At 37.2% G+C, this 72,089-nt stretch overlaps 3 protein-coding genes and 2 pseudogenes across 3 annotated transcripts; 4 read left to right on the forward strand and 1 right to left on the reverse strand.

Moving 5' to 3' along the window:
* Positions 1-2,006: 2,006 nt before the first annotated feature.
* LOC148696425 (uncharacterized) lies at positions 2,007-2,480 on the forward strand. Its single transcript, XM_088695211.1, has one exon. It carries the CDS (start codon positions 2,007-2,009, stop codon positions 2,478-2,480), a length of 474 nt encoding a protein of 157 aa, XP_088551337.1.
* Positions 2,481-6,615: 4,135 nt separating this feature from the next.
* On the forward strand, positions 6,616-8,675 carry LOC137711007 (light-harvesting complex-like protein 3 isotype 2, chloroplastic). Its single transcript, XM_068450196.2, has 3 exons — positions 6,616-7,390; positions 8,028-8,165; positions 8,263-8,675. Exons 1-3 carry the CDS (start codon positions 6,985-6,987, stop codon positions 8,514-8,516), a joined length of 798 nt encoding a protein of 265 aa, XP_068306297.2. The 5' UTR covers positions 6,616-6,984; the 3' UTR covers positions 8,517-8,675.
* Positions 8,676-12,164: 3,489 nt separating this feature from the next.
* On the reverse strand, positions 12,165-13,521 carry LOC148696426 (uncharacterized; annotated as a pseudogene).
* A 9,373-nt stretch (positions 13,522-22,894) lies between these two features.
* Positions 22,895-24,698, forward strand: LOC148696427 (uncharacterized). The gene is made up of 4 exons (XM_088696215.1): positions 22,895-23,092; positions 23,186-23,461; positions 23,957-24,139; positions 24,350-24,698. Exons 1-4 carry the CDS (start codon positions 23,009-23,011, stop codon positions 24,404-24,406), a joined length of 600 nt encoding a protein of 199 aa, XP_088552341.1. The 5' UTR covers positions 22,895-23,008; the 3' UTR covers positions 24,407-24,698.
* Positions 24,699-42,497: 17,799 nt separating this feature from the next.
* LOC137709943 ((S)-ureidoglycine aminohydrolase-like) lies at positions 42,498-58,454 on the forward strand (annotated as a pseudogene).
* Positions 58,455-72,089: the final 13,635 nt, after the last annotated feature.

Genomic DNA, 72,089 nt, shown 5'->3' on the forward strand with positions numbered 1-72,089 from the left:
TTTAGCTAATGTGACGACGTCCAAGACAACTATTTATGATGAGTTAGATACTCTTATGTTGTATGTCCAGTCTTGTTGATGTTCATCAAATGTTTAGCAAAATACAATCCACTAAATTAATATGGGAATTGTTATTGGCACTCCAAAATTCTCATTCTACACTCCAAACTTTCTATATTTAGAAAGAAAAATACACTTGTGAGGAGTGTAGAATGAGATTTAGAAAGAAAAATACACTTGTGAGGAGTGTAGAATGAGATTTTTGGAGTGTCAATAACACTTCCCATTAATATTCATAAACATGTATGCAATATGCACAATGGATTCTTTCATATTGAAGCCTACAATTGATTACCTTTCTCCATAACCAACTAAACAATGAAGTGCAAATATTGATTAAACATTAAGCAAGTATTCACTGGATCTCTCTGCTTTAATTTTTTTTTGTTTGTTTGTTTGAACAAACGATGTTATCTACACTAAGGGGGGTGGGCTTAGTATCACAATGGGCTATTAATAATGTGGTTAAAATTCGCTTTTGGCAAGAATCGAACCTAAAACCTCTCACTTACAAGTGAAGAAGAATACTACTAGACTGTAGTACTAAGTGACAATCTCTCTGCTTTAATTAAGTGAACAATAAAATTGGAAAAATTGTTATAAGAAAAGGGAGGAGAAAAGATGGTTTCGACCACTAGTTTTATACATGAATTCAAAGAGCTGGAAAAACTCATTCAATCTACATGGCAATGCATAAAACTCAGTCATTTCTAATACCATACAAACTACAAGTCGCTGTCTTTTTGAGATGCATCGTTTTCATTAAGCTTCCAAAATCATAGCAACCATTGCAGCTACAGTCCTGTGAGACATGAAGATCATATTAACTACATCGTTGAATTGAAAATATTGAACAAGAATTAGTAAGGGCAACAATTTTGATGGAAAAACACATGAATTGGTTGAAAAATCTCACCCATCCAGAATTGCTTCCAGTGCGTTTATGATAATATTCTCTAGAGTATTGTGGTATAGAGTTGACGATGATTGAACCAGGGGCATTTTCACCCCATTTCTCCTAAGATTTAACGTTTCCCAATTCAAATCTCGCGCTCGGAGTCCATTACACTCTAACTACATAAGGAGACGCATACTGTCCAAGCTCTTCCAACCCAAATGGCGAACTACACTTATCTCGACAAGTCATAAAGTTGACGAGCGCCCTCGTACAATAGACGACCTTGGTGAATCAACTCTTGCAGCTCACTGAGATGCAATGTGCCCTAAACGAGGTATCCTACTGTAGGACAAGGGTAGATGATGAACCTCTCTAGCGGAAGCAGCTACTCGACCAGTCATGAACCGAACATTCTGGCAATGTACACTCCCGATTGGGCCTCCGAGATAGCGTATACTCTCGTCTTAGCACACAGAGGAGTGTGCACTCTCGGCTAGGCCCATGGACGATCATACACTTATGGTTGTGGCCACACTCCGATAATCAACATGAGCAACCTTCTAGGCGAAGTGTTCATTCACAGCAAGGCTCACAAGGAGCATCTTCCTCACATTGGAGTAGGCAGCACAATGAACGAAGATAAGTAGTTTTTCAATCAGGCTCAAATTCAACTGGCAGCCTGCAAGGAATTCGCTCGCTTGCTAAGAACGTACCATAAGCACCGCAGCCACGACATAGATAAACCGAACACATAGAAGAGTAGTCTAGACCAGTATGTCAAGATTGGAGGCAGTCGAGAACTCTGCTACCCCAACAAAGACAAATTTAAGAAGAAGTAGAGAGGCTCTTGACCAAGCGATTACATGATTTCCAACGCAATAAGGTCACCGATGAGGTGTTACGACGGGACATAACCAACATGAGCAGGTCACCCTTCACGGACAAGATCGAGTAGGCAGAGCCTCGACACAAGTTCATCATGCCACATTTCACATCCTTCAAAGGAGATGGAGATCCGGAGAGACACTTAAAGCACTACCAAAGCACAATGGTCATTTATCGGAACAACGATGCTCTTATGTGCAAGATATTTGCCATCACTTTGCAAGGCGAGATGCAAGATTGGTTCCACACCTTGCCGCCACAATCTATCCGGAGCTTTGTTGATCTTTCTTTGGTTTTCACCAAAGAATATTCGTCATACTGCTCAATCAAGAAGAAGTCCGACCATTTGTTCAATATGAAGAATAACCCAAAGGAGTATCATTGCGACTATGTGAAGAGGTTCAAAGCAGAGAATGCAAAGATACTCGGATGCGACGACTCGATAGCTAGTGCAGCCTTCCAAAAAGGACTTTCAGCAAACCACCCGTTGTTTAGAGAATTGATCATGAAAGAAAATCTAACTCTGGCAGACTCTTTTGCTCTAGCAGAAAAACATGCACTCTGGGACGAGGCTCAGCTAGCAGACAAGGCACCCAAGCAACCTCGAAAAGAATTGGCAGTAGCTCAAAACAAATAGGACAAAAAGCAGTACAACAATAAAAACAGGCAGGAGGCCTAACGTGGGGATCGATCCTCGACTAAAGGTGGCCCAACGCCTAAGAACTACTATAAGTTCTTGATCTAGATCCACCAAATCCTCTATGATATCAAGAGCGAACCATGGTTCAAGTTACCGAAACAATCAAAATGAGATACTTCCAAGTTGGACCACACCAAGTACTAGGGGTGGTTCGGTATGGGATACCATACCGAAACTAGTATCCCGAATCCCAAACCAAAATTTTTTGGGACGGGAATTTGAAGACCAATCCCAAACCAAATTTTCGGGAATCCCAAATTTCGGGAATCCCGAAATATTTTCGGGATTTTGGGACAAATCGGGAATCCCAAATTGAAATATGAAATTATGAATTGTTCTTCAAATATATAATTCAAGAACACATTCATGAACTAGGAATTTCATTTCATTCACACTACCATTTAATTGAACACTGGCATGCCTGACTGTTTTTATCATAGTCAAAATTCAAATTAATTAAACCCTTTTTGCAATCTGTTGAGAGACAAAAGAATCAAGTCTTCTGAAATCATCAGCCATGGCAGCAGCAACAATAAAATCCACATGAATATCAAACAGAACATGAAAAATATGCAAGGTGTAGGGCATTCCAAGTTGCAGAGCATAAATTAGAAACTACTAGCATCAATTATAAAAGAATAATATATATATGTATAAATATATATATAATAATTAACATTATATATTTTCGGTTCGGTATGGGATTCCCGAAATATTGAGAAGCCAATCCCGAATCCCATACCGAAATTTTGGGATTGGTTCGGGATATCATCTCGAAAATTTCGGGAATTTCGGTTTGGGAAATTTTTGGTTTGGGATCGGGATTTTTTCGGTTCGGTTCAGGATTTTTGGGAATTTTTTCCACCCCTACCAAGTACTGCGCATTCCATCGAGGACCCGATCACACAACTGATGACTACTACATTTGAAAGAACTACTTAGAGAAGCTCGTGAAAGAAGGCAAGGTCGACAGATACTTGGATAAGCCAGCTATGCAGCCTACAAGGAGGGGCCACCAATAATTCTAAGAAGAGGAAGATCCAGCAAGCTCTACTAGTCTCACAGGTCCAGGCAATCAACACCCAACCTGGACCCATTGTTGGCTTCACTGAGCATGATGCTGAATGCATCGACTTCCCACATGACGATGAACTAGTGGTATCTGTCCAACTAGCCCACACTATAGTCGATAAAATGATGGTTGATAACGGAAGTGCAGTCAACTTACTTGAGCTCTCAGTAATTTAGAAGATGGGTTTGGAAAACATAATTATACGCTGAGCGGATGTACTCACCGGATTTAACGGACACACCTCGGGCCACATCACATTTGACGTGAGAACATCGCCAGTTTTTCAAAGTAGACGTTCATGATAGTAAGTGACATGTCTATCTACAATGGGATTCTAAGGCGACTTTGGCTGATAAAGCTGGATGCCGTAACTTCTTTCAAGTATCAAAAAATCCGATTTTGCATCCTGAGAGGAGGAATTGGAGAAATCAAGTAGACTAAGCCACATCTCAATGATGCATTATGCAAGTACTGAAGGAGTAAAAAAAGAAGACCTTTACCCTCGTAGAGGCTACCGAGCTCCAAAAGGACGACGATCCTACCAAATAGAAATCACAGCAAACAGATCAAGAAGATGGTGTCCAAATTAACACGCTAGCAGACGAGACGGGATGGAAACCCAAAGAGGACGCCGAGCACATCATTCTTGATCCCCAACAGCTGGAGAAGACTACTAGAATCGATTCACATCTGAGCCCGAAGAAAAAAGAGGAACTCATGGCTTTCCTTAGGGAAATCGTGACGTCTTCGCGTGGTCACCTTCCGACATTAACCCCAAGATAGCTTGCCACAACCTACACGTAGACCGCATTGCCAAACCGGTAATAAAAAAAAAGGCATTTCGCACCCGAACCAGCGGCGATCATCGATCTATTAGTAGATTTTACTTCTGGGAACTAGCTGTTTAGTTTCTTGGATGCATACTCCGTCTACAACCAAATAGCCATTCACAAGCTTGACAAGGAGCAAAACCACGTTCGTAATCGAGCGAGGCACCTATAACTACAAGGTTTTGCCTTTTGGCATTAAGAATGCGGGAGCCATTTACCAACATGATGTTCAAGAAGTAAATTGGAGTAACCGTGGAGGTCAACTCTGACAACATCATGGTGAAGGGCAAACAACGATCATACCACATCGGTAACTTGGTGGAAACTTTTGACATCCTTAGAAAGTACAAGATAAAGCTCAATCCCACTAAGTACACATAACAAAACATCTCCTTCCTTGCTGTGGGAAAAGAAAAGAGGAAACAAAAAAAATTCCTCCTTGCCGTGGGGAAGAAAGAAGGAAAGAAAAATTCACATCCTACTTACCCAAGGACAAGCATTAAGTCTTTCCAAAACCTTGAAGGAAATCACCAAAGCTTTTCAACGCTTTGAAGGAAGTCACCCTCGTTACCAAAATTAAAAAGGATTCCTAACAAAGGAAGAAAAACATTTCTTTTTGTGTTTTCCTACAACCACAAGGAAAAATTCAAAATGCGCCTAATGCATTTTGTCAAAGATTATGGGAAATCAAATACACACAATAAGTATGTGCGATTTATCCATTTTCAAAATTTCTTTCAAGACCAAGCCTCTACGGCCCTTGAAGAAACAAATTTAATTTCTTTCAAGATTAAGCCTCTATGGCCCTTGAAGAAAAGTGTCATTTCATTCAAGACCAAGCCACAACAGCCCTTAACAAAATTCATCATCACCTTTATTCAAGACCAAGCCTCAATGGCCCTTGAAGAAATGTTTCGTTCGAGAAATACGCCTCAACGGCCCTTGGCGAAATTCATCATTCCAATTCAAGAAATACGCCTCTATGGCCCTTGAAGAAGCGATCTAATTCAAGATCAAGTCTCAACAACCCTTGAATTAGAACATTCACATGGCAGGACTTCAAAACACGTTTCCTACATGTGACAAGCACATGCCTACAATGCGCCTTGAAGTGGGGGCATTTTTAGACATGTAAATTTCGTTGCATACAAAAGGTGCATCACAAAGCTCCACTTGGCATATGGCTCATCACAAATGGACAAGTCATCGATGACATGTGGCACAAGTCAAACAAAGGAAGTATAAAACTTCCCCAAAATTTGGCAATAAGAGAGAATTCCCCTTAAATTCTGCTAGGGAATCCAAAATGATCCTAAAACTGGAAAGAAAGCTAAAGCATCTTCATAGAACAAGCAAGAATTGAAGATTGCTCACAAAATAGGCAACAAGATCCTTAAATTCGGCCAAGGGAGTAAAGTGGCTCAAATTAAGACACAAAACATGCCTAAAATCATCCCAAAGGCAAGCTTTGAGAAGCCTATAAATACAATTTCCTCCCGCAAGCATTGGGGTTGAAAAAATCTCTACACAGAAGAACCTCTGCCAAACCTTTGAAGACTAATACGCTCAAAGCTCTCTTAGAAGAACATTCAACCAAAGCCAAAGCTTTCTCTCGACCAAAGCCGAAGCACTCCCTTGAAGAATGAACAAGCACTCGTATCGATTCCTTCAAGACTTTGTTGCAAGCTTATAAACTTGTAGCAACGTTCGTTTCAAGATCAAGTCGCCAAGACCCTTGAAGCAACGAAATCCCGCATCAAACACTACCTTTGCCGCACCCCTGAGGTGAAGATCATCCACGCGTTGTTTTCAAGCTCAAAACTTGAAGCAATTGTTCAACCGTTCGTCCGAGATCAAGTCATCGCGACCCTTAGATCAACAGTCACGCATCTACATCAAATTTGAAGACTGAATCAGAGGAAAGTTGTAAACATTGATTGTAACCGACAAATTCAAATCAATACAAATCAATACAAATCTACTTTGTACACATGTTCTCGTTTCATTCATTATAGAATTTTCTTGTTTACAACCTTATTTGTCAACTAAAAGAGAGTGAAAATACTATTTACTTTTCTTCCACAACAAAAAAGTTAAGACAGTAACGTAATTTGACACCATAAAATTTTGCTGTTTTTTGTTTCAAACTCACATGCAAGTGATTTAACATATCTAATTTAAAAAAAATAAAGAATAAATCTCTCTCCCTATCTCCCCACTCTTACGTTTTCTCTCACCCTCTTCCTCTTTCCTTCAATTTTAATTTTAAAAACAAAAATAAAAAATTAAACACACACTTTGTGTAATATGTGTGGGCATAAACTAGTTTTTATAAATTAAACACTTTTCCACTTGTATTTTCAGAACAAAAATACTGCAGAAAATACAAAATTTGCCCATTTGGAATTTGGGCAATTCTAAGGCTGAGGAGTGAGTGAGAAATGAGGATAGCCCAAGAAAAAGAAGAGCTACCATGTTGTGATTAGCAGCAGCAACCAACACGCCCTCCCTCCCCTTTTGCTGCAAATCAATCCAAACAATGTCCATTTCCATGGCCTTGCTTTCTCCCACAACGCATCTCCCAACCCTCTCACCTTCCTCATCACACTTCAAACCCCTCCTGACCCACAAGCCTTTTCTCTCTCTCAGACCCAAGAACCACCCTCTCTTCACCACCAGAGCCTCGGCTGAGAATGGAGCTGGAGCTCTCGGCTCAGTTGCCACAGCCGTGGAGCCCAAAGCAGAGCCCGAGGTCCCCGTGCCCGCCGCTGAGGCTGTTCCGGTGAAGAGTGAGAGCTCTGCCGGGGCTAATGGATCACCTGGAACAGCTGAGGAGGTAATCGTGGTGAATTTATTTGAAGATGGGAGATGGGTCAATGGGACTTGGGATTTGAAGCAGTTTGAGAAAAATGGAAAAACCGATTGGGATGCTGTTATTGATGCTGGTAAGTTCTGGGTTTCTTTCCTTCTGATCTGTAATTGTCTATTTCTTCACTTGTTCTTGTTTAGCTCTGATTGCAACTGTTTGAGTTGGCATGGGATTTTGATTTTTCATATTGATTGTTTTTTCCGTGTTAAACTTTGAGATCAGAATTTTCATTTGTTTGCCCTGCTCCATAAGGAACATTGAATAGTAGTTGAAGTATTGAGTTGAGGGTGTTTTTGTAGAATGTGGGGGATATTTGCTGAATTTGCAAGTCCCAAGTGGTTAATCTGACTTCTGAACTTGCATGTTGATTTTAGAGCTAATAAACTCATGGGTTTTCTTCCCCAAATGTTTTGAAACATAAATGAAGAAATTTCTATGAAGTTGCCAAGTCTTTTGTTGATTCTTTTTTGCAGAAGAGCATCAATTTCCAAATAGAATAGGATTGAAGGAACATCTGTTAGATGTTTTTACACCCTTGTATTTACCTGAACAATTTTGTGAAGTTCCAAAGGCTTCATTTTACAAAGAATCTGTGATTCATTTGATTTAAAGCATATCTTTGACAAATAACTTGTTATCTGAATTTGTTATCTTTCCTTATAATTCAAAAAATACTTGTTTTCTAATGCATCACCTTGCATTGCCATTTTCAGAGGCCAGGAGGAGAAAATGGCTCCAGGACAACCCGGAATCATCCAGTAATGAGAACCCTGTGTCTTTTGACACGTCCATTGTACCATGGTGGGCATGGATAAAGAGATACCATTTACCTGAAGCTGAAATACTTAACGGTTTGTTCGGATCCACTTATTTTAACTTAAGCGTAATGAGGGAAGAGGAAATACTCAAAACTAACTTATTTTCTGCTATTTTATGAGTTTCCTGCAGGTCGTGCAGCTATGATAGGTTTTTTCATGGCGTATTTTGTTGATAGCTTGACTGGAGTAGGCCTAGTCGACCAAATGGGCAATTTCTTCTGCAAAACGTTATTGTTCATAGCTGTAGGGGGAGTGCTTCTGATCCGCAAGAACGAGGATGTTGAAAACCTAAAGAAACTACTCGAAGAGACGACGTTTTATGATAAGCAATGGCAAGCAACCTGGCAAGAAGAGACACCGGCTAGCAGTAGCAAGAAGAAATAGTTGAATTGTTGATGTTGAGTTTGGACTTTTGAATTTAGGTTGTTTCTTCTTTATTCCTTTGGGTTACTATGTAATTTCTGTGTGCTGGTGGAGAATGAAGTTCTATTTTCAGCCATTGTGCGTTTACATTGATAAGTTAACTTTGAAATTTTGGGTAAATCTGATTTCCTTGTTAAATAGAGTGGCGTTCCCCAAGAGGAAAATGAGATTGTATTGTTGGGAATGAACCCTTATCACAGAAGAAAGAATGCTTTTCAATAATATTATTTCATCTCAAAACAAAGGTATATATACAGCCCTATACAACCATATACAATCCTATCAGAATAAAGGAAAGGATAATTACATCCTAAACTAGGAAACCAAATATGGTAGGAATCCCACAATTATAGGAATTTTAATATAAGTCAACACTCTCCCTCAAGTTGGTGCATAGACGTTGCACATGCACAACTTGTCTAGAAATTTGGAGAACTTGTCACTAGAAAACACCTTAGTGAGAATATTTGCTACTTGGTCATTCGTTCCTATGGGAGGAACCTCAATGACTTTGCTATCTAGCTTCTCTTTAATAAAGAACTTGTCAATCTCTACATGCTTGGTTCTATCATGTTGCACTGGATTATGAGCAATATCACGAGCAACTTTATTGTCACAAAATAACTTCATCGGCTAACCATGTTTGATCCCCACATCTTGTAACAGAAACTTAAGCCACAAGAGTTCACAAATACCGAGTGCCATACCTCTAAATTCGGCTTCTGCACTTGATCTTGATACAACAAATGGCTTCTTGCTTCTCCACATTACTAGATTTCCCCCAACAAAGGTACAGTACCCGGATGTCGAGTGCCTATCATCCGTTGATCCTGCCCAGTCAGCATCCGTATAGCACTCAATTCTAAAATGTCCATTTTTTGGGAATAAAATTCCTTTGCCAGGGCTTCCTTTCAAGTAACTCAATATTCTCATAACTGCACTCATATGTTGTTCTCCTAGATTATGCATGTATTGACTAATTACGCTTAGGGCATGAGCAAGATCCGGCCTAGTGTGAGCCAAATACATCAATCTTCCTACTAATCTTTGATACCTCCCCTTATCAATTGGTACTTGGTTTTGATCGATACCCAACTTTCCGGCCAACGGAGTAGACACCGGCTTGCATGCCGTCATATCGGTTTCTTTTAACAGGTCAAGAACATACTTCCTTTGTGATAGACATATCCCGAACTTGCATCGCGACACTTTAATCCCAAGGAAATATTTCAAAGAACCAAGATCTTTCATTTCAAATTCTGTGGACAAATATTTTTTTCAAGGCTGCTTGCTCAATAGGATCATTACCAGTAACCACCATATCATCCACATATACGATGAGAGTTGTAACCTTTCCATTTCGGCGTTTCAGGAATAATGTGTGACCCCAATTACTCTACATATACCCGAATGCGCTCATGGACTTGGTAAATCTACCAAACCATGCTCTCGGAGACTGCTTCAACCCATACAATGATTTTTTTAGTCTACATACCTTTTGTTTCCGTATGTTTGGATCACTCTAGCTTGGTGGAAGGTCCATGTAAATCTCCTCAGTTAGATCTCCATGGAGGAATGCATTTTTTACATTGAACTGTTGTAAAGGCCAATCTAGATTCGCTGCTAAGGACAGTAGAACACGAACTGTATTGATCTTTGCCATTGGTGCGAACGTATCAGTGTAGTCAATGCCATATTTCTGTGTATACCCCTTTGCCTCCAATCTTGCTTTAAAGCGATCTACCATTCCATCTGCTTTGTATTTCATTGTATAAATCCATTTGCATCCCACAGATTTCTTTCTGGCTGGCAAGTCAGTTATTTCCTAGGTAGCATTCTTCTTCAACGATCTCAATTCCTCGTTCATTGCATCTTTCTAGCGGGAATCTACTAAGGCCTCTTGCACACTGTTAGGAATAGATACAGTAGATAATTGATACACAAATGACTTATTTGATTCTGACAGGTGACAGGTAGACACATAATTGTTTAATGGGTATCTCACTCTTGAATCGGAATTTGGCTCACTCACAGAATACTTGTGTTTACACTTAGGATCTGCCTCATAAGTGGGTTTGGGAATATCTCGATTAATACGCTCTGAAAGACAACAGAGTGGAGGTGTATCAGGTGGAGGAGACAATTGGTTATGAGAATTAACAGAAGACGAGTTCATACTTGGACATGATATAACATTAGGAGGCAGTTGCTGCTCGGTTCGATGGCAAATAGTGGGCTGCAGTTCATCATCAAGCCCAAACCTCGTGGGCTGCAGTTCATCATCAAGCCCAAACCTTGTGGGACCCGTGGGCTGCTCTTCCTCCTGCAATGTTTGCTGCTCGTCAGTGAGCTGCTCAGTGGGCCGCTCAATGGGCTGCTCAATGGGCTGATGACCAAAGCACACGGGCTGCTGCCCGTCTCCAGATGCCATGGGCTGATCACCATAACACGTGGGCTGCTGCCCTTCTCCAGGTGCCGTGTACTCCAGGCGTGATGACTGCAATGGTTGCTGCTCATTTCTAGCCACAGGAGAGTAATCAAATTTCAAAACTTCACTATTATCTCGGGTCAGAACTTCACTATTTCGGTACTCCCCCTGAAGTGAGGACGCGGATGATCCAAAAAACATTTCATTCTCATGGAAAATCACATCTTGAGTAATAAACATTTTTTGACTCGAAAGATGATAACAACGATATCCTTTCTGGGTAGTAGCATAACCCAAAAAAACACAACGAATGTCTCGAGGCTCAAGTTTATTATGCCGTTGAGGGGGATGGAGGTGAACAAAAGCAACACACCCCAAGACTCGTGGGGGAAGATTGGGAGGCGGTGGACTGCTAGTCTGAGATGTGAGAGCTTGAAATGGTGTATGGAAGTTGATAGTACGAGAAGGAAGACGATTAATAAGATAAGCTGCGGATGTAAGTGCCTCTCCCCAATAGTGTAGAGGCAGATGGGCCGCAATGAGTGAAGCACGAACCATTTGTAACAGGTGTCTATTTTTGCGTTCAACAACCCCATTTTGTTGAGGAGTATATGGGCACGTGGTCTGATGAACAATACCATGCAGCTCCAGGAAGGAACAAAGCTCTGTATTAACATATTCACCACCATTATCACTTTGAAGAACTTGGATATTACTATTGTATTGCTCAACAACCATTTTATGGAACTGTTGAAAGGCTGAACTAACCTCGTTTTTCGACTTTAACAATATAACCCAAGTCATTTTAGTATAATCGTCAATAAAAGTAACAAACCAATGAGCACCACCAAGAGTAGCTATTTTTGACGGTCCCCGTACATCAGAATGCACAATCATAAAAGGAACGGTACTTTTATTGAAACTGGGAGGAAAAGAAGTTCGATGTCTCTTAGCCATTTCACAAACATCACACTTAAACTGAGAAATATCAGTCTAGACAAATAAATAAACTAGGAAATAACTTATGCAGATAACTAAATGAAGCATGCCCAAGACGCCTGTGCCACATCCAGATGTCTGACACTTTATTAATATCCCCTTGAGAATCATCAACGGAAAGAGCTTGAGTCAGCAAGCTAGAACTACTGGTGGTCAACTCTAAGTAATAAAGTTTTCCTCTTCTAATACCATAACCAATCGTCTTCCGCGTCCGGATGTCCTTAAAAACACAAAAATAGGGCCAAAAAATAACCAAACAATGTAAGGCAAGGGTTATTTGAGCAACGGACAACAAATTATAATTTAGAGAGGGAACCACAAGAACAATGTCAAGTTTTATGGTATCAGAAAAGGAAACAATGCCTTCCCCAATAATAGGGACGACATTGCCATTAGCAACATTGACCTCGGTTTGTGTGGATGTTTTTAATAATGGAACCTGTCCAGAATCACAAGTCATATGTTCAGTAGCTCCGGAATCCATGTATTATTCATAACAGAAGTAGAAGTACTTAGTGCCTTACCATCACTACATGCCGCAGCAATCATGGTAGATGCCTTTTCAGCTATCTGGTCCAAATCATTCTTGGTTTCTGTAACGGAGGCTCGAGATTTGTTACACCGAGGATCACGGGTCTTATCCCAGTTCTCGGGATATCCAATCAGCTCAAAACAGTGACTCTTGGGGTGTCCTGTCATGCCACAGTGTGGGCACTTACCTTGGGGACGATCCTGGCTTGTTTGGCTAAGCCGAGTTTGTCTTGGCCGGTTTTGTGACCCTTCTCGGTTCGACCCAAAAGATGATCCATGAGCCTTTGCTACCATGGTAGCGGGTTCACTCTTGTCAACCTCCGTCTTCATTGCTTCCTTCCGATCAGCTTCTCCACGAACATATGCATAAGAAACCTGAAGGCCAAGTGGGGGGGGGGGGGTCCTTTTGTAGCACTTCTCCACGCACCTGGTCAAACCCATCATCGAGACCACCAAGAAACACATAGACTCGTTATCTCTCAGTGGATTTTTGAAACACTTTGATGTCGTTTTCACACTCCATGGATACTTTATTAAAGTGATCCAATTCTTGGAAAATCTCATTTAGCTCCCCAAAATAGGTAGCCAAAGATCGACCATTCTAACAAAGATGTGATGCCTTTTGATTCAATGAATAAATTCTAGCCTCGTCATTCTTATCAAAGTATGCTGCCTTAAGGGAGTCCCAAATTTCCTTCGATGTAGACAACTGAATGTACCGTTTCATAATCTCATGCTTCATTGAAGACAAAAGCCAACTCTTAATTTTTTGATCTTCAGAGAACCACTCATCATATTTAGGATCGTCTTTGTTAGGTGCCTTGATAGACCCACGAAGATATCCCATCTTCTTCCTTCCAGCAATATGGATTTGAATGAGAGGAGCCATAAATCATAGTTCTTTTCATCCAAAACCATACCAATATTAAAGCTTGAATTCTTTAACTGCATCATAATTGGAGCAGATGCTGGAACAATCTTAGAACCTGTCCCTTTTTCTTCAGCCATCTCTCTTGTCGTTATAGCCTAAAAACTGCAACTTGGTAATTGACTAATAAAAATTGGGCAGAAAAACTTGCGGCGTTGATGGGACTCCGGAATAGTTTGAACAAACTGACAAAACAGGGGGCAGCAACAATTTCACAATTGCTCGCTGCAATCGATCAGGAACACGGGCAGCAACAACTCCTCTAAGTTGCTCGCTGTAATTGATCAAGGACACGGCATGAAAAAAAAAAAAGTTAGGGCTCGGTGTTTTCCTTTTCTAACCCGGCTCTGGTGCCAAGAAGAAAGAATGCTTTTCAATAATATTATTTCATCTCAAAACAAAGGTATATATACAACCCTATACAACCATATACAATCCTATCAGAATAAAGGAAAGAATAATTACATCCTAAACTAGGAAACCAAATATGGTAGGAATCCCACAATTATAGTAATTTTAATATAAGTCAACAATCATGAAATTAAGTTACCGTGATAAGCTTGCAATACTGTCATCGTGATGTTCTAGTTGCATGTAAAATTCTGTCGACATTAAGCGAAGATGACAATGATCAATTACGAAAGCACATCAATATTCATTTGATTCGGTTTAGCAAAATTCTGCCATCGTCTGCGAAAAGTTTTTGGTTTCAATATAAGAGAAAATAGCCAATACAAGATAGTATTACGAGTCTCCATTGAAGACCCTTTGAGTTAAGGAACAAATGCCTTTCTGCCTGCCTTGAAGCATCCACCAACCAACCATATTCCTACTACTAGACTCCAACCCAAGTTCTATGTAGATGCCATTAGGCATTGGTGCATGAATGTATTGCCCTAATAAGGGAACAGTCTTTGTCAATTACCAAATAGAAGAAAACTGTCATATGTCCACCAGACTAATGATTGTACAATTATAGTATAGGATAATGTACGAGTATGGATGGACTGGGCAGTATTTGACGAATCCGGATCCTCTTTGTGAGGATTCTGAGGATCCGTGAATCATATCCATTCATCGTACATCATGAGGTCAGAAATCATTTTAAATATTTTTATTTAAAATTAAATACAAACAGTACCTGACAAAAACTAATCGCACGATGTACGATGAATGGACACGATTTACGGATTCCCAAGATCTTCACCAAAAATATTCGGAGAGGATCTTATTGGGTATTTGACATATTTTACTATATGACATGGTTCAATAAAAAAAAAATCATCTATTTCTTATTTTTACAAGGCGAAGAAAAACAAATAACATCTTTACTGTTATCTCTACTAATTAATAAAACACTCATTGTCAATCAAAACCCTATGAAATTACCAGTTTAACCCTGTAATTAAAACAGAACATGAATAAGAAATATGGGGTAGAAACATAATTTCACACAACGAAATTTTGCTGTTATTTTTTCAAAGCCTCACCTACATGTAATCCTAACATATCTCTATTTTTTTTTTTTAAAAAAAAAAAAAAAAAAAAAAACACATCCCGCTCCCATATTCTCTATCACTCTCTTCATCTCTCCTTCTATTTCAAAAACAAAAATAAAAATTTTTCTCACACACTTTGTGTGTGCCTATATGCTAGTTTAAATGAATAAAACGTGTTTAAGTATCATTGAGCCACATTAAAAAGTATATGTCGGTACTTAAGTATTATCCTAAACTATATTACGTTAAAGAATCTCTTATCATACTTCTTATTTTTAAGTTAAATTTTAGGATTAATCTCAGTTTATTACTTTAAAGTTTCTTATTTTTCAACATTTGGTACATGAAGTTGTTTTTTTCATTCCAAAGTGGTACATAAAGTTATAATTTTGGGACACTTTCATACATTTGTTAAGGTTGATGTTAAATTTGCCGTTAACTGCAATGACTAAATGCCACGTGGATATTAAAAAAAATAAATAAAAAAAAAGTAATAAAAAAAAATTATTTTAAAAAAATTAAAAAAAGCCTTTTGGATGTCTTCTCCCTCACCCCTTCTGACCCCCCTCCCTTCTCTCCTCTACACCCACCCTTCCCCCTCCCTTTTCGACTCCACCTACTCTCTCTCTCTCTCTCTCTCTCTCTCTCTCTCTCTCCCTCCCACATCCGAAAACCCTTCCTTCCCTCATTTGGTCTTCCTCTGTTTTCCCGCATCATCCAACGGTTGGACTCGGCGCCTCTTTCTTTCTCCCCCCTCTTCGCCTTCTCTACCAAACCCTAACCCCCAAATTCCAACCTCCCACCATTCAATCCAACCTTAATCCCCCCCCCCTAAATTGAACCCTAACTCGACCTTGTTCACCTCTAATTGCCTCCAATTCCACTTTGCCCCGACTCATTTCTTTAAAATTCCAACCATGCCCAAGACTCTCGAAGCTTTGCGGGATTAATAATATAATGATCGAATCGTTGAAGCACTATACAATTAATTTTATGGGTTTAAGCAATGTCGAAGCTTCGCAGAGGAGCACGTCGAGGCCGTGCTAGGGTAGCAAGCAAGCCCTCCGACCTACCGCATCAACTGCGGAGGACTGGTGCCATCGTCGCCCGAGAAGTCGTCACCGAGGCCGTGATGAGGGGGGTGAGGGAGGGAGGGAGGGAGGGAGAGAGAGAGAGAGAGAGAGAGAAAGAGAAATGGAGTGGGTGGAGTCGAAGAGGGTGGGGGAAGGGTAGGTGCAGTGGTGAGGCCTAGACGCCCAAAAGTTTTTATTTTTTTATTTTTTTATTTTTTAATATCCACGTGGCGCCTGGTCATTGTCCAAGTAGATGCCACGTCATCAATTAATGGAAAATTTAACAGCAACCTTAACGGATATATGAAAGTGTCCCAAAATTATAATTTTATGTACCACTCTGGGATGAAAAAAAATAACTTCATGTACTAAATGTTGAAAACAAAGAAACTATAGGATAATAAACTGAGCTTAACCCTAAATTTTAACTAAAAAGACTACAAAGTTATTTACGAGGGCTTCTCTCCTCTCTTTTTTTCCCTCCCCTCCTATTTTAACGGTCACGGTCACGGTTAACCAAGTTAACATCTTAAATTAATTTTTTATAGAAAGAGAAAGATAAAATAGAGAATGTAAGAGGAGGGGATGGAAGGAGATGGAAAGAGGAGAGGAGAGAATTCTAGTATTTGAGGGCCTACAGATGAGCAGGGATTGATGACTGGTCCAAATTGTCCATGAAGGGGAAAAAGGGTCTCCAAGCAGCAAGAAAATAATTTGAAGCAAACACGAGAGGAATACATTGATAAATCTTATTATCATAAACAACTACATGAAAATTTCGAAAGTTCAGAACTTCCGGCGAATAGGATAAATGTGCTGGGATTGATGGCTGCTTCAAATTGTCCATGGAGGAAGGGAAAAGGCGTCTCCAAGCAGCAAGCATATACCAGGTGGTCGTACTAGTGAAGAAAACAAAAGAAACTGGATTTTAGATGTCAGCTGGAAAGATGTAACTGCTTCCAGTACAGAAAAGTCAGCTAAACCTTCAGAATCATTCACCAACAAATCGCCATTCAAGTTCGTTTTTTGTTTTTGTTTTAGGCATAGAGGTTGAACCCTCATATTTTGGCATAAGCCAGCTTTCCCGTTTCACCTAAAAACAAGCACGATGATATATTCGTGAATGATGATTAATTCTTGACGAGTAATCCATTTCTTTTTTGGTTGAAATGAATTAAGCATACACCTCTGCTGCATACAGCACCGATATCTAGCATGAAACAGGCTAACCCTTGCATTGAACGGAAAAACTGCTTCATGAGGCACTAGAATTCTTAAACCTGCGTTCAGTAAAGCTAGTCACGGTAGCCGAAGCCGAAGCCAAAGGCTTCCCAAACTTATGGACACACTTCACATAAACGAAGATAAGTTTCACTTCGTTTACTGCTTTGTAACGACTAGTAAGAGAAGCATCTGATGGGCAAACGAAGGCTTGATTCATGCTTCCCAACCCCTCAAGAGTGTAGCACGCACGACTCGGTTCACCCCGAGAGTAAAAGCTCCCATTCGCAAGCTGCGTTCATGAGTTTGACACAATGCCTTGATGTCAAGGAAGGCCTTGTGCATGTACTTTTAAGCTCACGGTTAACCTTGTCTTCTTCCCACATAAATCCTTGAATATTCTGCAGACAAGAGACAAGACTATTTCAAGACTCAGTAATTTAGATAATAGGCATATATCACACACCGCAATAGCTTCCTTTTACCTGAACCCATTCGAAGTAGCTCACCGTCACACTGCCAACATTTGCATATATGTCGGGGAGAATAACAACTCCCTTCTGGGACAAAATCTGCAGAAGAGGGATTTTGTACCAAAGTAGGAGATTTCAGCAACCAGTATGCTAATTTAAGTTAAGAAATTATTATTACCTCATCTGCTTCCGGGTCAGTTGGATGATTTGCAGCTTCTATTATGAATTTTGCCTTCACATCAGCTGCATTTTCCCTTAAATATAAAAAAATGAATAAATTATCATCAAACAATAGGAAAATAAAAGGAAAATAGCAGTGAGGGGAAAAAATATAAAACAATTTTGACACGAAATTCTGCTTCTGACAGAGCCTGTTTATGACGTTAAGGAAGCAGAGTACATACTTGTTGATGACTCCCCTTAAGGCACATGGAATGAGAACATCACATTCATGAATAAGCAAGTCATTTGGGTCCATTGCATCTCCAACTTGGAATTCCTTCAAACTTCTATGGTTTCCTTGTGCTTCAGAAGAGCTGGGATGTCGATTCCAGCAGGATTTCTAATTGCACCTGTGATGTCACTAACAGCAATGACATGACCCTCTCTATCATGGATCAACTTGGCTGCCCATGAGCCCACATTTCCGAAACCCTAAAATGTATCAACAAAGTTAGAAAAACAGATATTCATGTCATCACGCATATGGCCTGGGAAAAATAAATTTTTACCATGATTTAGGACATACCTGTATAACAAACTTCATACCAGAAATTGACTTTCCGTATTCACCAAGCAAAGACTCGGTTGCAAAAACCACCCGAGTCCAGTCGCAGACTCCCTTCCAAGCGAACCCTCAAGATCCTTAAATGGAAACACGACGAGTAAGAAATAAAATTCTAGTTTCTTTTAGAATTATGGATCATTTGATTCCATTTAGTGGACATAATCATAAACCGTCTGTGGGTGTGCGGTACTTACAACAGGTTTTCCTGTCACAACTGCAGGTGAATGCCCATGAAACTTTGAGTACTCATCAAAAATCCAAGCCATTGTCTGCACAATTTGAAGAATTAAGCAAGTCTAGTTTATAAACTTTATACCAAAGATAACAATGTATTTATCATTTTTGACCAACAAAGACCGTACTCTTAATTTAGTTTGACGGGAAACAGGATACCTGGGAATTAGTTCCCATGTCAGGGGCAGGAACATCCCTGTGAATTCCAATGAGATCATGGATCCTCTGAGTGAAAACACGAGTTAAACATTCTAACTCACTGATACTCGGGTCCCTTGGGTTGCAGCCAGCCAATCCCACCCTTAGCTCCACCATAAGGAATGTTCACTACGGCTGTCTTCCACATCATCAACTGAGCTATAGCATTCACTTCATCTGGATCAACCTTGCACCATTGAATATTTGATACTTCAGTACCAATGGATATTAAGAAAGCTTAAATGCAGAAATTACTAGAATCTGTATACGCAGAATTAACTTCACAGAAGCATCAATGGTAAATAATTACGCAACACGTGCTATAGCCAGTTGAATATTTTTCTGAAAATAAAACTGTTACGGTGACCTGTATGTGTGGGTTTGAAGACATGTAGAGAAAACTATTAACCAGAATTGTATGTTTCAAGTTCTTATTAAAGTTACTGCTAACAGCAGCACCTTCTTTGTTTGGTGCCCAAGTAAAATTTTTAATTTTTAATTTTTGTTCAAAGTAGAATTTTATTAACGCTGATAAAAGTAGCACTTGTTAAGGACATCTTTTTGCAATCTAATTACTCTGTCAATTAGCTGACAATAATTGAACATACCAATTACTAGAACTACAAACAAAATGAGTTGCTATAACAATTGGAACTCACCATTGGCACAGACTAGGTAATATATCCAGCACTCGCTATCTCACTCAGGTTTCCCCTTCCAAATGTTGCATACTCCTAGAGGTTCTATATATTTATGGTGTGCCCAACTCAAAAGGGAAACGGATGATCTACGGTTACACAATAATAAATCAACAAGACGACAACCAAAGACGTCTGCAATGGTCTCACAATCATCCACAAATCACCATTGATGTTTGGGCTTCACATTATACATCCAATCAATGCCGTTACATAAGGCGTTTATAACCAATCAATCATTATACATAAAACCAATTCTACGTAACACAATTGTCATTCATCAAGCAACTTAAAGGCATTTTCCGGAATTTGGAGAAAATACTTTTCGCTCTATAGAAAAAACATCAATTTTGGCAAAAACCAATCAAACACACAAGTAATATTGCCCATGTCCCCTTCACAGGTTTTCTAGTTAATGAAGGGAGAATGCAACCTCATTTCTAAGAAACCGCTCTTTATTATATCAAACATCTTGAAGCACACGGATATACTCATAAAAAATAAAAAAAATAAAAAAAAATAAAAAACGGAAACACGGGTTTGGCAGACGAAATGTGAGGCAAACATCGACAGTGGAACCGAGAATCCAATTTAAATTTTCCCCAGTGATTGGGAGCATGTATCCATCAAGGTTAAGCTAATTATAAATATAACCAAAAGATAAAAAAACGAGATGAATAAATGCGATATGCAATAAAGACCATAAATTGGAATCATAATATCAACAGGTTAAGGGGGTGTATTCAACTGGGAACTTGAGAGATTTTAATGAATTTATAAATCCATAGATTTTTATGGAGTTTAACTGATTTATAGAGATTCTATGTAAAATTTTAATTCAATTCCCTCGAAATCTCATGGAAAGAGGTGAGATTTGTGGATGCTTAAAATACACTGCAAAATCTCTCCAATTCCCTCTAATTGCTCAACTTTTTCAAATTCTCTAAATTCTAATTCTAATTGAATACACCTAGAATGTTATAAACTTCTTTAAAATTCTAATTGAATACACCTGGATTTCTAAGGATTTTAATAAACTATCTTAAAATTTTGATTGAATACACATTGCATTTCAGAGAATTACTTAAAATCCTGATTGAATACCCCTAGATTCATTAAAAGAATTAAAATCCCTTAAAATCCCAATTGAATACACCCCCCTTAATCTGTTGATATTATGATTCCAATTTATGGTCTTTACAGGGCTGGCCCTAAGATTTCAGGGGCCCTGTGCGAAAGTGAATTGGAGGTCCTAAAAAGCACTAAGAATTGTATTTTTTTTTATTTTTTTTGTTCAAAAAAATAATTTTAGTTTTTTTCCTTAACTATTTAGAGGGTCAAAGTTCGAATTTTCATGTTATTGTGTGAAATTTTTATATTATTTTGTGGAAGCTTATGCATTTAATAAAAATAAACTGAAAAGATGATGGAGACGAGTTTCAAACCCATTTCCTAGGCCGCTATAAATAAGCAATAATACCACTTGCGCTCAGACTCAAGTTTGTAATATTCTACACATACTACTATATATACGTAAATGCATGCAAATTTGAAAAATCGGAAGCCCTTCCGATTTGGGAGCCCTATGTGGTGGTACCTATTGCACCCCCTCAGGGCCGGCATTGGGTCTTTATTGCATATCACATTCATTCATCTCGTTTTTCTTATCTTTTGGTTATATTTATAATTAGCTTAACCTTGATGGATACATGCTCTCAATCATTGGGGAAAATTTGAATTCGATTCAATTTAAAATAATTAACTTTTTAGCACATATATCCCACTATTTATATAATGACATGTGATATACCATCTCGTGTACCGGTCACATTGAAAAATCTCTCCAACAATGGGCAGTGAGTAACCCTTAACTTTAATTACTCAAGATCAAGAAAAGATGAGGTGGTCTTGTTTTAATTGAGGTAGATAGGAGACAAATCATAGGCTTATTGAGCATCTCAAATGAAGAGATACAAATTTAATATGTAAAACTCATATTTACATCTTCGGAATATATAAATATAAGCTATACTTCAATAAGAGAGATGAAAATTTAGAATCTCATTTATTTTTGGGAACTTTAACGAAAAACTTTCGGTACTGTTCACTTTTAATAAAAAACCACATTTTCATACTAAAAAGTCAATTCTGGTACAACTCACTTTACCCTTTATTTTGTCCTTATCGTTAAAACTCAAAATTTTTAAATCATTTTTATTAGTTTTCCTTTTATTTTTTTTCTTTTTGACTAACGGAGCCCGCCTTCTAAAGATGTAAAAAAAGTGTAAATATACATTTTTGTTTCACCTTTTGGAGAAGATGGATAATTTAATTCCACCATTAGAGAGCTTTCCAAAATCAATATAAATGCTCATTTCAAGACATTTTGCTTGATGCTCTACTTAACTTAAAAGAAAAGATACTTGTCTACTTACATTAATAAGTCATTAATTCTCATTTGCCAATCTTAGCTTGACATGACGAAGGGTTTGCATAAAAGTGTGTCATGAAACAAAAATATTACTCTTATTATCTAGATATATCGTCATTTGTACTATATCTCTAATAGAGATAGGATCCACATGCGTTGGCGGACCTTATCTCTATTAATAGTACAAATAGTAGTATAACTAGATGGTAAATGTAGTATTACCCGTCATGAAAATGTCTTTAGAGGCAAGGGGTCAAGGGTTGTTAATTTACGAAGTGATTTTCCTAGTGATGTGTAATTGTCTATCCCCCTCCTATAGAGATTTACATATTTAGGAAGGCCCCATGTCGTCTTCGGGTCATACGCAGCCTCTAAGCATAACATGCATGCGTAGGAGAGAATTTCAATCCGGAGATTCGAATAGTCCTTCCTCAATTTAAAGTATAAAAAAACTTGATATAAACATCCTCATAAGATCTCCTATTTCTCTCTTTAGAAATCTGCCCACCTAATTTGATTGTATGCTAGGGTTGTTTTTCCCTGCTTTTGCAAGGTTTTGGTCTTTCCTTTAGTCAGTTCTAGGCCCTTACATTCTTCGTGCGCAACTAATCCTTACATTTATCGTGCTTTTAACTCTATGTGATGTGAGTTTAGGTAGATAATATAAAAGAATTCAAGTAATTTTGGACGGCAATAAAGGAATGTAAAAGAGACTTTGCCATCACACAAGACAAGACAACATAATAAGTTTCACCGATATTGTCGACGTTTGGATTAATTAATTTATATAAAATGCATCTAAGACCGGGTTCTAACATATACAATTAAACAGACTTCGTTCCAACCAAAGAAGTGATGTGAGAATTCACTTTTGGCCTTCTCTGTTTGGCCTCACATCTTTGCCAACATCTGCCACCTACACAAAGTTTATAAATCCCTCTTACCACCAAACAATGAACCTCTCTCCCTCACACAGACACAGAAACGGACACAAGCACACAAACTCTCTCTCTCTCTTTCAAACGCCAGCCAAAATGGTAACAAACAATATATGCTTGGTACAGATTAGTACGTGCTTGATATGGTATGGTAGTTTAGTTAACTGATCAGTTGATTTTTTTTTTTTTCAGGGAACATGGAGCAAAGAGAAAGGGGTGCTGGTGAGCGTGTACGTAGAGAAGCCGAAGAGGCACCACCACCACAACCACCATCATATTCATCACGCCGTCAAACGAGAGATAATTCATTACAGGCAGGGTGCCGGCGGAAAAGGGTACATAATTAGCAGGAGAGCAGAGCTGCTTCAGTACTCCCAATACCTTCGTCAATCTGCTCGATCAGCACCGCCATCCACACCCTCGTCAAGGCCAAACATTACCAGTAGTCAACAGCCTCATACCCACCAGGTACCTTAAATTCCTTTTGTATGAGTGCTAGTGTGTTAATACAACTGTCAACTGCGTTAACTAATACAAAGTTTTAGGAAGGAATTTCGCATTAGGAACAACAAATTAACATCATAATATCACCCTTGGACTTTGAGCCGTTGTATTGCCGGACACTCTTCATCGTCCGACGAGTCAAACATCAACGCTTATTATATATTCTTGCTTGGTTCACGCTCCCATTTTCTTTCCCCTACACCCCTTTTTTAAGCTTTAAATTGAATAAATCAAAGGAGAATCGAGTGATGAAAATTATTGGAAGTGTGCAAACATAGAAAACGAATTGTGGAAATTATTTCCATATTTCTTTCTGCCACTCTCTCTCCTTTTCCTCCTCCATGAGTTTTAGAAAATAAAAATCCATTTGTAGAAACTTGGTGTCACTTGTCAATTGGAAGAAGCCATGGTAAGCAATTAAAAATGTAATATTAGATTGGCTAATAAAGTTGTTGATAGGTAGTGGGTGTGCGCAGAAAGCCGAACAAGAGTTCAAAAGCTCCAACCTGCTTTGGCAACTGGAAATTACCAAACGTTTTTGGAATTTTCCAAGCTAAGAAAGGGAGGAAGACAAGGAAGATGCCTTGGGGTAACAGTAGAACCACCACCAGTAAAATAAAAGCTGCTGTAAAAAGCCTAAAGGTAACTGAAATTTTACTTTGCAGTCTTAATTAATTCATTTATTTCTCTCGTAGTTTTTTTGTTAATTGGTTTAAAGCAAAAAGTATGATAAAGCATAAAATCGAGCGCAATAGCATTTTAGGATTTATATAACGAATCTCATTTAGTGGGATAAAGATTTATTGTTGTTGTTGGTTTAAAGTAAAATGTAAAAAACTGCAATCCTTGCAGGTGCAAAAGCAGCGGAGCCTTTTTTCCAAAGTTTTCTCAGCACCAACAAAGCGATAGTGAAACACTAGCAACCCATGTCATTTTTTACAGATACCAGTTTGTGATATTTATTGCTGAAGAAATAATTTTCGTCATGACGACGGATGCAAATTTCAATTCATTTGAAAACAATCTAACTAGTGATGCTTAGCTTAAAAGAAATTGAATTTGAGTTGGACATTTGATGTACAAAGCACCTGGTTTCGTTAGGGGTAATCCATCACCGAGAGCTACATATTGCTCGCATCTACATTGCTAAAAACTGGGAAGCAGGCACATATTATAATCATGTGAAAATGATCTTTGAGAATTACGTCTATAGCATATTTCAGCTAATGATACAACAACCTCTGAATTCCATGCTGCAAAATTGGCTGTTCAAAAGCTGCTGCTCATGTCTTGGGTTTAGAACGTTTCTCGTGTATAGCCAAGCCAACACAGAAAGTGTGGTGCTTAAAAATTAAAAGCCATTGCCTATCGGGATGATCTCTGCTGTCGAGTATACTCCCACAGAGCAATGGCACCGCTGACATGAACATTTAGAGATCTAACAACTCCCAGCTGTGGAATCTCAATGCAAGTATCCAGAATACGGATGATATCCACCGGTATACCTTCCTTTTCACGCCCAAGGACCAGTACCTATTCCATGGGTTGGATGAAAAATGAGTAAAGCTACAATGTCAGCAGCACTTTCCCAAATCCAATCACCATTGCCAAATTGAAAATTAAAGACTGGATTCACAGAGTAACGCACCGTCGTTTTAGGAAAGCTATAAGAACACAAAATATGGTCATGCAAAACCTAATTGGGAATAAATACAGGGATTTAAAAATTTGCTCGAGGGCAGTTACTAACTACATTCTCTTAAAATGAGGTTACGGCGTTGTTATTATTAATATTGTTGATACTTGGACCTTATAGCCCTCAGCATGTTGTCGATAAACATATATTCTTCGGAAGTCTTCTATATATATCATATAAACATATATGAATGATAATTGGATAATTCTTAAAAATAAAAAAAATAGAAGTTTCGATCATTGGACCACATCTCAAGATTGGTCAACGACAATGCTTACTAAAAAAATAAACCAATGTTCCAAAGAAATCAACAGTTTATCGTTCACCAGAAAACGTATGTTCTCTTCCCAAAGTCCAAATTTTGGTACGGCCCAAAACTCCCAAATTCACATACTCACTCACTCACGGAGGAACACTGAATAAACATAACTCATATATCTCCAGATCTCTCCCACTTCCTGGCAGTCACAACAGACTCACAATGAATCACGCTTTGGTCATTTTTTCACCACTCTAGGTACCAAAGTCAACCATTTAGTTTAGGAATGTAATCCTATAATTGATTCCTTGTATAATTGGGATTCTTATTTCCTATTATGTGGGATATTGTACAACTATATATTTACCTCTTAAAGAGAAAAATAAACATACAATTAAAATCCTAAACACTTTTATCTTGGTATTGATAACTAAAGAGAAATCATGATTTCCAAGAAGATTGAGAATAAAAAAAAATGAAGAACTGAGTAAAATGAAGGCAAGAAAGAGAGAAGCTTGTAGAGCATGATGAATATTTCAGTGTAATGATTGATACAAATACAAGCGGTTGAGCTACTATTTATAGCTAAAAACCAGCTGTCAAACTTAGTAACTAAGCTAACTAAAAGCCTACATGTACAATCTAACAAAGTAACGGAAAATATTACATTATGTTAATACTCCCCCTTAATCTCAGCTGGGATATCCCAGTCTGAGATTGGAACAATGCTGAACAAATAAAGGACTGTGTAATCCCTTTGTTAGTACATCAGCAATCTGAGCCTCTGTTGGAATATACTAGACTTTCAAATCTCCTTTTTGCACTCTCTCCCTAAGAAAATGAAAATCAGTATCTAAGTGTTTAATCTTGGTATGAAATACAAGATTAGAACACAAAGCCAGTGTGGAAAGACTATCACAATGCAGCAATGGTGCAGAAGGAAGAAACAAATGAAGATCTTTCAAAACCAATCTTATCCAGGCAATATCAGCCGCTGCATTGGCTAAGGCTTTATATTCAACCTCGGTTGAACTTTGAGAAACACTTCCTTGCTTCTTTGATTGCCAGGAAATAGGATTAGGCCCCAGAAATATGACATATCCAGTTGTGGATCTCCTTGTATTTATATCAGCCGCCTAGTCAACATCACTGTATGCAAAAAGTTCCAAAACCTTAGCACTAGAATATGTAATTCCACAAGTTAATGTACTTTTTAAGTACCTTAGAATCCTCTTCACCAGACAAAAATGAGCTTCAATAGGAGTAGTCATAAACTGACATGCATAATTGACAACATATGCAATATCTGGCCTTGTAAAGGTTAGATATTGCAATGCACCCACTAAACTCCTATACATAGTAGGATCAACCAATGGTTCTCCCTCATCTTTCAATAACTGAGTATGTGGTTTACTAGGAGTGGAATAAGGTCAACAATTCACCATACCTGCCTGGTTAAGAAGATTAGTCACATATTTGGACTGATTAAGAAATATAGCTCCATTGTCTCTGTAAGTGACTTGAAGTCCAAGAAAATAAGTCAGTTTCCCTATGTCTTTCATGTCAAACACATGTGCCAAGTCATCTATTACTTCATGTACTAACTTGGAACAAGAATCGGTAATTATGATATCATCGACATAGAGTAATAAGATCACTACATCACCGCCATTGACTTTCACAAATGAACTTGGATCTGAGTGAAAGGTTTGAAACTCCAAAGTTGGAAGATAGCTAGTGAATTTTGCATTCTAGGCTCATGGAGCCTGTTTCAATCCATACAGAGATTTGAGAAACTTACACACATGATGAGGGTATTTAGAGTCTTGAAAGCCTGGAGGTTGTTTCATAAAGACCTCTTCTTGTAACTCTCCATGGAAAAATACATTTTTTTACATCCAACTACCTTAATTCCCATTTATACATTACTGTAAGTGATAGAACAAGTTTAACAGTTCTATGTCTAATTGGACTGAATGTTTCTTCATAGTCTTTGTTCTTGATTGTACCTTTGTGCAACTAGTCTAGCTTTGTATCTAGACACTTTTCCTTCTTGATCTTTCTTGATCTCATACACCCATTTGCTCCCTATGACATTTTGATTTGCTGGAGGAGGTACCAACTCCTAAGTACCTTGTTTCTGAAGTGCATTAAACTCCTCTATCATAGCATTTCTCCATGATTCAGACATGACAACTTGTTTATAATGTGAAGGCTCAGAGGGCTCATGAATATCAAGCACAGCAGTAAAACCACTAAAAACTACATCATCATTATATGGTATGAGATTTACTTCTGTACTAGATAGAGGAACATGATAAGCTGCATAATCCCTTCTTTGAATTGTGCCACTTTTCAACCTTGTGATCATATTATGCTCAGAAGAAACAATTGGTGCAATACTTGGAGTTACAAAACTAGACATATATGTTGGAAATGTGCCCTAAAACCAATCATATGATGATACTTTATGGACATTTCACATGTTAAACTAATCTAGTTTAATATTAAGGGCAAACATTATTGTTTGAGCCGTCTCATATAAATGTTATATGCTTAAACGATAAGTCCAAGGAATATGTGATTGGAAGAATGCGATCTAAAGAAGTTAGATTCATGAGACCATTCTTTCGTTGACACATCCTAAACGTTCCTGATCATAGGATTGTCAATTGGGCATTGACAGTCCGTTAAGATCAGTACGTGCTATGTCTTCTCTCAGGGAGAGTGACTAGTCTCGAGTCATTGGTGTGTGTGACATCAAGACAAGTACGTAGGTGCTCAATAGAGAATGAGTTCACTGAACACGATCAACGAAGAGTTCTCATATTCATGTCACATGAGAACTCATGGTTGGGATAATGCAAATTAGTCTTTTGACCTGAGGCATCACAGTTGTCTTGTGGTTAGGTCCTTAATCTTTGATTATGTCAAAGTCACTCCATCAGGAGGGTGTCCACGGCATCGTTGGGGTTAAGCCACTTAGCCATGGAGGCAAGTGAATGCGCAACAAGGGATCTCTAACCTTCAAATTGTTTGAGGGAGAATACTCTATGATATGATTAAGAATCTTTGGCCAAAGTATGAATGAGATTTAGGAATGTGTTCCAAATCACATTCAAGGTAATCATATAAGCACAAGACTCACATTGGATAGTAGACATGAATAAACTATCAAACCAAACAATGTGGTCAAGAGTATTGTATTAGAGAAAGACCGTATTGCATTTGTAATCCTAAAACTGAATAGGTTCTCCACCTCTTCTGATTAGCTTGGGTAACCATGACATGCTGCTAGGCGTCAACCATGGTTTGTGGAAGCCCTAAAAGTGTATTATCACTAACGGGAGAATTGAAAGTAAGTTCCAATTCACAATCGATTTGAAAGAGTTTGAATCGCCCACTGCCTCGCTAAAATGAACCTAATGGATCGTACACCGTGTAAGGTAGAGATTGAAGATTCAACGGAGGTGAGTAAGAATAATTAAATGGTTTAATTATTTATGGCAATGATTAATTAATATGATTATTAATCAAACAAATAAGTTCGTTAAAAGACCTCGAGATAGTTTTGGACCTTAAGGCCCAATGGGCTTCGAACGTCAAGTCCATTGACTTAAGTTGTGTGACAACTTAATGAATAATGATTCACAAAGGCCCAAATAGCCCAATAAATCCCATGTTAAAGAAGGATTGGTTTTGGACTTATTTACAAGTTTGCCACTCAAATGAATTAAGGAATAAGTATGACTTTATAGCCAAAATTCATTAAGGGTAATTTTTGGGGAAAGGATGAGAACACAAGCTCTCATTTCTCTCTAAAATTTCAGCCACCTTGGAGGGATCATCTAGCAATCAAACTCCTCCAAGGTCACTCATTTCTTCTACAATATGCCTTGGTGTGGAGACTTAGAGGTTTTCAATTTTGGGAACTTGGAGAAACCTTTTCATCCATCCAAATCCATGGATCTAAGATGCAAGGAATGAAGGCCCTCTCTTTGGGTGATTAGCCTTTGCTTATGCAAAGAGGAATCTACAAAGGTATTGATTTCTCAACTCACTTTGTTTTGAGTTGAGTCTTGGTTCACCTATCTACTAGGCTTTGAAGTTCATGGGTTAAGTTTTGTTTTTGAGTGCATATAAACATGATTTCGCCTTTTAATTGTTAATTGCATGTTGTTGATGTTGCTCAAATGAACTTGTTTTTCACAAATTTTCCTTCAAGTGGTATCAAGAGCCTAAGTCTAGTAGTTGGTGAATCCTTTTAGGTTTTGTAGTTCATAGTTTGTGATTTGAATGTTGTAATTGTTACAAGCTTTATTCTTGCTTCTTTGAATGTAAATTTTGTTAGAAAATTTGCCATCTCAAATGTTGTAGATGTAGTTCATATGAGCATGAATTTTGGAGCTAAATTTTGGTGCCATGTTTTTGGGGAAATTCGGCCAAATCCAAAGGGTGGATTTTTGGGTTCTTGTTTGACTTGTTAAAAGTGTTTTAAAGTGACTTTTGGAACCCCTATATACCCTAGTATGGTTGTATGTTATTTCCCTTAAGTTTGAGTGGTTTTGGGATGTTTTTGGGTGCAGAATGTTCATGGAGCTCTTATGGGTTTTTCATGAATGTTCTTCATTGTTCTTGATATGTTCTTGCCAAGAACAAAATGTTTGGTGTTTTGATTCAAAGTTTTGATTTATTTCATAAAGTTTTTGTTTTGAAATATTTCTTATGTTTAAATATATTAGATATTTATTTTGAAAAATTAAAGAAATTTTAGTGGGTAGGTGTGTGATGATTTATTCCATTTCACACACCCCACTTACAAAAACTTTGAAATTTTTTTTTATTACTTTGCTTCAAAACCGGCCACCCTACTCAATTAGGGTCCTTGTGGGGCTTTTATGCAATTACATAAAGTTTTGATACTTTTGTGTATTTGTACTTTGACCCAAAAGTTTACGTTTTTACGTAAAGGTCCAAAATCACTAAAAGGACAAATTGTTTTGCTCCTTTAATGAAGTTTTAGCTTTTGTGGAAATTTTTGGGTTCTAGTTGTAATTACATGAAGTAGTGGACTTTTGTGTTTTTACAAAGTGACCCCAAAAGTTTAAGTTTTTGCAAAATAGCCCAAAAGTTGAGGTTAATTGCACTATGGCCCAAACAAGTTGAGGTCATAGCATTTTGGCCCAAATTAGGTAGAGAACAAAATTGTTTTGTCTCTTTAAATGAGAATTGGATTTTCATTTCATTTAGCTCCATTTAAATCAATTCTATGGATACAAAAACCAAATGAAAATGTTGCATTCAAGTTTAATTAGTTAAAGCGTTAATTAATTAAAGAAAGGGTGATTATGAACCTAAGCCTACTATAATTGAGCTATGTGAAAGGCCGTTTCAAATTTGTTTGAACCATGGGAATGTGTAAATTAAATTTTGGTTGTAATTTGATATGATCAATTGTTGTAAAAGAGCATAAGCTCTTCTTTACTTTAAAGTAATTTGATTTGATCAATTGTTGTAAAAGAGCATAAGCTCTTATTTACTTTGAAGTACTCCTTTCTTGTTTTATTCAATATGCATGAAATTGGAGTAGTTGGGTCCAACGCCCAATAAGACAACACGCCTTAATGTGATTAAACGCGTAACTAAAATCAATCACCATCCCTAGACCGAGATTCAACACTAGGCTCGTGTTGAATCGAATCAAAAGTTCATAGTCATCCTAAGGCCCTAAGGCAACTATATAGTCCATCAATGAATGCAAATCTTATGTTAGTAGTACCATATAGTCTTGCTTTAAAAACCGTTTTAAAAGCATAGTGGGAGTATTATATACTACTAAATCAATCATATGGACCAATAGTTGTAATAGGACCAAAATGTTTTAATTGGATTAAAATGTATGTTTATATGTGATGAGACCTAAAACCCTCAACAAACGAATATTAAGTTGATAAACGAGAGATGTTTTGAACATTTCTTCGTAGGCGTTCCACCGTGGTGGGCTCCAATTGTTTGTGACTCATGCACCGGCTTCACCCTATAATGGGGAAGTACAAAGTATGTGCTTACATCCAGGAGGAGTCCATAAACATATGATGAGGTGAGTGTAGACAACGAGTATGACCAACATGATATAATTCTGAGGTTGTGCTTGAACCTCTACATAAACTAAGCATGGTGGGAATAACTTAACTAAGTGCAATGGTGCCAACATGATATAATTCTGAGGCATTCATTCTCTAGAGGCCAAACTAGATGGGTAATTACAAGAGTTGTAAATGACTAAAGTGTTATTCTCTCATCATTATTTTTGCTAACCAACATGATATAATTCTGAGGTGGGCTTGGTAATGGTGAGTCTCCTATGCCCCGCTAAGAGTTCAACAAAACTCTCGAATTCCGATGAGGGATATGGAATTTGCCAAAAATAGTGGGTGGTGCTATTTGATTTAAAGACCCGAATCAGATGGCTTAAAATCAATCAATTTATATTCGTTATGTATTTGTTTACCAATATATTTGCAAACGCTATCCAAAACTTGACAAAGAAAAGCCGAATGCTTTAATTTCCGGACTTAGTTCTACAATCCCATAGATTGTCTTTAATGGCTTGTAAATGTAACTAAGTAGTCTCATCCTCACAATCTTCCTATTGATAATGTATCATTGGAAGAATATGTTAGATAAGTCTAACATGAGAAGGACAACACTTTTAATGTCATAATTCTTCAAATACAAATTGTTGTATGAAGAAATGAGAGTTGCCTTGAACAACTCTTGAAAGTTTGTAATTATGTTTAGAACATAATGGTTGGTTGACAAAAAATAATCCATCAACATGGACTTATGATGATTTTGAATCATTGAGTGTTGAAGTGTTAAACCACTTAACGAGACGGAAATTAGGCAAGGACTTCACCTTTGTGTCCCTATCCTAATGGTTCACTAAGTTTATTGTAAACTATATAGTGAACAATAACCACACACTCTCCAAATTGTTTGATGTGTATAACACAATTGAAATAAGTTTCAAAAGAGATAGTGGGAGTTTAGGGACCATGACTATTGTAGTCAAAGGAGAAGTCAAATGAAGAAGGCAAAATAACTCCAAGGGAACAAACTTTCTTTATGAAAGGATGGACATTGGAAGGGGTATTTGCAAGAAATGTCTTGCAAGTGTCAAGAACACATCTTTCGAAGGTGTTGTAATATGTTCTTGAAATAGTTCAAAACAGTTGGTTCTTCTACTTGAATGCTTGATTCCGTATTAGTAACTATGTTTTACAATTGTTGTAAAAGTGTGCTAATAAAAAGTAGAAGATTAATGAGAGAAGAGAAAGTACTTCACATTCGGAAAGTGAATAAAATATAGATCTCTAAGAAAGCGGATTGTACTTACTTCCTCATATGAACTACCAAAGAAATTGGAAAATACTAAAGATTGTCTTTACATTCCAATTTTAAGGAACTTAAATCCGTCACTATAGTAGAGATGGATAAATGTTTTGTTTGACAAAACATTGTTCTTTATTAATCAATAATTAGATTATTGTAATTTAATTGGTTGTCTCTATAGTAGAGATGATGTGGTAGTTTAACTGTTTAGAATACGATGATACTTAAAACCCAAAAGGTTGCAAGGTAGTGACTAATCCCAACTGAGTTGTGATACCTCTAAAACATAAGTTACGAGTTGGTCATAGATGGATGCTTTGGATCGTTAGATCCGGATCCAATACCTTCTTGTTAAAATTGTATAGAGGCGAAATGTTCGAATCTTTATTCTTTTGGAAAGAAGAAAGAATCACAAAGTTGTTGAGGTTAATTCACTTAGATGTTAGTGGCACTTGTCCACAACATAATACTACTCATGTTGTATGACATTCACCGAAGATCACTCTCGGTTGGACTATAGTTTATTTTGAATAAACACAAGTCCGAATACTTTGCAAAAGGTTTCAAAGAATTCAAGAAATGTAAGTAGATGAGTAAGACGTCTAAAGTATTTACCTCCTTAGATTTGATCCAAGGAAAAAGTAACACTTTAGATTAATTTCCTTGAAAAATATCAAGGAAAGTAGCATCGTAAGATAATGAATTTCTCTATTAGGAGAAGAATGAACATGAATAAGATTTAGTTCGTTGGACATTATCAATTACCCATATATATATGATATATACTTCTAAGACAACCTAGTTCCTATACCACAAGCTCCAAGGTAGTCCAGAAGGATTTATAAACCGTCTCAGTTGAATGGTTTGAACTTTATGACTATGTCATAGAGTTGCACCTCTTAATTCGAAAGAAATAAGAATGAAAATCCTTATGACTACATTGAGTGTATATACGATATATACTCAAGGAAATGGTAAAGTACCATTTGACCCGAAATAATGAAACCTTCACAGCTAATTGGTAGCTTAAGGTGACTACACTCAAAGAGAATGGTTGACTTTGAAGAAACCATCTTTGACGTAGTCTTGGTTTCAATTAATTCGAAAATTGCTAGCTACAACTAAATGGTGATTTAATGTTTGGACATAATATGGGTTTCCGAAACCATTATTAAGATAGTCTTGATAATATATGTCTAAAACTATAAATCACAAGACAGGTTAGTTGTAGAGATCCATCCATCATGGATCTTAGCAAGCTAGTGGGAGCTATAAGCGTCTTATGAGAAAATATCAATTGTTTGATTTCTCATAAAGATGTAAATGAATCTTTTGTTTACTAGGTTTACAAAAGATTAGTGGGAGTTAATCGTATTCCTAAATTTAAATATATATATATATATATATATATGATATATTAATTTTTGGAAATGAAAAGAGTACTTCTTCGTTAAAGTTATTCTATAACGATAGAATGTATATGGGAGATATAGTCTATATAATGGAATGGAAATCTATAATGATATATTTCAAGATATAATTGGATTATATCAATCCCTAAAATAGACAAGAGATGCTAGGAAGTTTCTCATTTGATGATAAACTTCAATTAGAATGACAATTCTAGTGAGACTAGGAAGTTGTTCTTCTCAAAGGGAATGTACCCTTTGACTCCCAAAGAAATAATGCGTAAATAGAATCCTTTATGCATAAGCAGAAAGGTGATTTATGTATTTCATATTGTATGAAAAACATTGATATAAGATGTACCTAGAAAGGTACAAGACAATATCAGTGCAAGCCCAGGATCAGAACCATGGCAACTGTCAAGTGAGTCCTTAAGTATTTGAGAAATACTAAAGGATATATTACTCAATAATTGAGAAAGAATGAGAGTAACGTAATGGAAGCGTAAATGTATTAGATTATGAATCTAATCCATCATTGGATATTTCTTCATTATGAATGAAGAGATAAACAGATATCTCTTTATTATGACTAAAAAGATATTTGGATGGAAACATTAAAGTAATGACTTTAGTGTGTTCCATTATGATTGCAAAATATATTGCCATATAGAAGCTTACAACAATGTTGTTTGGATGGGAAAGTTCATTTATGAACTCTCTATTCGGTTCCAACCAGCAAGTGTATGACACTAATGGGGCGATAGCTCAAGCCAGGGAATCAAGGTCTCATCAAGGTCCGAACTCAAATGAGAGACTGAACCACATGATTGAGAATCATGTATAATGGTGACGTCGTTATTCTCAAGGTTGCTTCTATGGATAACATATAGATATCCATTGTCTAGGCCTACTACTCAGCCATTTATGAAATGACTACAAAAGAGGTATTATCACTGATGACTAAGCTGATTGGCTCTAGTGCAAGTGGGAGATTGTTGGAAATGTGCCCTAAAACCAATCATATGATGATACTTTATGGACATTTCACATGTTAAACTAATCTAGTTTAATATTAAGGGCAAACATTATTGTTTGAGCCGTCTCATATAAATGTTATATGCTTAAATGATAAGTCCAAGGAATATGTGATTGGAAGAATGCGATCTAAAGAAATTAGATTCATGAGACCATTCTTTCGTTGACACATCCTAAACGTTCCTGATCATAGGATTGTCAATTGGGCATTGATAGTCCGTTAAGATCAATACGTGCTATGTCTTCTCTCAGGGAGAGTGACTAGTCTCGAGTCATTGGTGTGTGTGACATCAAGACAAGTACGTAGGTGCTCAATAGAGAATGAGTTCACTGAACACGATCAACGAAGAGTTCTCATATTCATGTCACATGAGAACTCATGGTTGGGATAATGCAAATTAGTCTTTTGACCTGAGGCATCACAGTTGTCTTGTGGTTAGGTCCTTAATCTTTGATTATGTCAAAGTCACTCCATCAGGAGGGTGTCCACGACATCGTTGGGGTTAAGCCACTTAGCCATGGAGGCAAGTGAATGCGCAACAAGGGATCTCTAACCTTCAAACTGTTTGAGGGAGAATACTCTATGATATGATTAAGAATCTTTGGCCAAAGTATGAATGAGATTTAGGAATGTGTTCCAAATCACATTCAAGGTAATCATATAAGCACAAGACTCACATTGGATAGTAGACATGAATAAACTATCAAACCAAACAATGTGGTCAAGAGTATTGTATTAAAGAAAGATCGTATTGCATTTGTAATCCTAAAACTGAATAGGTTCTCCACCTCTTCTGATTAGCTTGGGTAACCATGACATGCTGCTAGGCGTCAACCATGGTTTGTGGAAGCCCTAAAAGTGTATTATCACTAACGGGAGAATTGAAAGTAAGTTCCAATTCACAATCGATTTGAAAGAGTTTGAATCGCCCACTGCCTCGCTAAAATGAACCTAATGGATCGTACACCGTGTAAGGTAGAGATTGAAGATTCAACGGAGATGAGTAAGAATAATTAAATGGTTTAATTATTTATGGCAATGATTAATTAATATGATTATTAATCAAACGAATAAGTTCGTTAAAAGACCTCGGGATAGTTTTGGACCTTAAGGCCCAATGGGCTTCGAACGTCAAGTCCATTGACTTAAGTTGTGTGACAACTTAATGAATAATGATTCACAAAGGCCCAAATAGCCCAATAAATCCCATGTTAAAGAAGGATTGGTTTTGGACTTATTTACAAGTTTGCCACTCAAATGAATTAAGGAATAAGTATGACTTTATAGCCAAAATTCATTAAGGGTAATTTTTGGGGAAAGGATGAGAACACAAGCTCTCATTTCTCTCTAAAATTTCAGCCACCTTGGAGGGATCATCTAGCAATCAAACTCCTCCAAGGTCACTCATTTCTTCTACAATATGCCTTGGTGTGGAGACTTAGAGGTTTTCAATTTTGGGAACTTGGAGAAACCTTTTCATCCATCCAAATCCATGGATCTAAGATGCAAGGAATGAAGGCCCTCTCTTTGGGTGATTAGCCTTTGCTTATGCAAAGAGGAATCTACAAAGGTATTGATTTCTCAACTCACTTTGTTTTGAGTTGAGTCTTGGTTCACCTATCTACTAGGCTTTGAAGTTCATGGGTTAAGTTTTGTTTTTGAGTGCATATAAACATGATTTCGCCTTTTAATTGTTAATTGCATGTTGTTGATGTTGCTCAAATGAACTTGTTTTTCACAAATTTTCCTTCAATATCATGAGCAACATCTAAATGAATTGGAACACCACAAGATATATTAGAAGTACGAGATAACTCATCAGAGGAAAGAGGTACCTAAGTCTGGGAACTAGCATGGACATGCAACATGTGAAAGGAAGAAGAATTTAATAGTGGAGTAGTAGCTTGAGTAGTAGCTTGTGATGTTACCTTCTCTTGATTTACATGCATACTTGAACTTTGAGATGGCAAGGATGACACTTTGATGCTCTGACTATTCACATTATTTTCTTGTAGCTGTTTCGTAGACATAGTTCAAGCTCTAGGTAAAATAATAGCCACTATTGTAGATACCAATCTCTGAGAAGGTAGATTAACCAAAAATGAACTAGTGGTTGTCTCAGAAGATGTTGTAAAAGGAAAAACACCTTCATCATGTACTACATGTCTAGACAACAATAATATTTTTGTAGCTCTATTATAACATAAAACCCCTTTATAGCCTACTGAATACCCCAAAAATACACATTGATCACTCCTGGGGTGCAACTTATTAGCACTATAATGTCTCAAGTAAGGGTAAATAGCAGTACCAAAGACCTTAAGGTTTGTTAAAGATGGAGATTGTCTAAACAACTTGGCATAAGGGGATGACATCCTTAAATTTTGACATGGCATTCTATTGATAAGAAAGATAACATGATTACAAGCATGAAACCAAAATTGTTGACGTAAAGAAGCAGCAGTAAGGAGAGTCATAACAGTCTTAACAACATGCCTATTCTTCCCCTCTGCTAACCCATTTTGCTGGGGTGTATATGGACATGATACAAGGTGTAATATGCCATGTGAATCCAGAAATTTCTTAAACAAACCACTCATATATTCTCCTCCCCCATCTGATTGTAAAAACTTAATTGTTGTCTTAAATTGATTCACAACAAGAGCATGAAATTTAAGAAACTCTGCATACACATTTGATTTATTCACAAGAGGGAAAATTCAAGTAAACCTTGTGTATTCATCAACAAAGATTACATAGTATTTGTAACCTTCAATAGAAATAGTGGGTGAAGGTCCTCATACATCCAGGGGCGGATCTATTAAGGGACCAGGATGGTCCTGGGACCACCCGGAAACTTAAATAAATAGCTGTGAGGATCTTCAAGGACCACCCAAGTTTGGGCAGTGGTGGAGAAGAACAGCAGCCATGGTGGATGAGCCTCTTTGTTCCAACGAAGAAGACGATGTAGAGCAACCTTTTGTCTTTGTTTGTAATCAATCTCCAATAAGGCTGCTCCACCTGGCGCACTCATTAATAAGAAATTCATGAAATAGGACGTGGTTTCGATGCTGACAAAAGTAAGATAATATCAGAAGGTGTGGTGCCTTCAAATGTAAGACCTTTTTGACTTCTTTTGCAATTGGTGGCCAATGAGGCTGCCCTACCTGTCCCATAAATTAAAATAATAAACCAAATTTCTAATATAAGTATAACTTTTTTAGATTGATACCATGCCCACCTCTTTGTTTTATCTTTTTGCTCATCATATATTTACACTCACCATTAAAAAAAATAAAAAGAACATTTTACTATGATAGAGCACCAACACTCACCATCTTTTATAGAATAGTCAGATTCTTTCAATTAAATTCACTTTACCAAAATCAAGTCATTAAAAAAATTAAAAAAAAACCTTCACATGATACTGTGATACTGTGTAAAAGAATAAAGTTTGGGGGTAAAAATCTAAAGGTGTGTGTGAAAGTAAAGACTTTTGGACACCAATGTTTTATGTTGTCTTGTAAAATCTCTATAAAAGAGATATCTATGTACGTTTGTAATCAATTTCATTCCAGCAATAAGAAAAGAAAGTGTTTTTGTTATCAGAAGAAACTTGCTACCATTGGTAAGGAGAAACTTGCAGCAAGCTTTTAGAAAAACAGTATGAAAGTTTTTCTTACTTTTAGCAGCAAGTTTCTTCTGGTTACAAAAACATTTTCTTTTCTTATTTAAGGAATGTGATCGATTACAAACGTACATAATAGGATTTTTTTTTTTTTTTTTATAAAAAAAAAAAAAAATCCTTTTTCGTGCATAATTTTTGTTGTTTGTAGCTACTTCTCAATTCAATAGTGAGATTTGATCTTAATTTCCTTCTTACTTTCGAGAAATCTAAGCATAACGAAGTTCTTTTCATTATCTCTGTAATGCAAAGAACAACTACTCATGAGCATAATAATAGTTCTTTTCATTATCTATGTAATGTAAAGAACAACTACTCTACACGAGGAATGAAAATTTAGTATTTCTAGCTTGTTTAGCACAAAGATTATGAATGAAAATTTTGTAGTTTGCCATTTATTTGTCCAATGATATTTTGGAGCTTTTATATTGGGACCATCCTATGTTAAAATCCCAGATCCGCGACTGCATACATCGGTATGCACTTTTTCAAATGGAATACTTGACTTATTACTACTAGAAGAAAATGGTAATCTAGACATTTTTCCCTTTATACATGCTGAACACATTTGAGGATGAACATCTAAACTCACAGAAATAGCAGAATCCTTAAGCATTTTGTTTTGAACTTCATTTGTTGGATGACTAAGCCTATGATGCCATATAGAAGTCTTCACAAGTTGACCCAAGAGAGCTTGTGGTGAAGTATCCAAGAGCTGAGAATATTTGAAGAATTGCTACTGAGGAATGTAATACAAGCCACTACTACTACTCCTTCCTCTCAATATGATTTTCTTTGTTGCCTTGTCCTGCACCCAAAAACCAAACTCATCAAGAATAACATAACAATTGTTATCTTTACAAAGTATATACACAGACAAAAGACTAGCAGCCAATTGAGGAACATGTAAAATCATTTGTAATGTTAAAAGTTTAGAAGGAGTGTAAGTTGAACCCAAACCAGTGTTAGTAATAGGAAGCCCTTCCCCATTGCCCACTATAATTCTATCATTGCCATCAAAAGGTGTCACCAAAGTCAAATTATCTAGATCAACAGTCATATGGTGTGTAGCACCGGTGTCTAGCACTCAATTTGGTTGTGAAGAAGAAGCAAAACTTGATGGAGCTTGTGCAGTAAGGGTAGTACGAGATGCTGGAGGCAATGAACCTTGATATGCATAATTACTACGATGGTAACAATTAAGAGCAGTATACCCCTTCCCACAAATTTGACACTCTGGAATTGGAGGTGCAGTGCTAGTACTTGCATTATATCGAGACTAGCAATTTGGTGCAGTGTGGCCTCGCTTATTGCATATTTGATACTTAGGAATCAATGTAGTTTTTGATCCATTGTTGCCATTCCAGTGCTGCCAAGTAGAACCTCATTTTGAGCCAAAACTAGAACCTCCATTATTACTTGAACTTCCAGAAAAATAGTTTGAATTCCCAGAGAACCTCTCAGAATTACTAGCATTATACCTTGGTCTGTTATTGAACCTTCCATTATTTCCACCATAGTTTTGATAACTTCTTTGATTCTGAAAGTTACCATTGCCTTGTTGATGAAATTGAGGCAAATTTGCCTGAGACATGGTACCACCAATTGGTCTTAAAGCATGAATATGAGACTCATTATTTTGTTCACTGACAAAACCATATCCACCAGTAAAATATTGAGAAGACCCTTGAGAATTTGGAGGAGCATTGAATGATTTACCTTGACAGTACATGGCTGACATATGAAAGGTCATTGTAGACTGTGATTCTTCAGCTGTTCTTTCAGCAGCCAACAATTGTGCTCTGAATTCTTTTAAAGAGATTGGAGTTTCTCAAGCAACAATGACAGTGTGAATCATGTTAAACTCTGCAGGTAAACCAGCCAAATCAGCCACAATGAGATCATTATCAGACACAACTTCCCCAGCTACAGTGAGTTAATCTTTAAGAGCCTTGAGTCTGAGCATATATTTTTCCACGCTATCAGCACCTTTCTTGGTAGTATGCAATTCTGTTTTTAAATGGTTAATCCAAGCTCTAGAGATAGTGGCATAACGGTCTTGGAGATTAGTCCATGTTTCATGGGTAGTCTTGCAACCTACAACATAGTCCACAGCTTCATCTCCCAATGTAGCCAGTAACAAACTAATAAAAGCTCTATCTTGTTTAATCCATTCATTGTAAGCTTGTGTTAGCTCAGTAGTAATCCCACTCGTTTTAGTGAATACGAATTTAGGAGGACACATTGAAGAACCACTTCACAAAATTATCATCCTAAAGTCTCATAGTCAACATCCCCAGTAAGCTATCCAACTTAACAAAATTCATAGCCATGGCTTTGATTATGACAACCACACCACGAGTAATCAACCACAAGCTTTTACTTCTTCAGAGAGCTTCGTGCTCAAATATTATCAATAATAGGTTTTGTGCCAAAAAACAACAATCAACTACTGACTTCGTGCCAAATACTCAGAACAATCCACATAAGCTCATATTTCAACAAATTTTCACCTCACACATACAAAGTCTAAGACAAATTGTTTATATCAGAGAGCTCCGTGCTAAAAAACTCTCAGATCAATTGCAATCTCAACAATCAATTAAAGGCTTCATGCCTAGAAAATCACCAAATCAATCTTCATTTCATACTGTAACACATTTTCACCATACACAAATACAAATTCGTAGAAAAATTGTATATATCAAAGAGCTTTGTGCTCCAATTTCTCCAATATAAGAAAATCTCAATAGTCGATTGAAGGCTTTGTGCCCTAGAAAATTACCATATCAATCTTCATACAGTAGCTAGATTCATCAACACAAGAAAACAGAGACCTCCAACAATTCCACAAAGATCGATCATAATTACAAAGAACAATCAGAGGGACTTGAACTTGATTCGATGAAACAAAGCTTCAATTCGTCGATGAAAAATGAAAATTTTGACCCAAGCAGCTATCAAAGCCGCGCAACAGGTTCTTCCACTACTTGATGAGCAAACCAGGATCCGCTGTTAGAGTCACCGAACCTAAGCTCTTGATACCATGATAATTAAGGAGAAATCATGATTTCTAAGAAGATTGAGAATAAAAAAAAAATGAAGAACTAAATAAAATGAAGAGCAAGAAAGAGAGAAGCTTGTAGAGCATGATGAATATTTCAGTGTAATGAATGATACAAATACAAGTGGTTGAGTTATTATTTATAGCTAAACACCAGATGTCAAACTTAGTAACTAAGCTAACTCAAAAGCCCACGTGTACAATCTAACAAAGTAAAGGAAAATATTACATTATGTTAATTGGTATTAGAGTAGGTTTTGGCCTATCTCTTCCCAAGCCCTAGAACAAGTTTAACTAATCCGTGCAATTTGCAACAAAGATTGCATAAAAAAAAAAAAAAAAAAACCAAACCCTGGTGTTCTTGAAATCTGAACCCAGAAACCTAAATATCTTTATGGCTTTGTAATCATCAAAGCTACAACATTTAACCGATCACATCACAACAAACTTAGTGCGATGGCAGAAGAAAGAAAGTCTGGAAAGTTGTTTACCATGCAACCCATGTCTAGTCCGGTTAAGTCGACCAACATCAGTGGCATTTCGTTTGGAATTCGATTGAATGATATAACTTATGAAGTTTGGTTGAAGATGATGGGGGTCCATTCCTCAGGTATCGACACACTGGAGAAGACAATACCTGGAATGGGTGCTGTGCCAGCAGGCCAAAATGGGCCCAAACCCGAACCAGAGGATGGCGCTGCTGGAATTGGAAGATTGCTATTGCAGCGAGCCAAACTGGGTCTAAGACAAATATCTCAATCCACAGTTCAGGAGGAAAATCAGCTGCTGCACCGAGTAAGGATACAGGTTCAATGCCATCTTTAATCAAAGAGATTTTAATGAATGATGGTTAAGACGATCGAAGTAAAATTGCACTGCATTCACAACATCCACTAAATGAGATTCTGGCTAGATAATTGACTCTGGGGCTACAGACCATATGACATATGATGAATCCCTATTTCACTACTTAACCGTGCCACCCAAGGAGAGTGTTATCACAGCAAACAGTGAAATTGCTCTAGTTATAGGAGCGGGTTCCATCGCTCTTACTTCCTCTTTATCTCTGCATAACACTCTTCTTGTTCCTTCATTGTCGAATCATTTAGTTTCTGTTGGTCAAGTTACAAAACGATTAGATTGTATTGTACTCATGTTTCCCACTTTTTGCCTACTACAGGATATCCAAACACGGGCGATCATTAGGCGTGGTACTAAGGGGAGAGGGTTATATTATATGGATAATGTGGTACTAGGCCAAGTTAACCAAGTGAGTAGTGGTCACAATAACAAGGTTAAGTGAATCTGGTTATGGCATCGTCGACTAGGACATGCATCCTTTGGTTATTTAAGAAAATTACTTCCGTTTTTATTCAATGGCATTTTAGACTTTGATTTTCAGTGTCATGATTGCATTCTTGCAAAAAATCATCGTACTTCTTACCATTTGAGTTTGAATAAAAGATCAGTGCCTTTTGAGTTAATTCACCAATAGTGACGTGCCACAGTAATCAGTGGTTTGTTACATTTGTAGATGATTACACCAGAATGGCTTAGCTCTACACCATGAAACAGAATAGTGATGTTGGGCAAAATTTTCAACCGTTTTATCGGATGATTGGAAATCAATTTTCTCTTCCTATCAAAGTTCTTAGATATGATAATGGTGAAGAATATCTTAATTTTGAATTATCACAATTTTTCACAAAGCACGACATACTTCACGAGACTACTTGTCTTCAAACTCCTCAACAAAATAGTGTGGCTGAGCGTAAGAACATACATATCTTGGAAACTACACAGGCTCTTCTAATTGGGGCTCATGTTCCTCATGCCTATTAGGCAGATGCAATTATGTATTCCATTTATCTTCTTAATTGAATGCCTTCTCGAGTTCATAACTTCTGAACTCCCATGGAGGTCTTAACGAATTATGTCACTTTACCATCTTCTCTTCAATTATCACCTCTCATATTTGGATGTATGGCTTATGTGCATCTTCACCAGAATCAATGCAGTAAATTAGATCTGTGTGCTGCTCGTTATGTATGTCTGGGATTTAATAGCTAACAAAAGGGATATCGATGTTACCATCTACCCATTAAGCATTTCTATGTCAACATGGATGTCGCGTTTTTCGAAAACGAGATGTTTTCATCTTTGATCAAACTCACTCAACTCTTTAGGGGGAGTTAAATAGTAAAGATGAAGACTAGGTTTGATTTTCCACATGAACGAGACAGTTGGCATGGTCCCAGCAGTACATGCGAGATTGAGACTAAAGACTTAGGTTTTATGAGCAACCCACATGACCGCTCCTTACTAGAGGGTCGTGACATATCAATTCAAAGCCCAACAGTAGGCCACGACATAGCAGTTTAGAGCCCGGTAGTGGCCCACGGCACAACAAGCCAAAGCCCGGTGGATCTTGACGGTGAAATCCCTGACTGAGAGACAGCTAATGCAGCATGGAATAGTGGGCCTACACCGTTTATGGATTAAATAGAAAGTAATGGGTCCGCGAGTGATACCAAGACTGTGCAAATTGAAAATAACCCTTATTCTCTTCCACTAGTACACGCTCATGTCCCCGCGGATATCCAAGAGGTACGTTCTCATACTCTAGATATTGTTGAAAATTCCTATATTTTACCTTCTAGGCAAAACCGTGGGAAACCACCTGACAGCTTTTCTCCGAAATGAAAAGTGAGATATGCAATCGCACAGTATATGTCCCCTCATCGACTATCACCCAAGTACGAAGCCATGGTGAATCAAATGGCTGAGATTAAAATTCCAACAAAAGTGGAAGAGGCTTTGCGAGATCCCCGTTGGGTAGAACCCATGAGAGTAGAAATGGAAGCCTTACAAAGAAATGGAATATAGTGTCACTACCACAAAGGAAAAGACTGGTGGGATGTAAATGGGTGTTCACCATAAAGCACAAAGCGGATGGATCCATTGGCAGATACAAGGTAAGATTGGTAGCTAAAGGGTACACATAGACATTTAGAGTTGACTACTAAAGTATTCGAGTCTTTTTATCTTTAACAACTAACCTGGACTGGCCTTTGAAACAGTTCGATGTGAAGAATGCTTTCTTACATGGAGATTTGGAAGAAGGAGTATATATGAATTTTCCACCAGGATATAAAACACCGAAGGAAGCAGGAAAAATATGTAAACTCTGAAGGGCTCTTTACAGACTTAAACAATCACCAAGAGTATGGTTTCAAAGGTTCACTGAAGCAATGAAAAGTACAGCTAGACAGGGAAATGGAGACCACACCCTGTTCATCAAATGCATGGAAGGTAAAGTTACTTTGTTGATTATCTATGTGGATGATATGGTAGTTACTGGTGATGACAGAAGAGATAAAAAAGCTATAGGGATATCTTTCATCAGAAATTGAGATGAAGGATCTAAGAGGCTTGAAATACTTCTTGGACATTGAAGTTGCTCGTTCGTTCTCGTGATGGTATTTACTTGTCTCAGCGGAAGTATGTTCTTGATTTTCTCTCTGAAACTGTAATGTTGGCTTGTAAACCAATTGAAACTCCCATTGTGTAGAATCATCACCTAGTGCTATACTAGGATCAAGTTCTTATCAATAAAGAAAGATGTCACAGATTGGTAAGACGATTGATTTATCTATCATTTAAACGTCCGGATATTGCGTATGCAGTCAGTGTTGTAAGTCAGTTTATGCATGTTCCTAGTCAGGATCACATGGAAGCAATGATGCGTATACTGAGTTGTTTGAAAGGTGCACTGAGTAGAGGATTGATCTTCAGGAAACATGGATAGATGGAGGTAAATGGGTATACTGATGCTGATTGGGTGGGAAACATTACTGATCGTCGCTCCACATAAGGCTACTTCACATTCGTAGCAAGAAATCTGGTAACTTGGAGAAGCAAGAAGCAAAATGTAGTGGCTAGATCCACGGCAGAGGCATAGTACAGAGGGATGACACATGGAATTTGTGAGTTGTCATGGCTTAGGATTCTTCTCACTGAGATTGGGTTCAGGCCTCAGGAAGTTATATTATTATACTGCGACATTCAAGCTGCTAGAGAAATAGCTAATAATCCCGTTTAGCATGATCGTACAAAGCATGTGGAGGTAAATAGACACTTCATCAAGGAGAAATTAGATGTCAAATTGATTGATATTCCATACGTCAGGTCTGAAAAACAATTAGCAGATGTGTTAACTCATGCTATTTCAGCAAGCGTGTTTCAAGACTCACTTGACAAGTTAGGCTGAAGAAATATCTACGCACCTACTTGAGGGGGAGTGTTAGCGTAAGTCAACCATTTAGTTTAGGAATGTAATCCTATAATTGATTCCTTGTATAATTGGGATTCTTATTTCTTATTATGTGAGATATTGTACAACTATATATTTACCTCCTAGAGAGAAGGATAAACATACAATTCAAATCCTAAACACTTTTAGCTCCCAACCCAACTTCTGATTCTTTATCTATTTCATCTGTTTGGTTACCGGGAAAATGCAGAGAAAATGAGAATGAAAGTTGAAATGAGCTTGATTGACTAGTGTCTTAGTAGTCTAACTAATTTTCTTACTTGGATTTTCCTTCTTTGATCAATAATACAATATCTTGTAGCCAATTAAACGAATAATTAGGTTTTCAAACTCTGTAGTGATGGAGCTTCTCAATCTTGAACCTTTTCTTTTTCAGGCTTGATCAAAATGGCAGCAGCTGATTAGGGTTTTTGCTCTTCTACTTCAATGGTTGACTCGGGTGTGGACTCGAAGCATTTGTATTGGAAGGTCACCAATCCCACACTTTCTGCTTCCTATCTTCAAGGTCGATATATAAAGATTTTGCATTTTAGTTGGGATTGTATTTGGGTAATTGTGATGGTGGATTTTATTAGTTGTGATTAGTTTGGACATAATCCAAAGCATGGAGCATTGTTCAGATGGTGAAGTTTAGGATACACAACTCCAGAAGTAGCTTCTTTAGGAATCAAATGGAACAACAAACTGAAATGTATAAAAATGATGAATAAAAACATACAATGCTTCTGATAACCAAAGCTTTAAGAAAATTTTGCTCTTTATGCAAGCAATTAGTTTGCATTTACTTTTATAGATTAAAGCCAATTTGTAAAATGTGGATAGTTGGATGGCTAGTTCTTTTACGTCTTTGTTTCTTTATGAAGTTTTCGATTTCATTTCCGTTTTAAATAGTATTGCGTAGTTGGATTATGTCTGTCTCCTTTAGCTTGTTTCTTGGAGCGTTAATTGCTTTTTACAACGAAATTGCAAGGTAAGGAATAGATCATGCAGTTCATTGGATGCTTTGTGACTATTGAAGTGGCAAGTGGTTTCTTATAGTCTGTTGGATACAGGGTAGGAAAATGATAATTAGCAATCAAACATACCTAAATTTGCAAATTTTATCGTTCTTATGTTTGTGATTCAGTTGGAGCTAACATAAGACATTAAGATTCATTTTATTTTCTATTTTGTTTATTGATTGTGTAACATCCAAAATGCCGCTAATGGAAGTTTAACGATTAACTGAGGTTTATTTGGGCTCTTTCTTCTCAAACTTGCCATGATTCACACGCAGTGTTTACAAATGAGACCATGCTTTAATAACACCAGAAAGTCATGTATCCTTTACCCGAGTGGTACTTTCGACGCTGCATTATGATATATTGTTAGAACGGTTCCTCTTCACTGGTATTGTAATGTAGATTTTGTCTAACAGGACTATGACATCGGGAGCCTATTTGATAACGCCGGCGATGGGTTCACACTTTGTAATGTACCTGGCAAAGATGCAAGGTTAGATATATAGAAACTCAAGACTTTCTCTGAAAGCTTTTCTTAGAGACTAAGAAAAGTATGATTCTCATTAATTAACAAATGAAGAATACAACCACTAATATTAGCCTTTGACTATTCTCTCTCTAATTAACCAAAACAGATTCTCTCTCTAACAAACCAAAACATAATACTTTACAACACACTTTATAACAAACTAATAACCATATGTTGTTATGACTTGTCATCTTCATCTTTACACCCCCTCAAGCCAAATTTGGAAGAAGGCAAGATTCCAAGTGAGAGCTTAGATTGTAGAAACTAAAATATGGATTTAGACAAGGACTTTGTATGAATATCAGCAATTTGATCCTGACTGCACACATATTGGACTTTGATTAAGTTGGTAAGAACCAATTCCCGGATATAGTGATAATCTATTTCAACGTGCTTAGTACGAGAATGAAAAATAGGATTAGAAGCAAGAGATATGGCTAAAATGTTATCACACCAAAAAGTGGGTTTAGCAGTCACGGGAAAATCAAAATCTTTCAACACTTTGCATATTCATGTAATCTCTGCTGCAGTTTGAGCCAAAGACCTATACTCTACCTCAGTGGATGAACAAGCCATTGTGGTTTGTTTCTTTGCACACTAACTAATCAAGTTATAACCCAAAAAGACACAGAACCCACTAGTGGATCTTCTATCAAATGTGTAGCCAGCCCAATTGGCATCCGAGTAGGCAGAATGATGTAAAGAACTTTGTTTGAACAAAAGACCTTGAGATATAGTGCCCTTGAGGAATCTTAAAATCCTCTTGGCTGCTTGCATATGTGTAACTGTTGGGGCATGCATAAACTGGCACACCTGATTTATAGTAAAAGAAATATCAGGTTTGGTCCAAGTGAAGTATTGCAGACCACCAACTATAGATCGATATTCAGTGGGATTAGGTAACAATTCACCACTGTGATCCAACTTTGCAGAATTGAGGGGTGTACAACAGGGTTTAGCTCTATCCATATTAGTCTTTTGTAAGAGATCAAGTAAGTACTTGCCTTGATGCAGAAAAAAGACTGTCTTTGGTTTTGTGAACTTCCAAGCCCAAAAAATATTGTAAGGTCCTAAGTCTTTAACTAGAAATAAGGTACTCAATTGTTGAATAAGTTGTTGGTAGAGAGAAGCATTAGGACCATTGATGAGAATATCATCAACATAAACCAGTATAATGGCCTAATGACCAAGGTTGGAACTTTAAGAACAAACAGAGAGGCATCAGAAGATGATTGAGTAAAACCAAGAGATTTGAGATCCTGAAACAACTTATCAAACCATGCCCTCGGGGCTTGTTTAAGACCATACAAAGATTAATTGAGCTTACACACATGATATGGAAGATATGGATCTTGAAACCCAGGAGGCTGCACCATAAACACTTCTTCTTTTAAATCCCCATGAACAAAAGCATTGCTAATATCTAACTGATTAAGAAACCAGTGGAATTGCACATAAAATGTTAATAAGATTCTAATGGTGACATGTTTAGCTATAGGGCTGAAAGTTTGTTTATAATATAAACCTTCCTTTTGATGAAAGCCTTTGGCAACAAGCCAGGCTTTTATCTTTCAATGGAGCCATCAAGGTTCTTTTTAATTCTAAATACCCATTTGCAGCCAACAACATTCTGAGAGGATGTATGAGGAACAAAAGTCGAAGTACTTATAGACCGAAGAACATTAAATTCATTTTGCATTGCTAATATCCAATTTACAGATTTTGAAGCTTGCAGATATTTTGTAGGAATCACTTCAATGGAAGAAGGAAGAGGATGTTTAGTTGCACTAAATGCCTTTGGTTTGTAAATGCCATTCTTAGACCTTGTGATCATAGGGTGTATATTTTGAACTTCCTGCATATGTGGAAAGTGTTGCATAGAAAGATGGTTACATTTTGTGGTATCACTTAGCACAGTTGAAGCAGTGGAGGTAGGTTCAACACAAACTAGAGGAAGAGTTGAAGCACAAGATGAAACATTAGGTGAAATGTATGAGGATAGAGAAAACTCTAAATCAATAAGCTGGGATGTAAGGGTAGAAGCAGAAGGCACAGGGTGATAATAATCATGAAAGGGAAATGTAGTCTCATTAAATACTACATGTCTTGAAATATAAACCCTTTGTGTTTCTACATCCAGACATCTATCACCTTTATGTTGTAGGCTATATCCCAAAAAAATACATCTTTTGCTTTTTCCATCAAGTTTGAAGGACACATAAGGTTTTAACCATGGAAAACACAAACAACCAAAGACTTTGAGCCTTGAGTAATTTGGAACTGTATGAAATAATAACTCTCAAGGTGATTGTGAAATCCCGGAAATCTGCTAATGAGATAGAGTGCAGTAATGAAGGCTTCAACCTAGAATTGGTGAGGAACATGGGATTGAACCAATAGAGTTTTAACTGTCTCAACTAGATGGCAATGTTTCCTTTCCACACAACCATTTTGTTCTGGTGTGTGTGGACAGTTTAATTGATAAAGAATGCCATGAGTTTAAAGATAAGATTTAAAAGATAGACTTGTAAATTCACCCCCTGAATCAGAACGTTTGTGTTTTCTACACAGTTTTGATTGTATTTCCATTTGTGTTTTCTACATAGTTTTTGAAGAGTACAAAAGTAGAATACACTTGAGACTTGACCTTTAAAGGAAACATCCAACTATACTTGCTAAAAACATCAACTATGAGGAAATAGTGCTTAAATCCACTCACTGAAGTTACAGGAACAAGACCCTACAAATCATACTATAACAATTCTAAGCTATGAGTAGTTGATGATGTGGAAGAACCAAAGGGTAACTTGTGATTCTTTGCTATAGCATACTTAGAGCAAAAGAAATCCACAGTTGTTGTTCTTTTGACTGCAAGTTTATTAGTAGATAGTAGTCTGCGAAATATAGAAGAAGAGGGATGGCTTAGCCGATTGTGCCAGAGCCTGATAGAAGCTTGAACACTCACCAGAGCATAAGAAGCGCTAGAGAAGGATAAACCAAGGGAAGAAAAGCTTTGCAAAGGATAAAAACCATCATTAACTGGACCCTGCAAAAGCGTCTTCCCCGTAGAACGATCTTTTACAATGGATCCATCAGAATCAAGAGTCAATGCACAGTAGTTATCTTTAACAAACTCATAAGCAGATAACAGATTATGCTTCATTTTTGGAACATGAAGAACATTGCACAATTTAAAGGCATCATTAGAGGTATGCAATGAAGAAGAACCAATATATTGTATAGACAGACCTTTACCATCACCAATGTAGACTTTGTCCTTTCCAGTGTATGGTGTAGGTGAAGTGATGTTGTCAATGTCATTTATGATATGAGAAGTGGCACCAAAGTTAATGAGCCAAGAATGGGATGGTTTGGAGTTGTAATGTGCATACATGGTTACGAGCTTTGCAGGTGGAATTCTTCCAAAAATGTCAAGATTCGTGCGATTGAAGCAATTAATGGCTTCATGATTGGTGGAACCACAGATGATATGATTTCCAGAAAAATTAGAACCACGAAACCCTTGATTGTGACCTCGATTTGAAGAATTTTCATGAAATTACCCCGAGAACCACGATTATGATAAAGACAATTGTTGTTGGTGAATTGATACCCTCGATTTCTATTTCTTCCACAATTAAAGTGAAATCGAGAAGAATTTTGATGTGAAAATTGATTCTAAGCGACAAATGCTTGAGGGGGTAGAGTGGGAAGCAAAGGTGCTTGTGATTGCACAGAGAACACCTGAAACAGTTCAATAGTGGATGAGAGCTTCTTATGACGAGACATGGAGAGTTCTTTTGTGAAAAGAAGGCCATGTAATTCATCCAAAGAAGTGGAGGACAGGTGAAGCATGAGTGAATCAATGAAAGATTCGAACTCATCTAGTAAACCAGCCAGTGTTGTCGTCATTAAATCGCGATCGGAGATCGATGCTCTAGAAACAGAGAGAGAATTAGAGATTTTTTGCAACTATTATAAATAATCAAACATGGATTGAAAGCCTTTATGTATGGCTTGGAGACGAGATATAAGTTGATGAATATGAGCATAAAAAACACCACCAAAATGTTGCTCAAGCTTGATCCAGAGATCGTGAAAGGAAGATACACCAACAGTAAAGGGAATTACATCTTCAGAAAGTGTAGAATTCAAGCAGATCAGAAGATTCTGATCTTTCTCATACTAGAGCTTAAAGGTAAGGTTGACAGAGCGATCTGGGAAAAAGGGAGGTGGACACACCTCAGTTCCATCAACAATTCCAATAAGCTTGTAAAGGTGGAGAATCGTTGCAAACAGTGCACGCCATGGAAGATAGTTAGAGAGTTTAAGCTTGATTGGCACCATACTCCCAATGTTCTAAATCGTAAGAGATGCATACGAATTTGACAAATTTCTGAAATTAGGGTTTTGAGAAGAGGAATTGGGGATAGGATGTTGAAGCGATTCATGTTGAGATGATGAATTAGAAGGAGAAGCCATGGCAAAGGAGATAAAAATTTCTTGAAGATAATTAAGAAATCAGAGATGCGAAGCAAAGACGATAAAGATCGAGAAGGCTGGAAGGCAGGAGGCAAAGGATACCATATAGAAACTTAAGATTTTCTCTAAAAGCTTATCTTAGAGACTAAGAAAAGTATGTTTCTCATTAATTAACAAATGAAGAATACAACCACTAATATATAGCCTTTGACTATTCTCTCTCTAACAAACCAAAATATTACAACACACCTATAACAGACTAATAACCATATGTTGTTATGACTTGTCATCTTCATCTTTAAGATACACTACTACGGTGAATTGTTTTTTCAAATGCTTACACACACACACATACTTTACCTATGTACAGAAAACTTGTTATGACTTGTCATCTTCATCTTTAAGATACATTGCTCCGGTCACTTGTTTTTTCAAAAGCTGATATATATACACACACACACACACATACTTTACCTATGTGCAGAAAACTCACTATCTGGAGTCCCCCCAAAAGATGTTGAAAGGTGTAGGCATCTTCTTTTTCTCATTTTTCTGTTTTACTATACGATAGCTAATCTCTTGTACTTTAAAGAAAGATTTATTTACTTCAGGCATTTGATTTTCTTCAAAAGTTTGGTACTCTCTCTTTTTCCTACTAGGTTCATATTTGTGGTCTAGGGTGCTATCACTCTCACTAATGTTTTTGGTATTAGCTACAAATTAATGGTAAGAAAGCTCGATATGTTTTTAGTGTGAGACTGCTGGTTCTGATGGTTAATAAATTCAAATTACTCATTATTAATTTAGCACATTTGTACTATTTGTGTATTATACATTATTTTAAGTTCCCTAGTTTTTAGGAGTAAGTTTGTTTTGATCTATGACCTTCATGATATGTAAACTTGGTTAATTGGTTTTTGGTGTTGGGATTTTTAAGTCCAATGTAAACTGCTAGAAGTTTGATATATAATTGAATTGTGTGAAAGAGAGCATATCAATTTATGCAAGACCAACCAATTATAATTACAATAGAAACTAGAGAGAAATGTTTAACATAATTATTTTTATAAATAAGGTGAACGATACAAGTGTGTATGTACTACATCGAGCAAGGACTCTGGACTACCTGATAGAATTGCTACTTTGCTTCTAGTGCTCTTTTTCTTCTTTCTGTACATGCTTCCAGTGCTTTTAGTTATGATATTTCAAGTATTTATCTTTTGTGGTAGAACAATTACTTCTCTAATTATCTGTTATGTGGTGGTGTTGTGAACTTAAGTTGAAAAGAAGTTTGATTTGGTTCACATATGAAACACATGTGAACTCATATGCTTATCTACCTCTGAATGTTGATCATTCCTTCAGATGTGATGCATCTCCCGCTCTTGGGGTATTCGAGAGAAGGTTGTTTCCTTAATATATTATGATTCCCTGAATTTCCTGTCTCTCATTCTTTTAGATCTTTTGTTGTCATCATGGCACGCTTAGCATCAGAGTGCACTCAAAATCACCGTTCACACTATTTCAAATGTAGTTAAAGACTTTGTTCAAGATAGTTTCTTGATAATGAAACACTGGTGAAAGTGAAACGAGTGATATATTTCCCTAGGAATGAGAGATTTAGTCCTCTTCAAGTGGCTAAAGTGCTTTTTGATGCTTCTATATAGGCATGTTTCTCTGGAAAATCAATCTACTAAGTTGATTATTGGTTCAACAGATGAGCAGCCACTCCTAGAAACTCCAGGCGAGGTAAGTAGTGACTTTCATACAAGGTTTATTTATATTTAGTATACCATAACCACCTATGAAAGTTATCGTGGTTGTCTAAGAGTCAATTCTTGAACCATTTTGATGAGGAACATCTCTCCCCTAGATGTATCTTTCTTTGTTCCTCCTTATTGTTTAACTTTTAGTTTGGTTTAGTCTCGACGATGGATTTAAGATTTTCTAGTCTATTTTTCACTTTTCTTCTTTATTCATTATCAGATCTTCCAATTAAGGAGCTTATTCCAACATCTATATCCTAGATTTCCATATCCATGTAAGTAATCATTTACTTATCTGTCCAATCTTAGTATTCATTTTAGTGGCCGTCTCTGATAGTATTTACCATTTTTTTCGACACTGCCTGCAGATTATGGACTTTCAGCTTGGGGAGTATCTTCATGTGAAGGTATTAGTCTCTTCCTTGTTGGTTGAGCCTATCTTTTTGAGTTCCATGGTTTACATTCTGAAACTTTAATTTGGGTTTTAAGTTGATTGGAATTAGTTTTAGTTGAGGTGTGGAGACCCTTGTGACTTTGGTTTGGTCACTCCGAGAAAGAAACTTAAAAGATATTGAAGCTTAAGGCCATTCGTTGTTCCTTTTTTGGTGCAATTATCTGTTAAGCCTATCCTCTTAATTAGCTGTTATCGACTAATGACACTGTTACGACAATTCTCAATGTCCAGAGAATCTTTTGTGATGATGTATCCATCGCGTATTAGGCCATCTCTAACCGAGGGCTGGCCAAAGGGCTCGTTTTAGCCCTCTGGCCCTTCAAGATATTAATATTTTAATGAACAGTACAGGGCCATATTTGCCTCCGTCTCCAACCGAGGGCCAAAGGGCTATAAGGCCAAACATAATTTATTATTTAAAAATTACAACTTAAATTCAAATCCAACGGCTAAGTGACATCAGCATGACGTCAGCTAGCCGTTGGATTTGAATTTTTTTTGCTATAAATAGGGTGGATATTAGGCTATAATTCACACAACTTTGAATTCAATCTATTTGAATTCATTCTCTTCCAATTCAATATTTTTCAATTCAAGTTTGCAATGAATTCCAACTTTGGATCCTCTTTGGATTCCAACTGGGGGTCCTCATCCAATTCCAAATTGGAAGCAAAATGGGCGCAAATGAGATGAGAAGATGAGGAGTCTGATGAAGAAGTTCAAGTAAGGCGCAACAAGCAAAACAGAGCAGCAGCCATGGCTGCGGTCATAGTGTGTCAGCCAACTGAGGAACAACTTTAATGGCATGGCTCTATTATTGGTCACTCTTACAAACCACAAAACAGAGCGATCACGTATGCCAATTTGATGAACAACTACTTCAACCCCAACTCGGTGTACACATAAAAAGATTTCAAACGTCGCTTCCGGATGAGGCATCATGTCTTTGAGCGTTTACTTCGTGATGTCCAGCAGGTCAATCCATACTTTCGACAGAAGTGGGACAGAGCAGGCCGCCTTGGTTTCTCACCTCATCGGAAGGTTATTATTGCACCCCGAATGATGGCCTATGGCTCCCCAGCTGATTCAATGGATGAAACCCATGGTATGTCTGAGTCTACATGCCTTCATACTCTTGAACAATTCTATGACACAATTGTTTAGGTTTACAAAGACGAGTACCTCCATAAGCCAAATCAAGAAGATATGAATCGGCTCATTCGCAAAGCTGAAAACCGTGCATTTCCGGGCATGATATGATCATTAGACTGCATGCTTTGGGATTGGAAGAATTGTCCCACCGGATGGCAATGAGGCTTTAGCAGAAGGTCAAGAAAGCCAACTGTTGTGTTAAAGGCGGTTTTCTCATATGACACATGGATCTGGCATGCTTTCTTTGGAGTCCCTGGATCCCAAAATGACATTACAGTTCTTGGGTGTTCACCCTTCTTCAATAACTTGACGGAAGGTAAAGCACCTCAACTTGACTACTACATCAACAGTCATCAATACAATATGGGGTATTACTTGGCAGATGACATCTACCCAAAGTGGGTGACACTTGTCCAAGCAATTCGAAACCCTAGGAATGACACAGAAAAGTTGTTTACCATACGCCAAGAGGCATACCAGAAAGATGTTGAGAGAGCTTTAGGTATTCTACAAGCACAGTGGAAGATCATTAGCGAACCGGTAATAGGGTGGAGTCAAGAAAATTTGGACTCCATCATGATGTCTTGCATCATATTACACAATATGATAGTGGAGGATGAGCGAGATGGGTATATTGATGGAGAGTCTGATGACGACCAAGAAGATCCAAATAGGTCAAGAAGGGCTTGTGCAAAAATATATGATGAGCCTAATTTGCCTTTCAATCCAAGAACTGGTAGTATCTCTATAAATGAGTACATGAGGTGCTATAGAACGATACTTTCTCATGCCACAAATAAGTACCTACAACAGGATCTTGTTGCACATCTTTGGGCCAAAAGAAGCATGGAGTAGGCGTTTAAGTTTTATATTGTTAAATGTTTTTAAAAATGTTGTTTAAGTTTCATGTTGTTAAATGTTTCTTTTATGTTGTATAATTTGTATGTTGGTTAATATTATTTAATGTTGTTTGATATTGTTTAATGTTGTTTCATGTTACTTAATTTAATTTAATGTTGTATAATGGCTTAGGAAGTTATAGAAAAAAAATATAATTTAAGAAAAATATGAAACAAATTTTGTGATATAGAAGTTATAGGAAAAAAAATATAAAACAAATTTTGTGAAATAGAAGTTATAGGAAAAAAATAGAATTTAGAATAAAATGAAACAGATTTTGTGAAATAGAAGTTATAGGAAGAAATGGAATTAAAAAAAAATATATGAAACAAATTTTGTAAAATAAAAGTTATAGGAAAAAAATAGAATTTAAAAAAAAAATGAAAAATAGAAGTTATAGGAAAAAATTTGTAAATAAAAATTAATAATAATACTATATAAAAAAAAAATTCAAATGGAACGGCTAGCTGACGTCAGCTAGCCGTTGCATTTGAATTTTAGTTTAAGCATTCCTGTCGATTATAGCCGACATGATTAATGTTTTTTTCTGGCCAGCCCCGGGCAACCAGCCCTCCAACCCTTTGGCCCTTTCAGATTCCATGGGGCCCTCTCAGATTCCATGAGCCCTTTGGCCTAGCCCTCGGTTGGAGACGGTTTTCAGGCTATTTTGGGCCCTCTGGCCCTTTGGACCCTTCGGTTGGAGATGACCTTAGTATTGGAGTGTTTAGCTAATAAGCATGATTTTGTTCTTGTTGTTTGTCTCAACTGATCGAGAGACTCCAATTGCCCACTTAGTGAGGAAGCTTTTGTTGTTTTTGAACAGTCATTCAATTGATTTGTGGATCACTACATAGACTTTGGAAAGCTTTGTTATGTACTTGTCGAATTTGTTGTGCTTGAAAAGTCTTTCCTCTCAAACATTGGTTGTCTATTATGCTATGTCTTAGTGGTTTTTTTATTTTGCAGGAGGTCGATGACAATCAGCATGGTTTGTTCCTTCTGGAGGGGCAGGATATTTACCGTTTGGGTGATAGCTGGTACGAGTTCCATTCACTGTTGAGACTGCATAAGATTTGACATCGATTAATTGCTTGTGAGTTATTTAGGACATGGCTATAGTATTTGTTAATTGTTATTCATATGCTATTTGTGCATTAGAGTCTCTTACCATGCCGATATCAAATGGAATCATCGAGTCTTAATGTATAAATCATTGCAGAAACTGCTCTTTTTGCTGGTGTGTTGTGTAGATTAACTAAAAGATTGCACTCATAAGATGACACATCCCTTACAATAACACCCTTCAACTCTGCAGGCAGAATAGTTGCCCATGATATCATTCATAGATTCTACTTCTTATGCATGAAATCTGTCCCTCAAAACAAGATGACGGCATTTAAGTTTTTACCCATTACCAATCACAATTCGGAGATATCATGTCTTTCTCTGCTAGTGAGTCTAGAAATTAAACGATAGTGTTCTATGTACTGTTCTGAGCCCTACATTGTTTTTCATTGAATTTTTTGTTAATTATTCTGGAAATAGGTACCCTGTTCAAGCAGGCGATGTCATTTGGATGGCACCATTTGTGCCTCAATGGTGAGTGATGAAAGAACGTATAATTCTAACTCTCCATTTGATATTACAAGGATTTTGTTTTCCTATCTCCACATTTTAGTGTTGCCAAATCAAATACATTTCTCTTGCAAATTTGCAACTTCTACAGGTATGCGGCATTAGGTAAAAGCCGGACGCGATATTTTCTGTACAAAGATGTAAATTGGAATCCACTCTAGTTTCACTTGTATCGTTAAGATGTCGATGACACTGTTAAAAAAGGAACTATCTCAACCATTCCTGGTGACTAACCCTTGAAGTCATACAGAGACCAGGGAAGAGGTTGGCCTAGAAGCTTCCTCTCCGACCTGCACTATCCATTCTAGTGCGCCTAGGACTCTGTTGACTGAAGCTTTCAAACTCCTAGTGAGTGGAGACGGTGAATGCTCTTACTCAACTAAACTAGAACCCCCTGAACCTTACAAATGGATAACAGTAAATTTTATATGCATAAGTTTTGACAGAACCAGAAATTTTCGGGTGGGCAGTCGCATACTCTTTCACGATTCCATGTTACATAGATTCTCTCATTCACGAAAGAAGCTTTCGGATACTAGACTCTAGTCATGTCGTGAGAGAAATAGAGGATTATCTTGCACTCCTTTCATGAAAGAAATGTCTATGTAAGAACGGAATGGTTCTGTTAGGTTTGAAGTGGTTTATAGAAGTGCAAACCACGGTTGAACTCGACCAATACTGTTTGCTTCTGTTTTAAGATTCCTTGTTGGTTTGCAAAATGAGGGGTATTCAACAAGAGGACTTCTCAAGATGTCACGCATCCTAATACTATTATAACTCAAATTCGATTAACTTCGGAGCTTTAATGGGATATGTTTTAAGATTCCTTGGTTTATTGATGATCAAAGTGAAATCAAACAGCCCGCTATAATTTGGATCGGCCGTTTCGGAAGATTCGACCAGTTTGATGCCTACCTTAGTTCCTATAAAGAGAGGACGTTCTACAGTGAAGATTTTATCATTTTTCTTGTGCTACGAATCTTGTCATAAATTTGAAATGTGTGACTTCAAATCTAAGGATTACAATAAGTGTAATTAACTGTAGAAGAACATCAAATGACAACTGCATTCAAGTCAGTTCAGATTCAACATATTACATTGTTTGTACTTTGTAGTCCTTTTAAATCTATTGCATTTTTTGTCGTATAACTCGTAGGTAAAATATATTAGGTACGATTTATTCCTCACTCTCTCAGTATAACTCATAAGTGCTGCCACCCCACGACTATGGTTTTGTTGTCATAATATTTTCTTTTAAATCGCTCCATTAACATAGATCAAGAGTTGGTAAAGCACTAAGGATCATTCCTCGATCACATCAACTAGAATCAGTATTAAGTTAAATTATCCAAATACCATCATCAACTATTCGCATCTAAACCTTTCCATGGCCAAAACCCTAGTAGCCCAACGTGGCAGCTGCTGGACTTGTTAGGTTTTAATGAATAAAATTTGGTCCCGCGCGCATTTAGAATGTGATGAGAGAGAGAGAGAGAGAGAAAGAGAGAGAGAGCACCATGACCACCACCACTACTTTCTCCAAATTTCCATTAATCTTCTGTGAGATACCCTCGATCCAAATCAGCGTTTCCCGAATGGGAATATTGTGGCAAAAAAACATTATCTGCTCTTTTACCAAAGAAAATCATTATTTTTTAATACAACTTGTCATCCTCGAAGATTAATGGAAGGATAACTGGTATCCAACTTGTTATCCACGAAATTCGAATCTAAAACATCTTAATTACAAATAAAGATGAATACTACTAAACCGTAGTACTAAATCGCAAAAAAGACAAAAAAAAAAAAAAAAAAAAAAAAAAAAAAAAAAAAAAAAAAAAAAAAAAAAAAAAAACTATCTTCTAAAAATGACAACTTCGTCTAAAGTTATTATTATGGTAATATTATCTTGTTACAACCAGGCCGTAGTAATAAGTCAAAAAAAAAAAAAAAAACACAGAATTTCTTTCTTCTAATTAAAAAAAGCAACTTCGTCTAAAGTTGTTATTATGATAACATTATCTTGTTACAATTCCCTCCTATAGGTTTCCTCTTGCACTACCAGAAAATGGGGCAATATCCACTTGTTTTCCCTGCTACATGAAATTCCCTAGCATTCATTTTCCTCTTCATCAAATCTTTTTGGTCGATAAGAAAACGAATTCATGGAACAACCAAGTATACCTGATTCCTGCAGGGTGCTTTTGTCAAGAAGACAGTCAGCATTGTATTTCATGTCTGCTAAATCGTATTACTTAAAGCCACGTTTCGTGTTTACACATGATTTATGGCCTCATAATAAAAACACCAATTAACAGTTTGAAACGCACGCGACGCGAGATCAAATAGATAAGTTTGAAGAAGGGATGATCTATAGGAAAAGCTCTCTTTGTAAACCCTCATCATGTCAACATTGGCGCTAAACCTATTCTATCTTCTAGCTTCATAATTCATGTCTTAAATGAAGATTTGCAAAAGTTATATATATAATATATATGGCCTATATACATTTGCAAAATGCATGCCCAGCTAGGCAGGGTATTGTTTATTGCATTAAAATCTTGAAAAAAGCAAAAGATTGATGGTTAGTTCAGGGCATGATACACACCCAAAACCCTACTTTGTGCAAAATATTGAAAAATATATATGCAAATAAGGCAAATAGAACACTTTCGATGGGTGATCCTACGCATGGGATAAAGAAAATATTAGATTTTGTGTGGTGTGGATCATGACAACACTATTTTAACAAAGCTCTTTGGTTTTTACTTATTTTTTTATTTATTTTTTATTTTTGGTTGTTTTGATGTCGAAAGTAAATGTGCTTTTGTCTCGTAAGTTGAATGGATGGTTTCTTTTAGTGGCAGACCAAATTGATAAATCAGATTGTTCTTTGCATGTTACCAATTTAAAGCAATATCTTGATAGATTTTCTTTTTCTAGTGTCATTTTTTGCCTTTTATATTTGCCGGAGAACTGTTTTCTTTTGTTTTCATTTGACAATTCCTTACTACCGTTAACAAACATCATTTTCAGTGCCGGTCTTGAGTTTTTTGGAATCTAGAGTGAAAGTTTAAAATGTGTATTTTTAATACATAAACATATATTAAAGAAGGTTAGAACCCAGTTGAAGTTAGGGCTGGTTTGGTATTACTGTGCTTTGAAAAAAAATTGCTTCTATTGTGCTGTAAGAATAAGCTCATTTTTGCTGCTTCATGTTTTCAGCTTATTTTCACCCAAAACTGTGAAAATAAGCTGTTTTTAATTGTTTACCAAATATCTTTTTGAGCTCCGCTTTTTTTAATATCCACTTTTTATAAAAGCACATCAGTACCAAATCAATACTTAGGGGATTAGGCCATCACACCCATATTATATTATTAGAAGAAAAAACATACAACCACTCCAAGCAAAACTCCTTGAAATTTCAACATTTAAGAAATCGTCTTCTTGCATTTTTTGGAAACAAAATCATCAATTATATCATCTTACTCCAATACATAAGATTGCTAATCCATTTATCCTATTTTGAGTCATAGTGGTCCGCAAGTAAGAGTTTAATCATTTTAGTTTTGAAAATTTTCTTTTTGCAGATGTGACAGTCACAGGTATAATCAACAATACATGATAAGCAATCACCATTATTTTCATGATCATGAGACTCATCACCAACATCATGTAACTCTTCACCAACATCACTTTCTATCAAATTTTCAATCGACTCATTCATTTTAGAAAATTTTATTAAGAGATCCTCTTAAACTTTTGGCAATTTCTTTCTCATTTGCCTTTTTTTTTTCTTTTTTCTTTGTTCATATTATTAGAGAGTTGTTCCCTAAGACCACCTCCAATGCTTAGGTTAAAACCTAAAATTTTTAACCCAGAAAATTTAGCTTTTAACCCATAAACATGTTTTTTGTTCCAACCCTTCTGGGTTAAATTTTTATTCCTCGATTATTAAAGAATGAATTTAGGATTGTTAAAGTAACATTTAAAAAAAAATTATGTAGACTCTCCTAATTTAATTTTATGAATATTTTAACCTCAAAATATTTAGTTCTGCTAAATATTTAAAAATCACTAAATCGGCACCAAGAAACTCGTGGACATTATGAAAGAATATGAAACACTTGAAAGATTTTTTTTATAATTATTTTAGTAGTTGGATTTAAATTTTGACCTTACATTTTTTTTATCGTTAGATTTGATCAGATTATATCTTAGCCGTTGGATTCAATCAATTTATACATATAAAACAAAAAAATATATACACATACATGGTGGGCCAACCCACTAACTAGAGGGAATTATAGGCTAAATTTGCCCCAAAAATGAGTTTTCAGTTCAAACTCGTATTTGGCCTACGGGTTGAATTAAGTTGGGATAGGTTTAAAATCTTAAATTTGAGTTTTACTTCAAGAGTTGAAATAGGTCTAAAAGGCATACTTCAATAATTTCTTTCGAAAAATCACCTACATAATAAAAAATTCCAATTTAAATAATCAACCAAAATATAATATATATCTCTATATATAAAGCCAACACTGCGGTGAACAGTGTTTTTTGGTGTCACAAGCTTCACAAAAATAGGTGGACAGAAATGCCCCCAAACAAAAAGTTCAAAAGCAATCCAAAATAATGCGGGGGTATTTTTGTCATATAAACAATGTTTTTTAATAATTAATTATTTTGTACAGTTTATTTTTGGTACAGTTTTTTTATTTTTATAATTAGTACCTCACAATAGGCTAATAATGTGATTCAATCAGTTGTTTATTAAATATTATTTTCTCTATTTTTAAATACGTTCAAAACATCTTAAGAGGTGCATAGTGTCGGTTATAAAAAAGGTCTTTCGCACACGCATGATAATGTGATTCAATTAGTTGTCCAATGATTTTTTTTTTTTTTTTGAACAAACAATATTATCTACACTAAAGGGGATGGGGTGGGCTTAACCTTACAATAGGCTAGCAATAATATGATTTAGTCTGTTGTTTATTAAATGTTATTTTCTCTATTTTTAAACACATTTAAAACATCTTAAGAGGCGCGTAGTACTGGTTATAAAAAAGGTCTTTCGAACAAACGATATTAACTACACTAAGGGGGAGGGGGTGGGTTTAGCCACATAATGGGCTAACAATATATGATTTAATCAATTGTTTATTAAATATTTTTTTCTCTATTCTTAATGTAAATTCAATAGAATGTAGATGGAAATTGAAAGATCGATTTTATTATGTGGATTCAACTGCTTTCATTGGTTTATGAAGGGTTTCTTCTAGCATGTTCGAATATTATTCATTTACTTCAAATATTTAACTTTCTTTTTGTCATAAAATAAAATTATTGCAGCAATTAATGCATATAAATACTTTTAAAACATGTAAGTCGAACATAGCACGTCGTGATTCAAAAAATGCATTCTAGACGTGCTTATGTGCGTGCATGAAGGCTAGTACTACCTAAAACTAACCTACCATGCTAACATATATATATATATATATTATAAAAAAAATTACTAACACACAACATATCATTAAACAACAACAACAACAACAAAGCATTTTCCCACTAAGTGGGGTCGGCTATATAAATCCTAGAATGCCATTGCGCTTGGTTCTGTGTCATGTCCTCTGTTAGATCTAAGTACTCTAAGTCTTTCCTTAGAGTCTCTTCCAAAGTTTTCCTAAGTCTTCCTCTAGCCCTTCAACCCTGGACCTTTGTCCCATAGTCGCATCTTGTAACCGGAGCGTCAGTAGGCCTTCTTTGCACATGTCCAAACCACCGTAACCGATTTTCTCTCATCTTTCCTTCAATTTCGGCTACTCCTACTTTACCTCGAATATCCTCAGTGTGCCCACACATCCAACAAAGCATCATCATCTTCGCTACACCTATTTTGTGTACGTGTTGATGCTTCACCGTCCAACATTCCATGCCATATAGCATCGCCGACCTTATTACCATCCTATAAAATTTTCCCTTGAGCTTCAATGGCATACGGCGGTTACACAACACACCGGATGCACTCTTCCACTTCATCCATCCAGCTTGTATTCTATGGTTGAGGTCTCTATCTAATTCTCTGTTCTTTTACAAGATAGATCCTAAGTAGCGAAAGCGGTCGCTCTTTAGTACAAGGACTATGCCTGCTCCCGAGCTTTTGTAGTTGGATACGTCGTCGACATGTAAATGCTAGAAATCTCCATTGAGGGAGCAAGTGCAGCTAAGGTGTGCTCGGCTACCTTTGGGGTGCCGTTAGGCTGCTCTGTTGCATTGCCTAGGCTAGGCGTAAAGGTGTGATAGGGAGCCATGGAGTTGGGGCCATGTTACACGTAGCATAAGATGCTCAATTGCCGGTATTGGGCCACTCTAGAGCTAAATTATGGAGCAAGGGTCGGTTAGGGCCTTGTGACGCGCAACAGGAGGATGTGCTCAACTGCTGGTACATGTTGCTCCTTTGTAGAATCTTTTGGGGCGACGAGGACAAAACTTGCTTCTAAGTATGTCCTTCTAGTGTTCGTCTGCCCTTAGCGCACCTTTTGGGCTGAGTTGTTGCGTTTATCAGAAAACTTTGCATCCACCAGTGTCTACGCCTTTATCATCGGGCATCTAGATTGAGCGAAATAGTGCATCATGAGGATGACTGCGTGTGTATGAAGGTATAACTTGAGCCTTCGGGTTGCAAAAAAACGTTGCCAAAGTTAACTTTTGAATTTTTGGTAGTTGGTTTCCACATCGAGGAAAGCTTTTGAACTGTGGAATGCAGGTAGTCGAGCCCCCAACTTTTCTCGTATGAGGGTAGAGCTTATTGCTGCTTCAGATACTGTCAAGCATGTAAATAAGTCATCCACTGCTTCTAGCTTGGTTTTGTTGTACTCGAGGCTGCTCGGGTGCCTTGTCTGCTTACCGAGCCTCATCCTAAAGTGCATGATTCTCTATCAGAGCGAAAGAGTCTGCCAGACTTAAGTTTTCTTTCATAATCAATTCTACGAACAATAGATGGTATGCTGGGAGCCCTTTTTGGAAGGCTCCACCTGCTAACGAATCATCACATCCAACTATCTTCGCCTTCTCTACTTTGAACTTTTTCACATAGTCGCGAAGCGACTCTTTTAGGTTCTTCTTCACATTGAACAAGTGGTCAGACTTTTTCTTGATCGAGTGGTAAGATGAGTATTTTAGTGAAAACCAAGGAAAGATCATCAAAACTCCGGATGGATCGTGGCGGCAGGGTGTGGAACTAATAATGCGCCTCGTCTTACAAAGTGATGGCGAATATCTTGCACATGAGAACATTGTTGTTCTGATATAGAGCCATCGTACTTCGCTAGTGCTTAAGATGTCTCTTCAGATCTCCATCTCCTTTGAAATATGTGAAATGTGGCATGCTGAACCTATATGGAGGCTCTGTCTACTTGATCTTGTCCTTGAAGAGTGATGGTGATCTGCTCATGTTGATCATGTCTCGTCGTAGTGCTTCATCGACCACTTTGTTGGGTTGGAAATCACGCAATTGCTTGTTCATGAGCATCTTTACTTCTTCCTGAATTTGCCTTTGTTGAGGTAGCGGAGCTCTCGGCTAGCCCCGGTCTTAACCTGCTGGTCTAGGCTGCTCTTCTACATGCTCGGCTCATCTATGCCGCGACAATGGTGCATGTGGTCTATTATTGGCAAACGAGGGAATTATTCGTAAGCTACCGGTTAAACTTGAGCCGGATTGAGTGACTACTTCTCTCCGTCTGTCATGTTGCCTACTCCGATGTGAGGTGAAGAATGCTCCTTACGGGCTTAGCTGCTAATGAACACTTCGCTTGGAAGGTTGCTCATGTTGACTATCGAAGTGTAGTCTTAACCGTGAGCGTATGCTCGTCCGTGGGCCTAACCAAGAGTACACGCTCCTCCACGCTCTAAGACAGGGGTGTACACTATCTCAGGGGCCCAGTCGGGAGTGTACACTGTCGGAACGTTCGATTCCTGGCTGGTCAAGTGGTTACTTGCCAGGACGCTGTTGGAAAGGTTCTTCATCTGCCCTTGTCCTTCTTTGGGACACCTCGTCCGGGGCACGTTGCATCTTGGTGCGCTACAATAGCTAATTCACCAAAGTTATCTGATGTGCAAGGGCGCTCGTCAACTCTATGACTTGTTGAGACAAGTGTTGTTCTCTATTTGGGTTAGAAGAGCTTGGAAGAAATATGTCTCCTTGAGCAATGGAAGGGTGGCAGACTCCAAGCGTGTGATTTGAGTTAGGAAATGTCAAATCCACGGGGAAATATGGTGAAAATGCCCCCAGCTCGATGGCAGATCAGAATGGTTGAGATAATCTTAGGCCGACTTGGGCTGCTTGGAAGGTCACGGGAGTAAACTGAGCCATGAGACTAGGCTGCTCGGTGTGTGACACACGTGGGTGGAAGGCTAGGGCTCGGCTTGGTAATGAGTTGGGTTTGGGTCGGGTTTGGGCGGCACGGGCCGGTTTGCCTTGGGCCTACAATGACACAGCTAGGGTCGTGGCCTTAGTGTCGTGGTCTTTGCATGGCAAGGAAAGCTTGGATAACACGGCTTGGGCCGTGGTAGTGGCGCCATGGACCTCGCCGTGGGTGGTTATCGTGGTGGCCACCGTAGTGGTTGCCCTGGTGGAGCCATGTGGTGGGGGTGCCACTCCACTTATTCTCACGTTTAGCCTCATGGATCGCTATGGTCCCATTTCTTAAACATTGGAATTTTCATTCGTTGAAGTTTCCAAATTTCTTGCCATTGTACTTTTCTTTTACATTTTACCAAAGAATTTTTGCAAATAAAAAAATTCTAAAAATAAGAACGTACGAAAAGTCTACAAATGGACAAGAAAATAGAAAACCTTGGATGCGAGAGTCTTCTCCGAGTGTTGGACTCAACTCTCAATGAAAACACCAATTTGTGGATGCAAATTTCTTCCTCCTTGATCTTGGACAAAATTGCACCTACAAAACAAATAACACCTTAGGTTAAGGCCAAGAGCCTCACATGCCCACGATGAATTTTGGGGGGGGGGGGGGGGTGGCTTTGGCCAAAGAACCTCCGATGCCAAAGTTAGAATTTTGAAGGAAATGTGTTTGGAGAATTTAGAGAATTTAGCAAGAGAAGTGGAAGTGAGTTTTGGAGAGAATGATGGTGTTTATAGAGGGGTGTGGCCGACCTCCTTGGGTGAGAGAGGACCGGCCACTTGGCTCTTTTTGTGGCTAGGTTCTTGATTTGTGTTTAATTGGGCATAATTGAATAATTAACTAATTCATTAGCCAATTAATAGAATAATTGCCTAATTGATTAGCTAATTAGTATAATAAAAAGGGAAAGATTTGGGAGTTACCTTGTGGAAAGGATTTGACGAGGATTGATGAAATAGGTTTTGAATTGTTACCTATTTTGGGCACTTTTGACTTGGTTGAAGGATTGCCCACTACTCGCACGCAGGAATCATGGTGTGCCTCGAGGGTAATTTTATCATTTTCACCTAAAAATCCACATGTCACCTCTTGATTATTTTTGGCTCCACATCGACGACATGAAACTCATCAGAACTCCTGCAGAGCTTGAGGAAATTGTCGCGCACTTGAAATCAAAATTTGAGATGAAAGATCTTGGGAAAACTTGATATTTTCTCAGCCTGGAGATCGAGCATTGTTCAAATGAAATCCTAGTACATCAATCGAAGTACACCCAAAAGGTGTTGCGATGTTTTAATAAGGATAAAACGAAGCCTTCGAGTACTCTTGTGGTCGTTCGGACTCTAGATGCTAAACGAGATCCCTTCTGTCCCAAGGAGTATAAGGAAGAGATTTTGGAGACTGAAGTTTCATACCTAAGTGCAATTGGTGCTTTATTGTACTTAGCTCAATGCACTACACCCGACATCTCATTCGCTGTTAATCTTTTGGCTAGATATAGCAACGCGACTAATTGGGGCTTGTTTTACACCCACGAATCCTCGAGAGAAGCTGCCGCCCCCTTCGGTCCTTGGGTTGATTCCTACCTCGTTGGTTATGCAGATGCTGGGTATCTGTCTGACCCACATAAGGCACATTCTTAAATGGGTTATGTCTTTACTGTTGGAGACATCGCAATACCTTGGAGGTCTACCAAGCAAACGCTAGTTGCGACTTTTTTAAACCATGCTGAGATTATCGCCCTGCATGAAGCCTCGCGATAGTGCTTTTGGTTGAAAGCAGTTATGGAACATATTTGAAGCACTAGTATTATTTCTTCCGTCATTGACCTTCCTACGATGATCTTTGAAGACAATGCAGCATGTATCAAGTAATTAAGAAGGGATACATCAAGGGAGACAACACAAAAAACATCAGAACATTGAAGTCAAGCAAATCTGTTCCCAGGACAACCTAGCCGATCTCTTTACGAAGTCATTGCCCAAGTCTACTTTCAAGAAGCTCGTCCAAGGAATTGGTATGCGTAAATTATCTGAGTTGAATTGCTTGCAATTCTCTTATTTGGAAGTTATGTCTAACTCAGGGGGAGTATCCTGAAGCATACTCACTTGATCTTAATGTACTCTTTTTCCTACGATTAGGAGCATTTTTCTCACTGGGTTTTTGCTACCTAATGAGGTTTTGATGAGGCACCCATCCTGGGATGATCATACTTCTTTGAGTTCACTACATTCGTCCTGTTTGACATTTGTTTTAGACATTATGCATACTTCTCACTTTTCTCCTTAGTCTATAGGTTTTCCCCATGCCTTAGGTTTTTCCATAGCAATGTTCTGTGAGTTTTACTACCCATGCATACTTGCTTTCTTATATCTAAGACTCACATTCACCCGTTGTGCCGACGATTTCATCAACTGTTCTACGTCATCTACTGAAGATTTGATGCGACGTTTTGTTTGAGTATTTACACACTCAAGGGAGAGTGTTGTAGTCCTATTGGATTAGGATTGTGATTGTGTAAATCATAGTGTATCTGGGAGTATCTTGTACATTCCCTTTAGTAGTTTAATTCCTATTAGAGATGTAATCCTATTAGGGTAAGGATTCTACATATCCTACTACTATAAATAAAGGCATAAGGGGGTGATACAACACACACCTCATAATTACATATCTCTTCTCTCTCTCTTTATTGCCGTCGGCCCCTCTCCCTCTCTATCCTTTATACAGTTCAGTCAAATAGGCCTACAACACTTACAAAATTATTAAGTATTGGGAGTGACTTTATTTGCCTCTATTTGCAATTATTAAGGGCATTTATTGTAAATTTATGCCCCTAAAATTAAGGATGTATGAATAAATTATTCGGTCTTAAAACAAGCGTTGCTAATACTATTAAAGGCATATATTTTCATAAAACAGCCCCTACTATTTTTACATCCAACTGTAGTGTTTTGCTTGACACGCTGAAAATTAGGGCATTAAAGGTAGAAGGTTCGCCCGTTCTTGTATCTAAACTATACCTATTAACAAAACTCTCTTTGTCAATCAAAAGAGGATGAAAAAATTAAATTATTCCTACCAACAAAAGTAAAGAAACATAACAAAAGTAAACGTATGAGCAATATAAAACATGCATAACATGTGTACTAATGTTTTTTTTTTTTTTTGAACAACAATATTATCTACACTAAGGAGGTGGGGATTGAGCTAAAAATGGGCTAGTAATAATCCTTTGGCGAGAATCGAACTTAAGACATCTCACTTACAAGTCGAGAAAAATCACTAGACCATAACATGTGTACTTAGTTTTTATAACTATAATATAAAATTACAATTTCATCAGCCATTATTGCATTTTGAGAATTGTTTCTAATTGAAAAAAAAAAAAAAAAAAAAAACCATTCCGCAATTAATACTAGCAACCCCGAAGGGGAAAGAAAAAGCTATTACCAGCAAAAGTAAAAAAAAATTCAGATTTCATTTCATGAGATACAAAACAGACAAATGAACATGATAGATATTTGGAGGAAATACATATCCAATGGTGTACATAAGGCACATAAAACCTAAATCTAATGAAGACCCATCCTCTAATCCGAACATACAACTGATGCAGATTACATGTTTGTGTCTTTCATCATCCTTATAGAGTTGGAACACAAACATGTAACAAATTCTCAATAAAACTTATACACACTAAACTCAGCTAAAAAGATGCAATATTAAATAACAATATGTAAACAGAACTCACAAAACAAAAAAAATAATGATAATAAATAAAAGGAGCAAACACTGTCAGTCACCCTTCCCAAATGAAATACCAATCAAAACCTGCAAACGAAAACACATGAAAATGTCCAATCCCGAATAATTTGGGTTTGATCGTTTTCATTAATAACAAACAAAATATATACAATATGAAATATTAACAAATAAATAAGTAAACAAAAATAGTGGAAATTTGTTACCTTGATGAACCTTGCAGAAAACGAGAAAATAAACAAAGAACTCGTAAATTAAAATTCTAAAATTTCAGAAACCCTAAATCATCTCGCAATCTTCGATTCAATCAAGTAGCCTGGACCAGAAAAAAAAAAATTAAGGAAGAAAGAACGAAAAGAAAGCAGACAAAAAAAAGAATGTAGTGGAGGAAGTGAAGCAACATGGTTGAGAAAAGAAAGAAATGGATTGGACAGCACATGAGAGAAGAAAAATTAACTGGATACAAGAAAGAATATAGATTTGACTTATGTCCAGTTTGGAATTGTTGTGCTTTTGGAACGAAAAAATAAAAAATAACAAAAAAAAATTAAAATTAAAATTAAAACTGTTTCTGTTGTGTTTTAAGAATAATCAACTGAACAATAAAGCAATTGAGCGTTTGATAAACTGTATTTTTCTTCTTTCCTGGGTTGTTTCCAATTTAAAAGCATTCATAAATTTCAATGTAAAAGTAATATAATTATATATAATGACAAAAATAGAAATAGTAGTGGGCGTGGTGGCAACGACGGTGTTGTCGAGGGTAGTTGGCGGTGATGGCATTGACAATGGTGAAGTTGTGGTGGTGGTGCCAATAATAAGGTGTAGTAGTTAAGGGTGTGATTATGGATAATATTTACTAAATTATTTAGTGAAGAAATCAATATTTACTAAATTATTTTATACATCAAATATTTAGTGAAGAAATTAATATTTACTAAATTATTATGCGTCAATTGAATGAATATATTTTTATATTGACGAAGATGGATATAACCGTTAACCGATAGGTAATCCGTTACACGGTGGGTATGATTATGGAAAATACCCGATGATTAATTTGCGTTTATGGATATGATTAATTTTCGTGGTTATGAGGATAAATATAGCATTTCCATCCCCAAACCGAATCGTTGCCATCCCTAGTAGTGCCAATAGTGGGTATGGTGGTTGGGTTGCAAAAGTTAAAATGGTGGTATAGGCAATGGCAACAATGGTGGCAGTGGCGGTGGTGACAATTATAGCAACAGTAATGACAACAATGGTGGTTCTAATGGAAGTTGTCATAATAGTGGTGGTGGGTGTGGTTTGGGTTGGGGTGGTGGTGACGATTGTGCACTAGTAGGAAAAACTATTTGCGTGACAGATGTTTGGGTGACAAAGCAAAATTTGTCGCGCAAGTGCATTTTGCACAACAAAACAACAGCTTCGCCATGCAAGAATGGTGCTACTTTGCACGACGCACACCTTTGTCACACAATACTGTATGCACGACAGCAAAAAAAAAAATACTCATCACGCAAAGTCAGTACAAAAACCACGGCTAAGTGTTTTTTTTTTTTTGGTGCGGAAAAAATGTGCAATGAAGTTTTTCCCGCATAA

The sequence above is a fragment of the Pyrus communis genome, chromosome 6, assembly GCF_041283825.1.
Source record: "Pyrus communis isolate YQ-2024b chromosome 6, ASM4128382v1, whole genome shotgun sequence".
NCBI lineage: Eukaryota > Viridiplantae > Streptophyta > Magnoliopsida > Rosales > Rosaceae > Pyrus > Pyrus communis.

Excerpts from the sequence above, each read along its gene's own strand:
- LOC137711007 (XM_068450196.2), top strand. The coding sequence starts at position 6,985 with ATGTCCATTTCCATGGCCTTGCTTTCTCCCACAACGCATCTCCCAACC. Across the intron at positions 7,391-8,027 it reads GGATGCTGTTATTGATGCTG|AGGCCAGGAGGAGAAAATGG; the intron begins GTAAGTTCTGGG and ends TGCCATTTTCAG. Across the intron at positions 8,166-8,262 it reads TGAAGCTGAAATACTTAACG|GTCGTGCAGCTATGATAGGT; the intron begins GTTTGTTCGGAT and ends AGTTTCCTGCAG.
- LOC148696427 (XM_088696215.1), top strand. The coding sequence starts at position 23,009 with ATGAACCTCTCTCCCTCACACAGACACAGAAACGGACACAAGCACACA. Across the intron at positions 23,462-23,956 it reads AACAGCCTCATACCCACCAG|GTAGTGGGTGTGCGCAGAAA; the intron begins GTACCTTAAATT and ends AGTTGTTGATAG. Across the intron at positions 24,140-24,349 it reads CTGCTGTAAAAAGCCTAAAG|GTGCAAAAGCAGCGGAGCCT; the intron begins GTAACTGAAATT and ends CAATCCTTGCAG.
- LOC148696425 (XM_088695211.1), top strand. The coding sequence starts at position 2,007 with ATGGTCATTTATCGGAACAACGATGCTCTTATGTGCAAGATATTTGCC.